This window comes from Arachis hypogaea, chromosome 2, assembly GCF_003086295.3.
Source record: "Arachis hypogaea cultivar Tifrunner chromosome 2, arahy.Tifrunner.gnm2.J5K5, whole genome shotgun sequence".
In the NCBI taxonomy this organism is placed as follows: Eukaryota; Viridiplantae; Streptophyta; class Magnoliopsida; order Fabales; family Fabaceae; genus Arachis; species Arachis hypogaea.
In genome coordinates, this window is record NC_092037.1 from 20642504 (window position 1) to 20714592 (window position 72089).

At 36.8% G+C, this 72089-nt stretch overlaps 1 non-coding gene across 1 annotated transcript; it reads right to left on the reverse strand.

Annotated features, from left to right (window-relative positions):
• Window positions 1-29958: 29958 nt before the first annotated feature.
• LOC112768062 (small nucleolar RNA R71) lies at window positions 29959-30066 on the reverse strand. The gene has a single exon (XR_003185506.1). It is a non-coding gene; the product is annotated as a small nucleolar RNA R71 (small nucleolar RNA).
• Window positions 30067-72089: the final 42023 nt, after the last annotated feature.

Genomic DNA, 72089 nt, shown 5'->3' on the forward strand with positions numbered 1-72089 from the left:
GGCGTTTAAACGCCAGTCTGTCCTTCTTCACTGGGCGTTTTGAACGCCCAGCTTTTTCTGTGCAATTCCTCTGCTGTATGTTCTGAATCTTCAATTCTCTGTATTATTGACTTGAAAAGACACAAATTAAAAATATTTTTGGATTTTTAATAATAAGGAAAAATCAAAATGCAACAAGAATCAAATAACAATGCATGCAAGACACCAAACTTAGCAGTTTGTATACTACTGACACTAACAAAATGAAAATACGAATGAGACACACAAGACACTCAAGTCAATAGAATTCAAAGATCAGAGCACGAAAATCATCAAGAATTACTTGAAGATCCTTAAGACACATGAATGAATGCATGCAATTGACACCAAACTTAAGATGAGACACTAGACTCAAACAAGAAATTTTTTGAATTTTATGATTTTTTTGATTTTTTTGTGTTTTTCGAAAATTAAGTGGAAAAAGATATCAAAATTCTTAATGAGAATTCCAGGAATCAGTGCAATGCTAGTCTAAGACTCCGGTCCAGGAATTAGACATGGCTTCACAGCCAGCCAAGCTTCCAAAGAAAGCTTCGGTCCAAAACACTAGACATGGCCAGAGGCCAGCCAAGCCTTAGCAGATCACTGCTCCAAAAGCAAGATTGATAAAAAATCAATAAGCTCTTGTGGTGATAAGTTGAAACCTCGGTCCAATGAGATTAGACATGGCTTCTCAGCCAGCCAGATTTCAACAAATCATCATGAAACTCTAGAATTCATCTTCAAGAATTTCGAAAAAAATAAATACCTAATCTAAGCAACAAGATGAACCGTCAGTTGTCCAAACTTGAACAATCCCTGGCAATAACGCCAAAAACTTGGTGTTGTTGCCGGATCTTGGCACTGATGTTACCAAAAGCTTGCTCAAAACTTGAACAATCCCCGGCAACGGCGCCAAAAACTTGGTGCGCGAAATTGTGAATAATACTTTTTTCACAACTCTCATAATCCCCGGTCATGAACCCCAAAAACTTGGTGTTCAATACCATGGCATTACACAACTTTGCACAACTAACCAGCAAGTGCACTGGGTCGTCCAAGTAATAAACCTTACGCGAGTAAGGGTCGATCCCACGGAGATTGTTAGTATTGAAGCAAGCTATGGTCATCTTGTAAATCTTAGTCAGGCAAACTCAAATGGTAATGGTGATGAATGAAAATAACACAAAGGTAAAGATAGGGATACTTATGTAATTCATTGGTAGGAACTTCAGATAAGCGCATGAAGATGCCTTCCCTTCCGTCTCTCTGCTTTCCTACTGTCTTCATCCAATCCTTCTTACTCCTTTCCATGGCAAGCTTAAGCAAGGGTTTCACCGTTGTCAGTGGCTACCTCCCATCCTCTCAGTGAAAGCGATTGCATATGCTCTGTCACAGCATAGCGGAATTCATCTGTCGGTTCTCAATCAGGCCGGAATAGAATCCAGTGATTCTTTTGCGTCTGTCACTAACGCCCCGCCCTCAGGAGTTTGAAGCACGTCACAGTCATTCAATCATTGAATCCTACTCAGAATACCACAGACAAGGTTAGACCTTCCGGATTCTCTTGAATGCTGCCATCAGTTCTCGCCTATACCACGAAGATTCCGGTTAAAGAACCCAAGAGATATTCACTAGAGCCTTGATCGCTTGTAGAACAAAAGTGGTTGTCAGTCACCTTGTTCATGGGTGAGAATGATGATGAGTGTCACGGATCATCACATTCATCAAGTTGAAGAACAAGTTATATCTTGGATAAAGAACAAGCGGAATTGAATGGAAGAACAATAGTAATTGCATTAATACTCGAGGTACAGCAGAGCTCCACACCTTAATCTATGGTGTGTAGAAGCTCCACCGTTGAAAATACATAAGAACAAGGTCTAGGCATGGTCGAATGGCCAGCCTCCCAAAGTGATCAAAAGATCTAAAGAAAAAGGTTCCAAAGATCAAAAGATCTTTTTTTTTACAATAGTAAAAGGTCCTATATATAGAAAACTAGTAACCTAAGGTGTACAGAGATGAGTAAATGACATAAAAATCCACTTCCGGGCCCACTTGGTGTGTGCTTGGGCTGAGCAATGAAGCTTTTTCGTGCAGAGACTCTTCTTGGAGTTAAACGCCAGCTTTTATGCCAGTTTGGGCGTTTAACTCCCATTTGGGTGCCAGTTCCGGCGTTTAACGCTGGGATTTCTGAGGGTGACTTTGTACGCCGGTTTGAGCCATCAAATATTGGGCAAAGTATGGACTATCATATATTGCTGGAAAGCCCAGGATGTCTACTTTCCAACGCCGTTGAGAGCGCGCCAATTGGGCTTCTGTAGCTCCAGAAAATCCACTTCGAGTGCAGGGAGGTCAGAATCCAACAGCATCTGCAGTCCTTTTTAGTCTCTGAATAAGATTTTTGCTCAGGTCCCTCAATTTCAGCCAGAAAATACCTGAAATCACAGAAAAACACACAAACTCATAGTAAAGTCCAGAAAAGTGAATTTTAACTAAAAACTAATAAAAATATACTAAAAACTAACTATATCATACCAGAAACATACTAAAAACAATGCCAAAAAGCATACAAATTATCCGCTCATCAGTCACCCTCCCAAAATCGTGACCATAGACCCTTTTAGGTCACCTCCCAAAACCGTGACCATAGACCCTTTTAGGTTACCCTTTCAAAAAACCGTGACCATAGACTCGTTTAGGTCACCCTCCAAAATCGTGACCATAGACCCCTTTTGGTCACCCCCAAAACCGTGACCATAGATCCCTTTAGTTCACCCTCGAAAACCATGACCATAGACCCTTTTAAGTAACCCTTTTTTGAAAAATCGTGACCATAGATCCTTTTTTTGTCATTGTAAAAAACCGTGACCATAGACTCTTTTACGTCACCCTCCAAAACCGTGACCATAGACCTTTTTAGGTCACCTCCCAAAACTGTGACCATAGTTCCTTTTTTGTCACTGTAAAAAACCGTGACCATAGATCCCTTTAGGTCACCCCCAAAAACCATGATCATAGACCCCTTTAGGCCACCCTTTTTTAAAAAACCGTGACCATAGCTTTTTTTGTCACGGTAAAAAAATGTGACCTAGACCCTCTATGGTCACGGTTTTTTACCGTGGTCATAGACCCAAAATGTTGTAGTGACATATCGAAAGAATAAGTATATGTGTCCACTGGTTGTGTTCTTTGGAGTCAATCACCATAACCAAACCATTGTGTTTGCTGCTACGCTAGTGGCAATGAGAATGAGTAGACTTACACCTAGTTGCTTCAACAGTTCCTAGACGCTATGAAGGGTAAAGCACTTGGATGTGTCATAACAGATGGACATGGAGTGATGAGAAAGGCAATCAAAACAGTGTTTCCTGGCACTTATCATTGTTTTTGTGCGTGGCACCTGCTAAGGAATGCTACTTATAACCTAAACAAACCCACCTTTACTTCTGAATTTAAAAAATACATGTTGTTCGATTATGAGATTTTCGAGTTTGAAGATCATTGACATTATATGGTTAATGTGCTCGGTCTATTGAATAATCAATGAATTTCTGACCTTTATTCCAGGAGAAATATGTGGGTAACTGCACATATAAGTGGCCACTTCTTTAGGGGTTTTCGTACAATGTCTAGATGTGAAGGGTTGCACTCAATGCTTGGTAAATTTATCCACGCTTGGCATAATTTGAGGAACTTTTTTGAATAGTTTATGCATTGCATATCTCAAAGGAGGTATGGGAAAGGACACTCTGATCTGTTATCTGTGATTGGGATGTAGTGCTATAGAGTCTGTTGCATGATCTGGTGATGTCAGCTTCCAACAAGCTCACAAAAGAGATATTCTTCTTATTCAGTTCGATGCTTTTCTGGACTTGTACACTGAAGGTATAGACACATACTTCGAGCCAAACTTGTGATATATACACTTTTTCAAGGTCAGTTATTGCTCGTAAGGAGTGGCAAGTGTGTCACTATTGTGACAGTAACATTTTTAAGTGCACGTACTTGCGGATGGAGTCTCTTGGTGTACCGTGTGATCATATTCTACCAGTGCTCATACATGTGGAGTTGAGTGATATACCAGACAATCTTGTTCTTGATCATTGGTCAAAGAATGCTCACTCCAAAGTAAGGACATTTGTGGAGAAAGCTCCGTTTTGCTGGGATTCAATGATCACGTTGGATGCTGAATGATCTTTGCAGAGAAATGTGTGTTCTCCCATGTGGAGACGAAGCTGAATTTGTTGACATGACGGATAAAGTCTGTTATGAGATATCACGGCTGAAAGAGAAAAAAGATTGTGGTGATCTAGGAGATCGGAATGAAGTTCGGAAAGCATCAATATTAGAGGGGTGCGTGAGGGATCCACAAATGGCTCGGCATCCAAAGCGACAAAGAAAGGACACAAACCACACATCGGTGAAGGGTGTCAAGAGGTGTAGTCTTTGTCACCATATAGGCCATAATCGGTTATCTTGCCAGTTAAACCCTAATAGCCGAAGGAATACACAAGAAGGTGCATCATATTTTAGTACTAAGGGTGAGGACGAGACTGGAATGATCGGTAACTCATCCAAGGAGGTAACAATGTTAACAAATTTGTTTACTCATTAGTTTCATTAAATGTTTAGTTCATTTATGATTGTTAGTGTATGGCTAATGGAATGTATTATTTTTTAGATGGCCTGGAATGGTGCAACAGAGTTTGGATTGGCCGAGGACTATGACTCAGAGGGAGAAATATCATATCCATACTTCAACTGAATCCACTCACATTTCATTTGAGTGGAAGGATAATATGGTGGGTCGTATAAAGAGTTGTCATAGTATTTATCAAACCTTATGCAGTAGGTGTTCGAGAAATTTAGTTTCTCACAAGATCATGCATTATGATCTATATTTGAAATAAAAAATGTATGTGTAGGAGACTCTATTATGGAGTATTAACTTTGGAAATTCATCATCATCATGCAACATTATGACTTTCATAATTTATGCCTTATATTGAATTTGGAAATTTACCATGACCATGCATGCTGTTGTATGAGACTCTAGTATGCAATATTGAATTTGGAAACTTAAAATCATCAAGACGCAATATGAGGTAATAAAGAAAGTACTTCAAAAACATCAAAATTATGCATTATACTCTATATATTTGAAATAAAAGATATACGTGTAGGAGACTCTGTTATGGAATGTTAACTATGGAAATTCATCATCATGCAGTATTATGACTTATATTGAATTTGGAAATTCATCATGATCATGCATGCTGTTGTATGAGACTCTAGTATGCAATAAGAGATAATAAAGAAAGTACTTCAAAAACACCAAAAAACGTCATACAGTGTGCCATTTACAAGTAACTAACTACCATGTGCAAGTTATAAAACATTGTTCCAATGTGACAAAAAAAAAAGATTGCGAAACAACACCATGCAATCCAAAAAACATCATCACATCTGTATCATTTTAAAGTTAGTTATTCATAATCAACAAAATGAACCAAGAGCACCACCTCCGGGTTAGTCCTTAATATCTCAAAAACAGCCAATTGATCATCATTGATGTTGCACAGCTTCACAAATTCCCCCCAACCTCCTGTGATGGTGCCACAATTGCGTCTTCGCTTGCCCCTGTATCGGCTATAGGCCGCCCGAACAAAGATATTCCCTGCACGCAGAGTGACCATGACATTATCACTAACGTCTTGGCCAAAGTGTGGTACATTTGGCTGGCAAAATATGACAATGAGAAGTAGTTAGAAAATGTGGACCAATACTGCAATGGTCATGAGTTCAATTATAATGAATCTGCCATTAGTCATAGCATTATCATCAATTGTCATGCAATCCATTGATTATCTACTAAACCATGCAATTAAACAACAAAATAAAGGCATTACAAAGATCAAACATTGCACGCTAATCACCAACATAAAACATAGACATGCACAATGCCTACTCGACATAACCTAACAATCACAACATAACCACCAACATAGAAACAACACAGATAATGTGGACCAACATTGCCAATGTAACAGGTGTATAGAGTCGAAAAGAAAGGAGATACAAATATTACTAGCACTAGACTTACCAAGAAGGGGACACCTAATAACCTTCTTGTGATGTGCATTACAAAGAATGGGTGATCAGAGCGAAATGTCTGTGCCACCTCAGACGCAGCCGCGCTCCTAGGAATATTGATGCAACCTGTTCGAGGCTGATGCAGTGGAGGAATGTTTGGAAGAGTGTTTGGAACCTGGGGGGTTCCTCTGTTGCTGGATTCACCTCCAGACGGAACGTAAGACCTCACCACTCCAGGTGATTCAAAGATACGCACATCAAAGTCAACGAGGCCTTGTGCTTCAACAGCAGAATGCCATTAGGACGAAGCTTGTAGTCACGATAAAACCTTTCCCACCCCCTTCAAGCGTGATCTCACCCAAGACGTTCGGGCTACATCCAATCTTGTATGTTCTCTGCACCCCGTCGGAGAATTTTAAGTACACACGTTTGCTAGATTTCGGGAGGAGATCATTCGGGAAGGGTATGTGCTGCATAAATGGGTATATTAACAAAGAGGATAACAGATAGTATTACAGGTGGCCATGTAAACTATTGGCAAATAAGGCAAATGATAAGGAAAATAGACATCAACTATAGTGAAATAAAGATGAGATAATACCAAATGAGGATGGAGCAACGTACCAGTGGTCGCGACGGATCCCCAGCCGGTTTGATAACTCGGACGACATCGTTGTTCCTCCCAATATGCCCTAGTGCATGAGGAAGTCTTCTCCTACCTGCGTCCATGAGTTCTTTCTTCCAAAGGTACGAAGGTAAACAATGAAAGGATAAATGAAAATTGGGAAAGTGAGAAGAACAGTAACAAAAAAGGTAGCATGTAGGTCAGATTTGATTGGTGAATCCTATCTAATAAATACAGTCAAACTTCTAAATCCTCTCTATAGGTTTATATATTATCACTCTTCTAGTCTTCTTCTGCACAACAAAACATTTCGTTCCTAATACATTAATGATTTATTTATTTTTTACTAATTTCTTTATTAAAATATATTTTTTCTTTATTAAAATGGTTAAACCGTTTTGTAAATGAAACAAGTGGCTTGTCATATACTGTAGGCGTAAAGGGAATTTTAATTAAGTTGTAATTGTTGGGATTAACAACCCATGATCCAGAAATAATTCAATGTAGGAAATTATTAATATTAATTCTACTTTGAGAACTAGTGTTTTACGTTATTATCCTAATTTTGCCCAAAATACTGTTGTTTTATTTAGCTTTATGTTATATACATGAGCCGTATTAGTTGTGCAAAATTACTCTTAAGTCAAATGATTCCAAATGAAGAGAATCTGATCACAAAACATTCACAATGTCATCAATCCTTTTGCACAACTAATACGGCTCATGTATATAACATAAAGCTAAATGAAACAACAGTTAACAGGAGGACATGCTATCCCTATCCATAGTCACATCCATACAAATTTAACACAATATTTTAAATAGTAGTTCAGCGTGAATGAAGGAGGCGGAAGCAAGCCTCAATTCTAGGTGTTAAATTTGCACTTCGCAATCCACCTTCCATTCTCGTTGAAAGGTAACAACAATAGGTCAAGAGTGGTCTTCATCCTTATGGATTTGTCGTCCATATGCGCCACCATGATTTCATTTATTAAGCCGAGACATTAGCAATGAAATGCATATAATTAAAAGCACCAAATCAAAATATTTTATCTGTTGAACGAATTTTTTTTGAAATCTTCTCTATGGCCTTCCAATTCAAAATACATACAGTAAAAATGTGATTGCATAACAAAAATTTGTATAAAACAAAAAAAAATTATTATTTCCAACTGCAGCAGAAAATACTTGGAATTTCACCATGGTTAGCAAGTTAGAAGGCCATCGAAAGCCAAAAAAATTCATTTGTTGGTGGGATTTATAGTTTGAAGCCATCACATTCATTCTCAGCTCAGATTATATAGTTATGAAAATATCCAATGGAGGTTTATTGCTTGATTTTGACATTTAATTTACATTTATTTATTGTTCCCTAGTCCTCACCATTTGTGTTTATTGAGGATAGTTGGAGACCTGTATTTGTTAACAGAAATGGAGATTTATTATCCAAAATGTTATATATATTTTTCAACCGTGTTAAGTGTGTATCAAAATTAATAACTAAAATTAATTATTATATATTTATGTATAAATATATATCATAATTTATTTTTAATGTATATTTTATATTTTAATTTATATTTTATATTAATAACTAATTTTAATAGTTAATTTTAATGTATAAATAATACTTTTAATATTTTTTATATATTTAAATAGTTGATTAGTGACTAATTTGTTTATACATGTAAAACAGCGGCTAATTATCCATTCACATTTTATTTGTTACTCTATTATATAAATAATTTTCTAGCAAATATTTTTAATGCATTAGTTAAAATTATTGCTAGTGAAAATTTTTAAATTTTTTAATAAATACATTATAAATATATTAAAATTTTTAACTATTTAATATCTTAATGTTTTATAAAAGCTTTTTTAATCAAGTATTTTAACCCAACAAAATCCTTGAATAAAAGATTAAGGGTTTAATTTGATTTCTCAAATTTTACATATGATTTTAAATTAACATCCTAGTTTAGTTCAATCAAATTCTTTTCTTAAAGTGACACCCAAAAAAAAATTGTTTTCTTAAATTGAATAAAGTGCATCATGTTAATTTTTTTCAAATTTCTATTTTAACACTCATGTTAATATGCATTAGCTAATTTTTTTTTTACTTTTTATTAATCAAACAAATTTTAACTCTTTATTTTATTTTGTAAAGAGTTTTGTACTTTCTGTTTTTTTCTAAAATACATTAGCATTTATCGTAATCTTTTTGAAGGACCAAATTAATTAATTGACTAAAAGTTTTTGGACAAAGAGTAATTAATTGAAATCCTGGAACCTTTGGGTCTTTAACCTGCAACCATGTGTTGAAAGAAGGAAATGGTTGTGTTGATAATTTAGCCAAGCTTTGGGCATAGTCACAATGACTTTTTTGTTACTTATGATTCTCTTCTAAGTACAATTTTTTTTTGTAATTTTCTTCTAACTTTAGAGGGGTTGTATTCCTTCGATTTGTTGCCTCGTAGTTATTTCTGTTTTTTTTTTTCCCTTCGCGGTAACCCCGTTGATTATAAAAAAAAAAGAATATTACTAGTAATCCTTTTAAAAAATAATTATAATTTCAACTCCAATTTTTTTTTAATCTTAAACTATAAATATTTTCTCAAATTTTGAATTTTTTTTAATCAAACTTTTTTTTCTCTTTCATCACTTCTTAATTAATACATAATAACAAAAATTAAAATCTTAAATCATATGCTTTTGATAAATACTTTTTTAATTAATAACCTTAAAAATATATATTAACTAATTTTTTATTGAAATAAAATTGTTCAAATTAAAAACTTATATCTCATTTAATAATAAACCTTGTTGAATTAATATAATGTCTCATTTTTCTTTGCAGTCTTACGTTTTGGATTTTTTATTTAAATAAATTAAAAAAATATTTTATTTATTAAAATAAATAATTTTAAAAATAATTACGAAAATGTGTAGCATGACTTATCTCGTATGCAATAAAAATAAGATAAGTTTACAACGTATCTTCTTTACACGATAAACGAGATAAAATAGTGCGAGTGACACGTGTATATCTCGTTTACAGTATAAACGAGATACAATAAAACAAATTTCCAACAGCTATAAAAGGATGTGCAACCCTCGGCATTCTTCACATACATTTCATATCTTTTTTTCTTCCGTTTTTCTTCCAAAACATAGGCAAAAATATCTAGTTGTAGCGGATATGTGGTTGTCTGTGTCTATCCCAATTATCGTATGAGAAACAGTGACAATGAGGTAATATTTGAGTGTGATAATCTGTTACTGTTGCGCACTCGTTGAGTAAGTTCCTTGTCCGAGTTGAGGAGTTTGATATTGAGTAACCTTGGTGGTTTAGGGAGAAAAGAGATCGGTAGGGTTGGATATAGGTTGCTAGCACCATTGGAAAATTGAGTTTTTTTATTTTGTCTGTTTCGGCTCCAAGGTGACGAGCATGTGCACCTTATATTTGACATCCATGAGAGAATCATGGCGAAACAAGTGATTTAGCGACAAATACCATCGGAGGACCCTCTGCTCGTGCTAGTCCCTACTCTGCTGCGTCGACCCTAACAACCTATCAACAGTTGCAAGAGTAACACGAATTCAATTTACGGAACATCAGAATGAGTTATAAATGCAGAATATAAGCAAACCATAAAGGATGATTACCTCGCGGTCATAGGATACATGAAAATGTGTCGGTCAGGTGGACACCACTGCGAAAATCTCTAGTATATCCAAGACATCAACAGCAGAGTGCAGCCAACAATGTCTGTTGATGCGTGAGCATCTTTCATATCTTTTCCTAATGAATTCGCATTTGAATTATTAAGTTTAATGAATATTTAATTATCTTTAGCCACTATGAATGCTACTCTGAGTTGCAATTTCTGTTTATTTTAGGTAGCATTCGGATGAATTTGACGGAGTTTTGTAGCAAAAAAGGAAGAAAGCGAATGATGCTGTCAACCCCGACCTCCTTGCACTCAAACAAAAATAGCTTGAGCTATAAAGGTCCAATTGACATGATTCTAGTGGCATTGGAAAGCTAATTTTCAGAGCTTTCCAACGATGTATAATAGTGTGCACTTCTTCTCCAGCAATTCGGCAAGGGTGGCGCCTAACTTGAGATTTTCCAAGTTAGGCACCAAAGGAAAGCTCCACATGCCAAAAGCATGCTGTATAAGTGGCGCCTAACTTGCCTTTTCCCAAGTTAGGCACCAAGACAAAGCAAAACACGTCCAATCAAGGCTGCCATAGTGGCGCCTAACTTGGGAACCAGTCAAACTTCAAGCAATGGTCCCCACGCTCAATCAAGCTATGCAACAAAGATCTTTATTAATTTTGATTAAACATTTATTTTAGTTATAAATAGGAAAAGATATTATTTAGTTTTAGAAAATATGTTTTACATTTAATTAGGATTAGACATAAAAGGAAAAAGATTCAGCCCTTCGGACTAAACTCTTCTCTCTTACCTCATTCCGCAATTTACAATTTTTTAGAATCCTTGTTTTCTCTCTGAACTGTGAGCAACTAAATCTCCACTGTTAAGGTTAGGAGCTCTGTCTATTTTATGGATTGATACTATTATATTTCTATTTTAATTCATGTACTAATTTCTATTTCAAGAATTGTTTTCGTTCTTTATCTTATGAATCTAAGTGGAACGAAAGTATGACCCTGGTTCTAATTGAGTTCTTGTATAACTTAGAAAATCTCTTTACTTGAACAACAACTTGAAAATAATTTCTGCTAAATTTCTAATTATCTGGACTTAACGGGATACATGACATATAATCCTCTTATATTTGGGTAATTAGGGTTTTTGTCGCATATAAACTAGAATTGAACTTAACCCTCCAATTGGAATCAAGTGACCAAGGAATCGGCAGTTGATGAAGGTTATAGGAGACTAAAAAGGTCTAAGAAATTAGGGTTTAGTCACATATAGTTTGCCATGAATTGAATCTTGCATGATTAAAATAGTTGGTAAGAAAAGTCAATCCGGAAGATAGATATCTCTGAAACCTTAACTATTTTCTCCATATATATTTCACCTCAATTTACTACTGTTTTCTGATTTTCTGAATTACTATTTGATGTTTTTGAACTCTCAAAACACCATTTTCTATTTGTCTAACTAAGAAAATTACTTAACCATTGTTGCTTAATCCATCAATCCTTGTGGAATCGACCCTCACTCACCTAAGGTATTACTTGGTACGACACGGTGCACTTGCCGGTTAGTTTGTGGTTATAAATTCCGCATCATCTGTCGTGCCTCGGTGTGCTGCAGAGCACAGTGAATGGTAAGTCCATGCAAGCATTGCCGAACTCCAAGACAGTCCACGACACGTCTGAAAGTTGGCAAGTAGTGGTAGCCCCTGGAGATGGACCAGGTTGTTCAACTTGTTCGTCACCAGGTAACATTCAAACATAATGTAACACCTCACATACTGTTGGAATGTCTCTGGATCAATGGTGTCGAGCATATGTTAGACTCGATCCCGAAGCCATGTCAGCTTCAACGAGAAAGACTCTTTCCTCTGCGCCCTTGCTGTTGAACCATTGGAGGCCTGACACCAAGTAGTCACTCCACCAACTCCCACGTCTCAGTGTCGTACCATCTATAGAAATCACGAAAGCACCCACATTGGCTCTCCGTGCATGCGTAGCTTGAGGTGGTACGCAACGTACTGCAGGTTGATGGTGCACTCACCCCATGATAGGTAGAACATGTATGTCTCTGGACGCTAGCATTCCACAAATGTTATGATCAGAAAGTTGTCGAAGACAAAGTCCTTGAGAGGCACCGTGTAACTGAAACCAGCTTCTCTCAAATACGGGATGATAGCATCCGATGGTGGAAGCGTGTGACTCACTCGCCGAAGAAGAAGTAGGCGAGGCCTCTGACAACAAATAAATTATCACAATTGGAAAAATATTATATACGTGCAATGACATAACAAATTGAGTTAACTATCATATACATTTATTTAATAGAAATTTACAAATATGTACTAACTGAATTTATTTAACTAAAAGTTTTTACGTTAATAATTACTAAGTTAATTAATAAACATTTTTTCAATACGTTAATTAAAATTAAAATATTTAATAAAATAATTAATAATCTAATTAAAAAACTTTTACTTAATAATTTAATTTAAGTAAATACAAAATTATATAATTATTCACTTAAAAATAACTTTTACTTGGATAGTTAATAACTAAATTAACAAATTAAGAAATATGTAATTAGTAAATTAACTTTAAGGGTTGAAAAATATCTATCCCAATATTTAATATCTAAATTAATAATTATGTACTTAAAAACTTAATCACATAAAAATCAGAACTCTATTCCTAATTTCCTAATATCATACCCTATCAGTGACTTATTGCTAACGATATATTTAGCCACTTAAACCATAAATTATATTTTAGTTCTTGGCAAGTATCCTAACCATGGCTATACATATATGCGATAACATAAATGTGAAGATAACAAAATTAACCGCGAAGTCGGCTGCCCCGGTGACGTGCCATGTTGCGTTCAGTCGATTGATGTTTAGATCACATGCATATGCGCACGCCATCTTAGTGTTACTCAATAATATAGAAAAGGATAAAAGAGAGAAAAAAGTGGTGAAAAGGTTGGAAATGGAACCAGAACCTTGATGTGAATGACATGTATATAGGCATCACTCAATCTTATTTCGTTTACAGTGTAAATAAAATAAGTTTGTATGTATTTCGTTTACACCATAAACGAGATAGACACATATTGCTCGCACTATCTTATCTCGTTTAAAGTATAAACGATATACGTGTAAATTTATCTCCTTTACAGTGTAAAAGAGATAAATTATACTATATATTATCGTAATTATTTTTAAAATGATTTATTTCAATAAATAAAATAATTTTTTAATTTATTTAAATAAAAAATTCCTTACCTTTATGGTTGTCTCTCTCTCATAATATATATTCAAACAGGATATTAGTGACTAATTTTTTATATATAAAAATAATATTGGTATTTTTTTAATGAAATTATTTAATATAATTACATATCGGTTGGTTTTGTAGGTAGAAAGTGAATATGCAGAGTGTATATTGGACACATGTCAATATTCTGATAACACGCAAAATGCATATTAGACATGTATCAACATTTTAGCCAATATGTAGAATACGTATTGGACACATTTTTTATACATTTAAAATACTATAATACACTTTAAATATCAATATTCAATTAAAAGTCTAAAACACTATCTTCATCTCTATATTAAAAATAATTTCTGGTTATTAGTCTTTGTCCTCATTCTTTCTTTTTCGCCATTTCTTTTTATTTTACTTTTACTTTATCTTTTGAGAAAATTTCATTCTCCTCCCTTGAGAGATTCTAAAATGACACTTTAATCTATTTTAAATTTTTTGTGTTAACTAACGTTAACTTTATCTATTTTTTAAGAAAAAATAAATTTTTTTACAAAACTACAGTTTAGTAAAAGTTTTATTTTTTTGTGATTAAATTTTGTTTACTAAAATACCCTTTAACAAATTATTTGTTTATTGATTAAATTGTATTTTTATCAAAATATTCTTTTAAAAATTTTTTAATGATTAAAATTTTTTTTCTAAGACATCCTTCAATAATTTTTTAATTATTAAATTATAATTTTATCAAAGTTTTCGTTAACAATTATTTTTGTACTTTATTATCAATTTTTTTATATCAAGGTATATTATGTTAATATTAAATTAAAAATATCTTACTATTAATATGTATAACAATTAATATTAATAAATAATTTATTTTATAAAACTATTGAAAATTATTAACAACTTTATCAAAACCTAAAAATAAATCGAGATGGATAAATCCTAAATTTAAAAAATTAACAACACATTCCTTCGCATCTTCTCAAAACAAGTTTCTTACTAATCAAAATATTATTGAAAAATATTTTAAGAAAAATAATTTAATCATTAAAAGATTTTTTAAAAAATATTTTGAAAAAAATATAATTTAATTAATAGAAAAATAATTTATTAATAAATATTATGGTAAACAAAATTTAATTATAAAAAATAATTTTTTTTAAAAGATATTTTTATTAAATATAATTTTTTTTAAAATAGATAAAATTAATGTTAGTTAACACAAAAAATTTAAAATAAATTAATTTTTTTAATTATAAAAAAGTCTATATTTTATAAATAAAAAAATCTTATTTTAGTGTCTTTTAAAAAGAGAGAGTAAAATTTTCTCCAATCTTTTTTATATAAATCAATACTCATTGTTATCTTTGGCTTAGATTGCAGCTTTTTATTTACGGGTACATTTATTCGCGGCTTTTTGCTATTCGCCTTTGGCAGTTTTTTCTTTTCACACGTTTTCCTTTTTTTTCTTAACACTTAATATTATATGAAAATAAAAACAAAAAAGAGTTTCCTCACCACACAACTTTTGGCTATCCATTAGAATATACTACTATTACTAGTACAACTGTACAAGTTAATAAAAAAACAATCCTTCTTCCTACTTTTATTTGCAGCTTTCCTTTTTGTGTACATTTATTGCAGCTTTTTTATTTTTCTATTTATACTTTTAAGAGAACAAAGATTAAAGAAGAAAGTCACCAAAAAAAATTTAAAAAAGAAAGTGTTGTTTATTCATGGTATTAATTATTAATTATTTTTATATATATCCATAATTATTAATTATTATTATGTTATTAGTTTGCAGTTTTTATTGTACATTTGTTTGTCATTTTTGTTGTTTACACTCAGGATATTTATGGTTAGGCTAAGTTGAAGTAAATTTAGATTCAACCCTAAAAGAATAACGAGTCTACTTTGACCTAATTTAAAATGACTTGAAACAATTGGGTTAAACCGAATCGACCCAATGAAACATTACTATATATAAATTTATAAATTTTTATATATTAAAATAATAAAATTTTACTTTCAAAAAATGAATTTAACAAATATTATATTATATTTATATCAAAATAATAAAACAAAAATAATATCGTATAATATAATATTACTAATTAACTCAAATATATATTTTTTATAGTACAAAGTAACTTTGGCCGGGTTGGGCAGCTCGAAGAAAAATCCGAATGCAACCCGAAAATAACATTGGATTTTAAAAAAATGTAAATTTAAACTCGATAAAATATATCTCGGGTCAAGGCCGGTCCGGATCTTAAATAACCCCTAATTTGCACAGTTTTTTTTAACCCCTTTTTTTACGTGAAAATAACTAATATATAGCCGTATCCTGCAGGAAATAATATATAAAAATATATTTTTTTTAAATAAAAATACATATAATAAATTTTTTATCAAAATTTCATAAAATTAATTAAATTTAAAATTTAACTATTTTAAATATTGAAAATAATAAAATTGATAAGTAATAATTTCACTTATCTTCGAAGTATAATAATTACTCATTAAAAATATATAATTTATAATTTAATTAAAATATTTATATTAGATTTCTGTATTTTTAAATATTTCTCTTTAAATAATATTAGCCATTAAATTTATAGATATTTCTCATGATTTATTAGTAAAATTTTTAAATTCTTTTATTCTTATGTTAAAACTGATTTGAGTAAGTATAATTTAAATAGATAAAAATTGTCTTTGAATTACTTTTTTTTATTATTATAGCAAAAAAAATTATGAATAACTATTTTTTGTAATCTACCTATAATTGGTTTATATTATAGTATTCTATTCATTCTTGGAATCAAAATAATATAATAAATGTTATTACCTATTAAAATTTACCAATTTATTTTGTCTATTTTTGAGTTAAAGTGATTGTATTTGTACTTAAAAATGATTTTATATTTTTTGTTAATGTAAACAATTATCAAATTACTAAAAAAGATGAATGCACAATATCTTATTTTAACACATAAAAGGATTTGTGTTTAAAGTCTTAAATCATACATATGTAAAATAATAATTATTGATATATTTTCACAAAAAAATCTTTTGTTACAATAGAAAGAGAAGTGATATTAATTATTCAAGAATAGAAGTCGATTTACTAATCAAATATAACAATTTTTTTTTCAAAAGATAAATCTTTGTTATGCGTCAAAAAAAATAAGATATCCATCGAACATTTATCAAGTGTTTTGTAATCGGTGAAAACTCAGGTGAAGTCGACTTCACGTAAAGTTGATACCTGAGAACCGTTAAATGATTTGACTGATTTGACTAAATTTTCATCCAACGACTCTCACGTGTCAACTTCACGTAAAGTCAACTTCACCTGAGTTTTCACCTTTGTAATCATATCTACTAACTAAGGAGTTTTTGTTTTTTTTTTTCAAATTATGAGTTTGGTTCTCTAACAACATTGCTTTAGGGGTAATTGGGTTAGATGTGGAATATGTAATTCTCAATTTTGATAGTATTTTGGACCTTAAATATATTCTATTCTTCTATTATAAATGAATAAAGATACAATGCCACTTAAATTAAAATTTAGTGTATTTCACTTTTTAAATGAATTTCAACTGAAATTGAGCTTCAAATAAATATTGTCATACCTCATTACCATAAACAAAACCAAAATTTTTTCTCCACGATACACAACCATAATAATTTAATTAAAGGTATATTTTTTTTTCTTTTTAGATGATGTGTTAAAAAACCAACGTGGTTGAGGTTATTTGTTTAACCTATGATGCATGGACACTGACACGGACATGTAACATGACATAACAAAAGATACGCTGACACGCAAATTTTAAAATCTTACAAGATACGAGGACACGCATACATATAAAATATAAAGTATTTTTTAGATAAATTGTAATGATATTTTGATCTTATTGATATTAAAATATAACTTTTTTATTATTTTCAATATCTTATTTTAATTATATTAAGTATTTAAAATATTTTTTATTTTAATAAATAATAATATATACTATATCTAAATTTATTTAAAGAATATATGATAAGAATAAGACTAGACATGCTAACACGTGATGGTATTTAAGTGTGTCGAAGCGTGTCCGAAATTTTTTTTTTTTACTTTTTATTAAAACACAATTGAGCACAGTAGACATGCGTATCGAACGAGTGTTAGTAAGTGTCGTGTCCAAAATGTGTTCAACATGCAGACACAACAACTTAACAAAGTATCCGTGTTTCATAAGTTTTAACTCATCCCTTTTAAAGTTTAATTCTTCTATAGCTATTTTTTTAGCTAACAAAGAACTATATACTTTAATTTCTAAAGGCATAAACAAATAAATAGATAATTTTTTAGAGTTTTGTCACAAGATTGTAAAATTTTATCTAAATCAAATAAGCACAACTTCTTAAATAGATGCGGTGTTTATACTAAGACTTCAATTTGAGTTATTAAATATATAAAAATAAAATTGAATATAAATTTGTCATCACTTATAAATAAAGGTGTTTAAATTTAAACAAATACAAACAAAATTACTATCCATTCCAAAATTAAAATCGACCAAAATCGCATATATTAAATCAGATTTTATTTTTGATAAATTACATTAGATTTCATATTCACTTCTCAAAATTAAATTATTTCAATTCAAACTGCAAAATATAATTTAATATTACAATTTTATTATTAAATTTAAATTTTTATATTAATATGTTAATTTATTATATATTTTTATATTATTATGTAAGCATTTTTAAATATAAAATGATATTCATTTATTTGTTTGTTTTACTAAAGTAACGTTGCTTCTAATTTTTAGTAACAAAATATTAATTTTTTTTAAATTGAATAAATTAAACTAATCCAAATCGCAATAGTTTGGGTTGGATTATAACGAATTTAAAATATAAAATAAAGTAGATCTAATCTAAATTGTAACAAATTATATATTTTGAATCATATTAATTTTTTTTAAAATCAGTCCAAATCGCACCATAAACACCACTATTTATAAATACATAAGTCAACTTTTTAATTAAAAAATGTATCTTTTACCACACAGATTTGGTTAAAAATAACGTAAGTCAAATTTTAAGTATGAAGATGTGATCACTTGGCTATCATTTGGCTTAAAAAAAATAAACTTGTAATATTTTTCCTTTTCAATAATATCATATACATAAGAAGATTCTTTGCGACGTAAATTGCGAGCTACTTCATTCTCCAAATAAAATAAAAGTCTAACTACAAATGATTCTTTCTCTTATATATCGTAGCCAAATAACCGTCATAAAATATTATATACCAAAATGTATCTATAATTGAAATGATTTCTAGTTTGAGAAATGAGATCTTTAAAGCAAAGGCTGAAAAGTGTTAAAATTTGATTTCAAAGTGAAATGAATTGAGAAAAGTGATTTATGGCTTAAAATGCCGATTTTATGAATTTGATGATGTTGAATGGTGGAAGTGCTATTTTGTTATGAGCTGGAATGGCTGTGTATGCTATTGAATTATGGCTGATTGTCGAATGAGTTATGAGCCGTATGGCTGACTATGAATTTTGAATTTAAGCTGAAGGGTTGTATTTATTGATAAATTGGCTGGTTCTGGATTGAACCGTGAGCCGGATGGCTGAGATGGATGGTGATCCATGGCTGAGAATGAATGCATATATGCTGAGATATTGATAATTGTGATTTTGCACTTCCACTATCTAAGACACGAGTTCCCTGGAAGAAAACAGTGGCTAGCCACCATGTGCTCCAGGTGGAGACTCGAGACTCTATTGACCCTATGTCGTAAGGGTGGCCGGGCACTGTGAAAGCCCTGGATGAGCTCGCCCCTGTGAATATACACCAGTGAGAGTGTTGGATATGGATCATGATTATGATCAAGTTTATGATGAGTATAACTCGAGATGCACGATAGATGGACAATCCAATGGTTAGCTACCAGGACTTGTCGGGTTGGCTCTATAATCGACATATGATATCATCAGCCACTAGGACAGGCATGCATCATATGCATCTATGTGACATTGTTTGGATGTGCATATTGTACTTGGTCTGCCTTTGTGATTAACTACTAATTGTTCTACTTGTTGTAATTGTTTGTTTGTGCTTGAACCTTTTTACTTGTGTTTGCGACTGAAACTCTGTTGGATTGTGGTGGATTGGTTACTGTTGGATTGTTTGGCTTAGGGCCGTGGTTGAAATGAGATTGACTGATGGTTGGTTTCGGTGTTGTGTTTTTGGTTTGGAAAAATATGAAAGGCTATTTTGGTTCAGCATAGATAAATCTTTTTAAAAGGCTTTTGAGTTTTCAGAATTGAACTGTTCCTCTTTCAGAAAAGATTTCAGATTTCTCTTTTATTGAAAACTGTTGTTTTTGAAAAGAGGCATAAGACGGTTATTAATCACTAGTACGGTTTACCTTCACGTATCTTATTACAGTAATTTCCAAAAAACCCTCTACTGAGAACCCTTTCGAGGATGATGCTCTCATCCCCCTATATTTTTCCCCTTTCAGGATATGGGCGCAGAAGTTACAAAGAGTTTATTTAGTTGTTGTTGAAATGCTCTGTATTGCTTTAACTTATTATTTATTGTACCCTCGCCATTATCTTGATATATTCTATAAGAGGGATAGGAATTGTATTGAGTAATATATATATATATATATATATATATATATATATATATATATATATATATATATATATATATATATATATATATATGGATGTATTCTTTGTGGATTTTTGTAAGTTGTATGGTATCTATGGATGTACGTTATCGAATGAAAGTAATTTTCGGAGCGGTATTGCGGTTTAAAGTTTTAAACAGGCTCATATTTTAGTATTAAATAGTATAAGTGTCGTCATAATGTCCGAGCTATCAGAGTCGCGTAGCCAAAAGCGTGAACTTTGGTAGTTAGGCTGTTACATTAAGGTATCAGAGCGGTCCTTCCTGTAGAGCCTGAGGAATGGACCGACTATGCTTCAATTGCATACTCTGAGCATTTGTCATGTATTAGGTCTTGTCGGATGACGAGAATTAGAGCTTTATGCACATGACAATCTATTGATTAACGCTGTTAGTCTTGCATTGCTTAATTCTTGGTATTAAGTTTGGCCGGCTTAATACTAGTGAATTACATATATGAGAGCACTAATGGGTTATCATAGATGATATGTGAGTTTTGAGTAAAGCGAATCGCGGGTTTTGGAAACGTTGGAAACTATTTCTCGAGGCTATTCAGTTGTGTGTCTTAAATTTTGTTCGAGTTGACCTGTTCTTTCATATCTTAATTTGAAGTTCTTGTTTGCTAATCCTTTTGAAAAGTAGTTTGATTTTTCAACTCTATCCCTCTATTCATATGCATTCTTGTTTGATCTTAAGTGCATATGCTGTTTGAAATCTTTGTTGCATCTATCTTCCCCTGTCTGAGTTCTTCTCAATTCATGTATCATTTGATATGGCTTTGAACTTGTCCTAATGCGCTGTGCATTTTAACTCCAGATTCTGAGTCCATTATTAGGGAAATTGTTGATTCAGTTTTTCTCTTATTTGACAGTGATCACAGCCAATTTTGAGATTTTTATAAAAATTGCTATTGACTAGATATACACTTATCTATATGTGGAATTTTGAAGATTTCTTATACAGTTTAACAACTATTTATTTCTAATACCTCGCATGTACTTTTACTGGTTTATGGAACTGCACTTACCTTAAATATAATTTGACTTTCTAGCAATTTTACTATAGTTCCGATGTACATCCTTATTTGATTATGTATTTGAGTATTTTTCAGAATTCTGGAAAGAAAGGATTTTTTTCTTTTATTCCGGTTAATTTTCGTTGATAAACTTTACCTAATTTATTTTTGGCTTGAGTTTGGTTTAGCATACTACATTGTTTATGCCGTTGTTATTCTTTTGAAAATGTTGGACTCATGGCTTTCTTCTTATGAACGGACTAAATTCTCTCTTAAGCCTTCAATTTCCATGAATGTCATGCTTGACTTTGTTTTTAACTAATCTTTTACATTTTGTAAACATTACCATTGATTTTGGTTTTTTCTCTCTTGTGAGTCTCATTCCCATGTGAGTCAGTTTGATTCGTTTCAAATTAGTGCATCGTTTATCCTCTCATTGTCTCTACAAGAGTTCTTAGTCAAAGATTTATCCTTTACAAATTACTAATGATTGAAAGCTTGTTTGATGTCGCATGCCTAATGGATCTTGTTTAAACTACTTTGATTTAAGGTCCTTTCTTGTATGGCTTGACTCCTTTTAATGTACATCCTAATTTTCTTGAATATCCTTCTAAGATGGTGATTTCAAGTATACTTTTGGAGTCTTGTTTTGAACTTTTTAAAGAAGTTTTGAATTCTCCTTAAAGAAATATTAAACGGAATTTATTTTCTATTACTTGATTGAGATTGAAACCATTGTTCAATTTTGACGAAGTTAATTTAAAGTTGGCATGTGCTATTTTAAATGAAGTTTTGAATAGTTTCGTTGTTTAATGGAAACCTGTTCGCTTGTAACGCACCACTTATTTCCTTTACCGAGTTGTAAGTAAATTTTTACCTCGGAATTTCCTTTCTAAAAAGAGTTTACCTTCCTCTTTCGTCTTTGCTATAAATGTTATACACGCTTGTTTGAATATAGACTTTGAGAATTTTTGAACAAGCATTTTATTTTCTTCCGAGTTTTATGAATCACTTTTGGTTAAGTTGTGCACCTAACTATGCTTCTAAAATATCTGAGGAAACATTTTAGCTCTTTGCCAAATCTATGTACATGTTATTTTTAAAACTCTGCATGATCTACTTCAACATGAAGTTGAATTAGAGCGGAGCCACGTTATTGCTTTTGTTACTCTCTTGAAGGATATTTGTTGCTTAACTTTTCTTTTAGACTGTGAAGTGATTTTTTTTGCAAGTTTTTGATTCTTTTATGAACAAGGTATTCAGAAGTATTTTAATCATGCTTTTGAGTTTTGTGAGCTTTTTCTTGGGTTGGAGATATTTTTTTCTGTAAACCTCATACTTCTTCGACTCAACTTGAATTTGTTCAAACTAATGCACTGATTTTCTCCTTGATGATCCTATTGAATTTCTTTGATCCAAGGGTTATCTTTAAAGTTGTCAATTGAATTGTTTCTAGAAAACTTCATTGATTGAGCATCCTTGTTTACCAAGAATTAGATACATTCTCTTAAATCTTTGAGCATTACTGATGAGCGGATAATTTATACGCTTTTTGGCATTATTTTTAGGTAGTTTTAGTATATTTTAGCTAGTTTTTAGTATATTTCTATTAGTTTTTAGGAAAAATTCATATTTCTGGACATTACTATGAGTTTGTGTATTTTTCTGTGATTTCAGGTATTTTCTGGCTGAAATTGAGGGAGTTGAGCAAAAATCTTATTCAGTCTGAAAAAGGACTGCTGATGCTGTTGGATTCTAACCTCCCTGCACTCGGAATGGATTTTTTGGAGCTACAGGAGTCCAATTGGCACGATCTCAATTGGGTTGAAAAGTAGACATCAGGGCTTTCCAACAATATATAATAGTCTATGCTTTGCTCGAAGATAAATGACGTAAACTGGAATTTAACGCCAGTTCCATGTTGCATTCTGGCGTTGAACGCCAGAAACAGGTTGCAAGTTGGAGTTAAACGCCAGAAACAGGTTACAACCTGACGTTTAACTCCAGAAACAGCCCAGGCACGTGAGAAGCTTAAGTCTCAGTCCCAGCACACACAAAGTGGGTTCCAGAAGTGAATTTCTGCACTATCTATCTTAGTTTACTCATTTTCTGTAAACCTAGGTTACTAGTTTAGTATTTAAACAACTTTTAGAGATTTATTCTGTACCTCAAGACATTTTAGATTTGAACTATATACCTTTTGATGGCATGAGTCTCTAAACTCCATTGTTGGGGGTGAGGAGCTCTGCAGCGTCTCCATGAATTAATGCAATTATTTCTGTATTCCATTCAAACACGCTTGTTTCTATCTAAGATATTCATTCGCACTTCAATATGAAGAAGGTGATGATCCGTGACACTCATCACCATTCTCAACCTATGAACGCGTGCTTGACAACCACCTCTGTTCTACCTTTGATTGAATGAGTATCTCTTGGATTCTTTAATCAGAGTCTTCGTGGTATAAGCTAGAATCCATTGGCAGTATCCTTGAGAATCTGGAAAGTCTAAACCTTGTCTGTGGTATTCTGAGTAGGATTCAGGGATTGGATGACTGTGACGAGCTTCAAACTCGCGAGTGTTGGGCGTAGTGACAGACGCAAAAGGATCAATGGATCCTATTCCGACATGATCGAGAACCGACAGATGATTAGTCGTGCGGTGACAGCGCATTTGGACCATTTTCACTGAGAGGACGGATGGTAGCCATTGACAACGGTGATCCACCAACACACAGCTTGCCATAGAAGGGACCTTGCGTGCGTGAAGAAGATGACAGTAGGAAAGCAGAGATTTAGAAGACAAAGCATCTCCAAAACTTCAACACACTCTCCATTACTGCGTAACAATTACTCATTTCATGCTCTTTCACTTTTACAATTGAAGCTAAAGAACCCTATTGGACGACCCAGTGCACTTGCTGGTTAGTTGTGCGGAATTACATAGTGTGAGTGTAATTTTCGTGCACCAAGTTTTTGGCGCCGTTGCCGGGGATTGTTTGAGTTTGAATAACCGACGGTGAATCTTGTTGCTTAGATAAGGAAAATTTTGTCTTTTGGGTCAGAGTCTTTTATTTTCTTTTTAAAAATTTTTCAAAAATATTATTCTTCTTTATTAATTTTTAGTTTTTCTGTGAATTTAGTGTCATGTTTTAAGTTTGGTGTTAATTGCATGCTTTTCTTTGTCTTTCAATTTTCGAATTACATGTTCTTTGTTCTTCCTTGATCTTCAAATTGTTCTTGTCTATTTTTCTTGTTTGATCTTTAGTTTGTCTTGTTTTGTGTCCTTTCTTGTTTTTCTTGTGATTTTTCAAACTATCAGTTTTAAAAAATATTTATTTATTAAAAATACCTCTTTAAAACATGTTACATTTATAGCTCAATTGGCTAGAGCATTGTGTTTGTGTTCTTGGTAATTGGGTATCTTTCTTTTAAAACTTTTTCAAAAATAATTTTTCTTTAATTAAATCTTGTGCCAAACTTTAACTTTGGTGTCCTCTTATTAATTTTCTTTAATTTTCGAAAATTTTAATTAGGTTTTCTAAAAATTTTAAGTTTGGTGTTCTTTCTTTTGTTCTTGGTGTTCTTGTGAGTCTTCAAGGTGTTCTTGAGTCTTCTTTGTGTTTTCATCTTAAAATTTTTATGTTTGGTGTGCCTTGGTGTTTTTCCTCCAAAATTTTTGAAAACAAGGAGCATTGGATTTAAAAATTTTAAGTCTTGTGTCTTTTGTGTGTTTTTCTCTTTCATAATAAAATTCAAAAATAAAAAAATCTTTTCTAACTATTTTTAAGCAATTATTTCGAATTTTTTTCATAAAAATTCAGATTTCAATTTCAAAAATTTTCAAATCTTATCCTTTTAAGATTTTTTAAATTATATCTTTTTCAAAAATATCCTAACCACTTTATCTCTCCTCACTTTTTCGAAAATCTTCATAAAATATTTTCAAATTTTTTATTTTTTATTTTTATTTTTTATTTTAGTTTTTATTTTATTTTATTTTATTACTTCGAAAATTATTTTTTTATATAATAAAATAAATAAAATAAATCCACATCATCTCCCTTTCTCCATCATGGATCTAAGTGGAAATGAACAGTCTAGAAGGACTCTGGAGTCATATGCTAACCCACCCCACTATTGCTTCATATGGGAGTAGTATCTGTATACCCTCCATCGGAGTTAGTAGTTTTGAGTTGAATCCTCAACTCATTATCATGGTGCAGCAAAGTTGCCAGTATTCCAGTCTTCCACAGGAAGAACCTACAGAGTTTCTAGCATAATTTTTACAAATTGCTGACACAGTACATGATAAGGAAGTAGATCAGGATGTCTACAGAATATTACTGTTTCCATTTGCTGTAAAAGACCAAGCTAAGAGGTGGTTAAATAACCAACCTAAGGCTAGCATAAGGACATGGAAACAGTTGTCAGAAAAATTCCTGAATCAACATTTCCCTCCAAAACGGATGACACAGCTAAGGCTGAACATCCAAGGCTTTAAACAAAGAGATAATGAATCTCTTTATGATGCCTAGGAGAGATACAGAGAGATGCTAAGAAAATGCCCCTCTGAAATATTTTTAGAGTGGGTGCAGTTAGACATCTTCTATTATGGGCTTACAGAGAAAGCTCAGATGTCTTTGGACCACTGATGAGCGGATAATTTGTACGCTTTTTGGCATTGTTTTTAGTATGTTTTTAGTATGATCTAGTTAGTTTTTAGTATATTTTTATTAGTTTTTAGTTAAAATTCACTTTTCTGGACTTTACTATGAGTTTGTGTGTTTTTCTGTGATTTCAGGTATTTTCTGGCTGAAATTGAGGGACCTGAGCAAAAATCTGATTCAAAGACTGAAAAGGACTGCAGATGCTGTTGGATTCTGACCTCCCTGCACTCGAAGTGGATTTTCTGAAGCTACAGAAGCCCAATTGGCGCGCTCTCAACGGCGTTGGAAAGTAGACATCCTGGGCTTTCCAGCAATATATGATAGTCCATACTTTGCCCAAGATTGGATGGCCCAAACCGGCATTCAAAGTCACCCTAAAAAATCCCAGCGTTAAACGCCGGAACTGGCACCAAAATGGGAGTTAAACGCCCAAACTGGCATAAAAGCTGGCGTTTAACTCCAAGAAGAGTCTCTACACGAAAAAGCTTCATTGCTCAGCCCAAGCACACACCAAGTGGGCCCGGAAGTGGATTTTTATGTCATTTACTCATTTCTGTAAACCTTAGGCTACTAGTTTTCTATAAGTAGGACCTTTTACTATTGTATTATCATCTTGGTATCTTTGGATCTGAGATCATCTTGGTTCTTCTGGCTCCCTCTCTGGGGCCGAAACCAATGATCACTTTTGTTCTTATGTATTTTCAACGGTGGAGCTTCTACACACCATAGATTAAGGTGTGGAGCTCTGCTGTATCTCGAGTATTAATGCAATTACTATTGTTCTTCCATTCAATTCCGCTTGTTCTTGTTCTAAGATATCACTTGTTCTTCAACTTGATGAATGTGATGATCCGTGACACTCATCATCATTCTCACTTATGAACGTGTGACTGACAACCACCTCCGTTCTACCTTCGATTGAGTGAATATCTCTTGGATTCCTGATTGCACGATGCATGGTTGATCGCCTGACAACTGAGTGCTCGTCTGACAAACGAGCCAACCATTCCGTGAGATCAGAGTCTTCGTGGTATAGGCTAGAACTGATGGCGGCATTCAAGAGAATCCGGAAGGTCTAACCTTGTCTGTGGTATTCTGAGTAGGATTCAATGATTGAATGACTGTGACATGCTTCAAACTCCTAGCAGGCGGGGCGTTAGTGACAGACGCAAAAGAATCGATGGATTCTATTCCGGCCTGACCGAGAACCGACAGATGATTACCCATGCTGTGACAGAGCATAGGCAGCGTTTTCACTGAGAGGATGGGAGGTAGCCATTGACAACGGTGAAACCCTACATAAGCTTGCCATGGAAAGGAGTAAGAAGGATTGGATGAAGACAGTAGGAAAGCAGAGAGACGGAAGGGAAGGCATCTTCATGCGCTTATCTGAAGTTCCTACCAATGAATTACATAAGTACCTCTATCTTTATCTTATTGTTTATTTTCGTTCATCACCATATCCATTTGAGTTTGCCTGACTAAGATTTACAAGATGACCATAGCTTGCTTCATACTAACAATCTCCGTGGGATCGACCCTTACTCGCGTAAGGTTTATTACTTGGACGACCCAGTGCACTTGCTGGTTAGTTGTGCGAAGTTGTGTAATGCCATGGTACTGAGCTACCAAGTTTTTGGGGTTCATGACCGGGGATTATGAGAGTTGTGAAAAGTATTGTTCACAATTTCGCGCACCAAGTTTTTGGCGCCGTTGCCGGGGATTGTTCAGTTTGGACAACTGACGGTTCATCTTGTTGCTTAGATTAGGTATTTTTTTTCGAAATTCTTGAAGATGAATTCTAGAGTTTCATGATGATTTGTTGAAGTCTGGCTGGCTGAGAAGCCATGTCTAATCCCATTGGACCGAGGTTTCAACTTATCATCACAAGAGCTTGTTGATTTTTATCAATCTTGCTTTTGGAGCAGTGATCTGCTAAGGCTTGGCTGGCCTTTGGCCATGTCTAGTGTTTTGGACCGAAGCTTTCTTTGAAAGCTTGGCTGGCTGTGAAGCCATGTCTAATTCCTGGACCGGAGTCTTAGACTAGCATTGCACTGATTCCTGGAATTCTCATTAAGAATTTTGATATCTTTTTCCACTTAATTTTCGAAAAACACAAAAAAAAATCAGAAAAATCATAAAATCCAAAAATTTCTTGTTTGAGTCTAGTGTCTCATCTTAAGTTTGGTGTCAATTGCATGCATTCATTCATGTGTCTTAAGGATCTTCAAGATGTTATTGATGATTTCTTACTCTGATCTTTGAATTCTCTTGACTTGAGTGTTTATGTGTCTCATATGTGTCTCATTAGTGTCAGTAGTATACAAACTGCTAAGTTTGGTGTCTTGCATGCATTGTTATTTGATTCTTATTGCATTTTGATTATTCCTTATTATTAAAAATCCAAAAATATTTTTTATTTGTGTCTTCTCAAGTCAATAATACAGAGAATTGAGGATTCAGAACATACAGCAGAGGAATTGCACAGAAAAAGCTGGGCGTTCAAAACGCCCAGTGAAGAAGGACAGACTGGCGTTTAAACGCCAGCCAGGGTACCTGGTTGGGCGTTTAACGCCCAAAAAGGTATAGTTTTGGGCGTTAAACGCCAGAATGTGCACCATTCTGGGCGTTTAACGCCAGGATGGCACAAGGGGGAAGATTTTGTTTTCAAATCAGATTTTTTTCAAGTTTTCAAACTTTTTCAAAATCAAATCTTTTTCAAATCAATTTTTCAATCAAATCTTTTTCAAAATCAATTTCTTTCTATTTTCAAAGATACTTACTATCAATTAATGATTTGATTCAACATTTCAAGTATGTTGCCTTTTCTGTTGAGAAAGGTTTAATGTCTGAATCATATCTTTTCTTGTTAGTCAAGTTTTTAATTTTTCAAAATCAAATCTTTTTAAAATGTTTTTCAAATCATATCTTCTCAATCACATTTTTTTTAAATCAATCATATTTTCTTAACCACATCTTTTTCAAAATAATTTTCAATCAAATCTCTTTGATTTCTAAATTCAAAATCTTTTTCAAAAATCACTTTATGTCTTTCCCATTTTCATTTTCGAAAATTAAGTAATGTTTTTCAAAAATGTTTTCAAAATTTTTACTTAATTTTCGAAAATTACTTCCCTCCTTCTCACATCCTTCTATTTATGGACTAACACTATTCCTTAATGAAAAATTCGAACTCGATCTCCTCTGACAAAGTTTGAATTTTCTACTTCTGTCTTCTACTCTTCTTTTCCTTTGACACTTCAAGGAATCTCTATACTGTGACATAGAGGATTCCACATTTCTTGTTCTCTTCTCTCTCATATGAGCAGGAGCAAAGACAAAGGCATTCTTGTTGAGGCTGATCCTGAACCTGAAAGGACCTTGAAGAGAAAGCTAAGAGAAGCCAAAGCACAACTCTCTTTAGTGGACCTGACCGAATTCTTCAAGGAAGAAGAACACATGGCAGCCGAAAACAACAATGCCAACAATGCAAGGAAGGTGCTGGGTGACTTTACTGCACCTACTCCCGATTTCTATGGGAGAAGCATCTCTATCCCTGCCATTGGAGCAAACTACTTTGAGCTTAAGCCTGAATTAGTTTCTCTAATGCAACAGAATTGCAAGTTTCATGGACTTCCACTGGAAGATCCTCATCAGTTTTTGGCTGAGTTCTTGCAAATCTGTGACACTGTCAAGACTAATGGGGTTGACCCTGAGGTCTACAGACTTATGCTATTCCTTTTTGCTATAAGAGACAGAGCTAGGACATGGTTGGACTCTCAACCTAAAGAAAGCCTGGACTCTTGGGAAAAGCTAGTCAATGCCTTCTTGGCAAAGTTCTTTCCACCTCAAAAATTGAGTAAGCTTAGAGTGGAAGTCCAAACCTTCAGACAGAAGGAAGGAGAATCCCTCTATGAAGCTTGGGAAAGATACAAACAATTAATCAGAAAGTGTCCATCTAATATGCTTTCTGAATGGAGCATCATAGGTATTTTCTATGATGGTCTGTCTGAACTATCCAAAATGTCTTTGGATAGCTCTGCTGGAGGATCTCTTCATCTGAAGAAGACGCCTACAGAAGCTCAAGAGCTGATTGAAATGGTTGCAAATAACCAATTCATGTACACTTCTGAAAGGAATCCTGTGAACAATGGGACTAGTCAGAAGAAAGGAGTTCTTGAGATTGACACTCTGAATGCCATATTGGCTCAGAACAAAATATTGGCTCAACAAGTCAATATGATTTCTCAAAGTCTGTCTGGAATGCAAAATGCACCAAGCAGTACTAAGGAAGCTTCATCTGAGGAAGAAGCTTATGATCCTGAGAACCCTTCAATGGAAGAGGTGAATTACATGGGAGAACCCTATGGAAACACCTATAATCCTTCATGGAGAAATCATCCAAATTTTTCATGGAAGGATCAACAGAGACCTCAACAAGGTTTCAACAACAATAATGGTGGAAGAAACAGGTTTAGCAATAGCAAGCCTTTTCCATCATCCTCTCAGCAACAGACAGAGAATTCTAAGCAGAATACCTCTGACTTAGCGACCATGGTCTCTGATCTGATCAAGACCACACAAAGTTTCATGACTGAAATAAGGTCCTCCATTAGAAATTTGGAAGGACAAGTGGGTCAGCTGAGCAAGAAAATTACTGAGCTCCCTCCTAGTACTCTTCCAAGCAATACAGAAGAAAATCCAAAAGGAGAGTGCAAGGCCATCAACATGGCCGAATTTTGGGAGGAAGAAGAGGCAGTGAACGCCACTGAGGAAGGCCTCACTGGGCGTCCACTGGCCTCCAATGAGTTCCCTAATGAGGAACCATGGGAATCTGAGGCTCAAACTGAGACCATAGAGATTCCATTGGACTTACTTCTGCCATTCATGAGCTCTGATGAGTATTCTTCCTCTGAAGAGGATGAGTATGTCACTGAAGAGCAAATTGCTAAATACCTTGAAGCAATCATGAAGCTAAATGACAAGTTATTTGGAAATGAGACTTGGGAGGATGAACCCCCTTTGCTCACCAAAGAACTGGATGACTTGTCTAGGCAGAAACTGCCTCAAAAGAGACAGAATCCTGGGAAGTTTTCAATACCTTGTACCATAGGCACCATGACCTTCAAGAAAGCCTTGTGTGACTTAGGGTCAAGTGTAAACCTCTTACCCCTCTCTGTAATGGAGAAGTTAGGGATCTCTGAGGTGCAAGCTGCAAAAATCTCACTAGAGATGGCAGACAATTCAAGAAAACAAGCCCATGGACTTGTAGAGGATGTTCTGGTTAAAGTTGAAGATCATTACATCCCTACTGATTTCATAGTCCTAGAGACTGGGAAGTGCATGGATGAATCCATCATCTTTGGCAGACCCTTCCTAGCCACAACAAAGGCTGTGATTGATGTTGATAGAGGAGAGTTGATCATTCAAGTGAATGAAGAATCCTTGGTGTTTAAGGCCCAAGGATATCCCTCTGTCATCATGGAGAGGAAGCATGAAGAGCTTCCCTCAAAACAGAGCCAAACAGAGCCCCCACAGTCAAACTCTAAGTTTGGTGTTGGGAGGCCACAACCAAACTCTAAGTTTGGTGTTGAACCCCCACATTCAAACTCTAAGTTTGGTGTTGGGAGGTTCCAACATGGCTCTGAATATCTGTGAGGCTCCATGAGAGTCCTCTGTCAAGCTACTGACATTAAAGAAGCGCTTGTTGGGAGGCAACCCAATGTTATATTTTATCTATTCTCTTTTGTTATTTTATCTTTTTTGTAGGTTGATGATCATGAGAAGTCACAAAATCAATGAAAAAAGCAAAAACAGAATGAAAAACAGGAAGAAAAACAGAACACCTTGGAGGACACACCTACTGGCGTTTAAACGCCAGTAAGGTTAGCTGCTGGGCGTTTAACGGCCAGTCTGGCACCATTCTGGGCGTTTAACGCCAGAAAGGGGCACCAGACTGGCGTTAAACGCCAGAAAGGGGGCAAGAAGCTGGCGTTAAACGCCAGAAATGGGCACCAGCCCGGCGTTTAACGCCAGAAATGGCTAAAAACGTGATTTTGTTTGCCATTTGGTGCAGGGATGACTTTTCCTTGACACCTCAGGATCTGTGGACCCCACAGGATCCCCACCTACCCTACCACTCTCTCTCTTCTTCACCCATCCACCAATCACCTCAACACCTCTTCCCCAAAAAAAAAACCCCTCACCTATTAAATCCCATCTTTCTCTTCACCACTCACATCCATCCTTCATAAAACCCCACCTACCTCACCATTCAAATTCAAACCACTTTCCCACCCAAACCCACCCTCAAATGGCCGAACCCTCTCATCCCCCTCTCTTATATAAACCCTCCTTCACTCCTTCATTTTCACACAACCTAAACACTACTTCTTCCCTTTTGGCCGAACACAAAGCCATTCCTTTCTTCCTCATTTCTTCTTCTTCTACTCTCTTCTTTCTTCTTTTGCTCGAGGACGAGCAAACCTTTTAAGTTTGGTGTGGTAAAAGCATTGCTTTTTGTTTTTCCATAACCATTTATGGCATCCAAGGCCGGAGAAACCTCTAGAAAGAGGAAAGGGAAGGCAAAAGCTTCCACCTCCGAGTCATGGGAGATGGAAAGATTCATCTCAAGGGTGCATCAAGACCACTTCTATGAAGTTGTGGCCTTGAAGAAGGTGATCCCTGAGGTCCCTTTTTCACTCAAAAAGGGTGAATATCTGGAGATCCGACATGAGATCCGAAGAAGAGGTTAGGAAGTTCTTACCAACCCCATTCAACAAGTCGGAATCTTGATGGTTCAAGAGTTCTATGCCAATGCATGGATCACCAAGAACCATGACCAAAGTGTGAACTCGAATCCAAAGAATTATCTTACTATGGTTCGGGGGAAATACTTGGATTTTAGTCCGGAAAGTGTAAGGTTGGCATTCAATTTGCCCATGATGCAAGGAGATGAACATCCTTACACTAGAAGGGTCAACTTTGATCAAAGGTTGGACCAAGTCCTCACAATCATATGTGAAGAGGGCGCCCAATGGAAGAGAGATTCAAGAGGGAAGCCGGTTCAATTAAGAAGGCATGACCTCAAGCCCGTGGCTAGAGGATGGTTAGAGTTTATACAACGCTCAATCATTCCCACTAGCAACCGGTCCGAAGTTACCATAGACCGGGCTATCATGATCCATAGCATCATGATTGGAGAAGAAATAGAGGTTCATGAGGTTATAGCCCAAGAACTCTATAAGGTGGCGGACAAGTCCTCTACCTTGGCAAGGTTAGCCTTTCCTCATCTCATCTGTCACCTCTGTTATTCAATTGGAGTTGACATAGAGGGAGACACCCCCATTGATGAGGACAAGCCCATCACTAAGAAGAAGATGGAGCACACAAGAGACCCCACTCACCATGAGATCCCTGAAATTCCTCAAGGGATGCACTTTCCTCCACAAAACTATTGGGAGCAACTAAACACCTCCCTAGGAGAATTGAGTTCCAACATGGGACAACTAAGGGTGGAGCACCAAGAACACTCCATCATCCTCCATAAAATTAGAGAAGATCAAAGAATCATGAGGGAGGAGCAACAAAGACAAGGAAGAGACATTGAGGAGCTCAAGCACTCCATAGGATCTTCAAGAGGAAGAAAGAGCCGCCATCACTAAGGTGGACCCGTTTCTTGATTTCCTTGTTCTTTATTTTCTATTTTTCGAATTCCAGTGCTTATGTTTATCTATGTTTGTGTCTTGTGATCATTAGTGTCTTAGTGTCTATGCCTTAAAGTTATGAATGTCCTATGAATCCATCACCTTTCTTAAATAAAAAATGTGCTTAATTGAAAAAGAAAGAATTGCATGAATTTTGAATTTTATAACAGTTTAATTATTTTGATGTGGTGGCAATATTTTTGTTTTCTAAATGTATGCTTAAACAGTGCATATGTATCTTGAATTTGTGGTTCATGAATGTTGGCTCTTGAAAGAATGATGAAAAAGGAGACATGTTACTGAGGATCTGAAAAATCATTAAAATGATTCTTGAAGCAAGAAAAAGCAATGAAAAAAAAAATTCGAAAAAAAGAGAGAAAAAGAAAAAGAAAAAAAAAGAGAGAAAAGAAAGAAAAATAAAGTTGTGATCCAAGGCAATAAGAGTGTGCTTAAGAACCCTGGACACCTCTAGTTGGGGACTCTAGCAAAGCTGAGTCACAATCTGAAAAGGTTCACCCAATTATGTGTCTGTGGCATGTATGTATCCGGTGGTAATACTGGAAGGCAGAGTGCTTTGGGCCACGGCCAAGACTCAAAAAGTAGCTATGTTCAAGAATTATCATACTTTACTAGGAGAATCATTAACACTATCTGGATTCTAAGTTCCTAAAGAAGCCAATCATTCTGAATTTCAAAGGATAGAGTGAGATGCCAAAACTGTTCAGAGGCAAAAAGCTAAAAGCCCCGCTCATCTAATTAATACTGATCTTCATAGATGTTTTTGGAATTCATTGCATATTCTCTTCTTTTTATCTTATTTGATTTTCAGTTGCTTGAGGACAAGCAACAATTTAAGTTTGGTGTTGTGATGAGCGGATAATTTGTACGCTTTTTGGCATTGTTTTTAGTATGTTTTTAGTATGATCTAGTTAGTTTTTAGTATATTTTTATTAGTTTTTAGTTAAAATTCACTTTTCTGGACTTTACTATGAGTTTGTGTGTTTTTCTGTGATTTCAGGTATTTTCTGGCTGAAATTGAGGGACCTGAGCAAAAATCTGATTCAGAGACTGAAAAGGACTGCAGATGCTGTTGGATTCTGACCTCCCTGCACTCGAAGTGGATTTTATGGAGCTACAGAAGCCCAATTGGCGCGCACTCAACGGCGTTGAAAAGTAGACATCCTGGGCTTTCCAGCAATATATGATAGTCCATACTTTGCCTAAGATTTGATGGCCCAAACCGGCGTTCAAAGTCAGCCTCAGAAATCCCAGCGTTAAACGCCGGAACTGGCACCAAAATGGGAGTTAAACGCCCAAACTGGCATAAAAGCTAGCGTTTAACTCCAAGAAGAGTCTCTACACAAAAAAGCTTCATTGCTCAGCCCAAGCACACACCAAGTGGGCCCGGAAGTGGATTTTTATGTCATTTACTCATTTCTGTAAACCTTAGGCTACTAGTTTTCTATAAGTAGGACCTTTTACTATTGTATTATCATCTTGGTATCTTTGGATCTGAGATCATCTTGGTTCTTCTGGCTCCCTCTCTGGGGCCGAAACCAATGATCACTTTTGTTCTTATGTATTTTCAACGGTGGAGCTTCTACACACCATAGATTAAGGTGTGGAGCTCTGCTGTACCTCGAGTATTAATGCAATTACTATTGTTCTTCCATTCAATTCCGCTTGTTCTTGTTCTAAGATATCACTTGTTCTTCAACTTGATGAATGTGATGATCCGTTACACTCATCATCATTCTCACTTATGAACGTGTGACTGACAACCACCTCCGTTCTACCTTCGATTGAGTGAATATATCTTGGATTCCTGATTGCACGATGCATGGTTTATCGCCTGACAACCGAGTGCTCGTCTGACAAACGAGCCAACCATTCCGTGAGATCAGAGTCTTCGTGGTATAGGCTAGAACTGATGGCGGCATTCAAGAGAATCTGGAAGGTCTAACCTTGTCTGTGGTATTCTGAGTAGGATTCAATGATTGAATGACTGTGACGTGCTTCAAACTCCTAGCAGGCGGGGCGTTAGTGACAGACACAAAAGAATCGATGGATTTTATTCCGGCCTGACCGAGAACCGACAGATGATTACCCATGCTGTGACAGAGCATAGGCAGCGTTTTCACTGAGAGGATGGGAGGTAGCCATTGACAACGGTGAAACCCTACATAAGCTTGCCATGGAAAGGAGTAAGAAGGATTGGATGAAGACAGTAGGAAAGCAGAGAGACGGAAGGGAAGGCATCTTCATGCGCTTATCTGAAGTTCCTACCAATGAATTACATAAGTACCTCTATCTTTATCTTATTGTTTATTTTCGTTCATCACCATATCCATTTGAGTTTGCCTGACTAAGATTTACAAGATGACCATAGCTTGCTTCATACTAACAATCTCCGTGGGATCGACCATACTCGCGTAAGGTTTATTACTTGGACGACCCAGTGCACTTGCTGGTTAGTTGTGCGAAGTTGTGTAATGCCATGGTACTGAGCTACCAAGTTTTTGGGGTTCATGACCGGGGATTATGAGAGTTGTGAAAAGTATTGTTCACAATTTCGCGCACCAACCACTCAGCTGGTGGATCTATACACATGAGAAAGACAATTAAATAAGCTCAAGAGCTCATTAATACAGTTGCCAGGAATCAGCATCTGTACCTAAGTAGTGAACCTTCCATAAAAGAAGAGGCTAAAACAGTAATTGCTAAACTCAGTCCTGCAGAACAAGTTACTGAATTCAATCAGCAATTAGATTTTCTAACAAAATAACTAGCCGAATTCAAGGAGATATTACAAGACACAAGAATGGCTAATATGAACATGGAAATACAGTTGAAGCAAATAGAACAGCAGTTATCAAAATAAATAATAGAAGAGTGCTAAGAAGTTCAATTAAGAAGTGGGAAGACATTAAATACCTCACTTCAAGAAAACAGGAAGCCAAGAAATGAATAAACTGCTACCCAAAATCCCTCTGAGGACAGTAAGAGCCCAGAGAGGAATAATTCTGGTGTTCAAATGCCAGAAAAGGGTGAAGGGTTGGCGTTAAACGCCCAACCCATGCTCAGTTCTGGCGTTCAAATGCCATAAATAGGCAAGGAAGTGGCGTTAAACGCCCAAAGGAAGCTCAGTTCTGGCGTTTAAATGCCAGAAACAGGTAAGGAATTGGTGTCCAACGCCAATCCAGCTTCCAACCCTGGCATTCAAACGCCAGTGGGGGATCAGACACATACAAATGCTGATAGCAATCCCTCTAAGAAGGCTTTCCCAACCACCTCTATAGGAAATAAACCTGCAGCAACTAAGGTTGAGGAATACAAAGCCAAGATGCCTTATCCTCAGAAGCTCCACCAAGTGAAATAGGATAAGCAATTTGCCCGCTTTGCAAACTATCTCGGGACTCTTGAAATAAAGATTCCGTTTGCAGAGGCACTTGAGCAAATACCCTCTTATGCTAAGTTCATGAAAGAGATCTTAAGTCATAAGAAGGATTGAAGAGAAACTGAAAAAGTTTACATCACTAAAAAATGCAGTGCAGTCTTTCTGAAAAGCTTACCAGAAAAGCTTAAAGATCCCGGAAGCTTTATGATACCATGCACATTAGAGGGTACTTGTACCAAGAAAGCTCTATGTGATCTTGGAGCAAGTATCAACCTAATACCTGCATCCACTATCAAAAAGCTTGGTTTGACTGAAGAAGTCAAACCAACCCGGATATGTCTCCAACTTGCTGATGGCTCCATTAAATACCCATCAGGCGTGATAGAAGACATGATTGTCAAGGTTGGGCCATTTGCCTTTTCCACTGACTTTGTGGTGCTGAAAATGGAGGAGCACAAGAGTGTAACTCTCATTCTAGGAAGACCTTTCCTAGCAACTGGATGAACCCTCATTGACGTCCAAAAAGGGGAATTACCTTGAGAGTCAATGAGGACGGGTTTAAGTTGAATGTTGTCAAAGCTATGCAGCATCTAGACACCCCAAACGACTGCATTCACATTAATATTATTGACTCTCTTGTGGAAGAGGTCAATATGACTGAGAGTCTCGAATCAGAGTTAGAAGATATCTTTAAAGATGTTCAGCCTAATCTAGAGGAACCAGAGAGAATAATAAAACCTCTAAAAATCCCTTAGGAAGAGGAAAAAACTCCTAAACCTGAGCTCAAATCATTACTACCATCTCTGAAATATACATTTCTGGGAGAAGGTGACACTTTTCCTGTAATCATAAGCTCTACCTTAGAGCCACAGGAAGAGGAAGCACTAATTCAAGTGCTGAGGACACACAAGACAACTCTTGGATGGTCCATCAATGATCTTAAGGGTATTAGCCCAGCCAGATGCATGCACAAGATCCTATTAGAGGATGACGCTAAGCCAGTGGTTCAACCACAGAGGCAGCTGAATCCAGCCATGAAGGAGGTGGTGTAGAAGGAGGTCACTAAATTACTAGAGGCTGGGATTATTTATCCTATTTCTGATAGCCCCTGGGTGAGCCCTGTCCAAGTCGTCCCTAAGAAGGGTGGCATGACAGTGGTTCATAATGAAAAAAATGAACTAGTTCCTACAAGAACAGTTACAGGGTGGTGTATGTGTATTGATTACAGAAGGCTCAATACAGCCACAAGAAAGGATCATTTTCCTTTACCATTCATAGACCAGATGCTAGAAAGACTAGCAGGTCATGATTACTACTACTTTCTGGATGGATATTCAGGATATAATCAAATTACAGTAGATCCCCAAGATCAAGAGAAAACAGCATTCACATGTCCATCTGGAGTATTTGCTTACAGAAGAATGCCATTTGGTCTGTGCAATGCACCTACAACCTTTCAAAGGTGCATGCTCTCTATTTTCTATGATATGGTGGAAAAATTTTTGGAAGTTTTCATGGATGACTTTTCAGTATTTGGAGACTCATTCAGCTCCTGTCTTGACCATCTAGCACTTGTTCTAAAAAGGTGCCAAGAGACTAACCTGGTTTTAAACTGGGAGAAATGTCACTTTATGGTGACTGAAGGAATTGTCCTTGGGCACAAAATTTCGAACAAGGAAATAGAGGTGGATCAAGCTAAGGTAGAGGTAATTGAAAAATTACCACCACCTGCCAATGTTAAGGCAATCAAAAGCTTTCTGGGGCATGCAGGATTCTATAGGAGGTTTATACAAGATTTTTCAAAAATTACAAAACCTCTGAATAATCTGCTAGCTACTGACACGCCATTTATCTTTGATAAGGAGTGTCTGCAGGCGTTTAAGACTCTGAAAGCTAAGCTGGTCACAACACCAGTCATCTCTGCACCAGACTGGACATTACCATTTGAACTAATGTGTGATGTCAGTGACCATGCCATTGGTGCAGTGTTGGGACAAAGGAATGACAAGCTTCTGCATGTTATTTATTATGCCAGTCATATTTTAAATGATGCACAGAAGAACTACACAACCACAGAAAAAGAGTTACTTGCAGTGGTCTACGCCATTGACAAGTTCAGATCTTATTTAGTAGGATCAAAAGTGATTGTGTACACCGACCATGCTACTCTTAAATATCTACTCACAAAGCAGGATTCAAAACCCAGACTCATAAGATGGGTGTTGCTTCTGCAAGAGTTTGATATAGAAATAAGAGACAGAAAAGGGACAGAGAACTAAGTAGCAGATCACCTGTCCCGAATAGAACCAGTAGAAGGGGCGTCCCTCCCTCTTACTGAGATCTCTGAAAACTTTTCGGATGAGCAACTCTTTGCCATCCAGGAAGTACCATGGTTTGCAGACATTGCAAACTACAAGGCTGTGAGATTCATACCCAAAGAGTATAGTAGGCAGCAATCAAAGAAATTGATATCGGATGCAAAGTACTATCTATGGGATAAACCATATCTCTTCAAGAGATGTGCAGACGGAGTAATCCGTAGATGTGTGCCTTAAGAAGAAGTACAGAAGATCCTCTGTCATTGCCATGGATCACAGTATGGAGGACATTTTGGAAGTGAGCGAACAGCCACAAGAGTCCTCCAATGTGGCTTCTACTGGCCTACTCTCTATAAAGACTCCCGAGAGTTTGTACATAATTGTGACAGTTGCCAAAGATCTGGCAATCTGCCTCACGGTTATGCCATGCCTCAACAAGGGATCTTAGAGATTGAGTTGTTTGATGTATGGGGTATTGACTTCATGGGGTCTTTCCCATTATCATACTCAAACACTTATATTCTGGTGGTAGTGGATTATGTATCCAAATGGGTGGAAGCTGTTGTAACACCCACTAATGATACTAAGACAGTGCTGAAATTCCTCCAGAAACATATCTTTAGCAGATTTGGTGTCCCTAGAGTACTAATCAGTGATGGGGCACTCATTTCTGTAATAAACAGCTTTATTCTGCTATGGTTCGATATGGAGTCAGCCACAGGGTGGCAACTCCATATCATCCACAGACAAATAGGCAAGCTGAAAGTCTCTAATAAAGAACTTAAAAGAATCCTGAAACGGACTGTGATTAACTGTAGAAGGGATTGGGCAAGAAGCTTGGATGATGCTCTGTGGGCATACAGAACAGCATTCAAGACTCCTATAGGAACCTCTCCATACCAGCTTGTGTATGGAAAAGCCTGTCACTTGCTAGTGGAACTGAAACACAAGGCCTACTGGGCAACCAAATTCCTAAACCTTGATGCCAAGTTAGCTGGAGAAAAATGATTGCTCCAGTTAAACGAGCTTGAGGAATTCTGACTCAATGCTTTCGAAAATACAAAAATTTACAAAGAGAAAGCAAAAAGATGGCATGATAAGAAGCTGTCATCCAAAGTCTTTGAGCCAGGACAGAAAGTTCTGCTGTTTAACTCTAAGCTCAGATTATTCCCTAGAAAGTTGAAATCCCGGTGGAGAGGACCATATGTGATTACAGGCGTGTCACCATATGGATATGTAGAGCTTCATGATAGTGACTCTGACAAAAAGTTCATTGTTAATGGAAAAAGAGTCAAGCATTATCTTGAAGGCAATGTTGAGCAAGAATGCTCAAGACTGAGACTGGATTAAAGCTCAGTAATGGTCCAGCTAAAGACGATAAAGAAGCGCTTATTGGGAGGCAACCTAATTTTATCCATCTATGTTAAAATTCCATTGTTATTTTGTGTTTTCTTTAGGTTGATGATCATGTGAAGTCACAAAAATAACTACAAAAATTAAAGCAAATAAAAAACAGCATTAAAACAACACACCCTGGAGGAAGAGCTGTCTGGCATTTAAACGCCAGAAACAAGCATTTGTCTGGCGTTTAATGCCAGAAACAAGCACCAAGCTGGCATTTAACGCCAGAAAAAGCATCAGGCTGGCGTTAAATGCTAGAAATAGGCTACATTTGGGCGTTTAACGTTAGAAACAAGCTGCAGTCTGGCGTTAAATGCTAGGATTGCATACAGAGGGCGTTTTACACGCCTAAAAGGTGCAGGGATGAGAAATCATTGACACCTCAAGATCTGTGGACCCCATAGGATCACCTCAGGATCTGTGGACCCCACAGGATCCCCACATACACCACTTCTCTCTTCTTCATTCTCACACAACACTACCCTCTCTTCTCCCCCTTGCCGAAACCCACACCTCTCTCCCTCTTCTCCATATCTTCTTCTTCTATTCTTTCTTCTTTTACTCGAGGGCAAGCAACATTCTAAGTTTGGTGTGGTAAAAGCATAGCTTTTTATTTTTCCATAACCATTTATGGAACCTAAGGCCGGAGAAACCTCTAGAAAGAGAAAAGGGAAGACAAAAGCTTCCACCTCCGAGTCATGGGAGATGGAGAGATTCATCTCAAGGGCCCATAGCTCAGTAGTAGAGCATTTGACTACACATCAAGAGAGCCCACTCATGGACCTCAACAAGAGCATGAGGAATTCCCTAATCAAGAAATCCCTAAGATACCTCAGGGGATACATTTTCCTCTACACAATTATTGGAAGCAACTAAGGATAGGAGCACCAAAATCACTAAGGATCAAGCAACAGAGGCAAGGAAGAGACATAGAGGAGCTCAAGAGCACCTTTGGTTCTTCAAGAGGAAGACGCTATCCTCACTAAGGCGGACTCATTCCTTAATCTCTTTGCTCTTATTTTTCTGTTTTTCGGTTTTTTGAGCTTCATATTTGTCTATGTTTGTGTCTTTATTACATGATCATTAGTGTCTAGTGTCTATGTCTTAAGGCTATGAATAATTTCATGAATCCTTCACCTTTCTTAAATGAAAAATGTTTTTAATACAAAAGAACAAGAAGCACATGAGTTTCGAATTCATCCTTGAAATTAGTTTAATTATATTGATGTGGTGACAATACTTTTTGTTTTCTGAATGAATGCTTAAACAGTTCATATTTTTGATCTTGTTGTTTATGAATGTTAAAATTGTTGGCTCTTGAAAGAATGATGAACAAGAAAAATGTTATTGATAATCTGAAAAATCATAAAATTGATTCTTGAAGTAAGAAAAAGCAGTGAATAACAAAAGCTTGCAAAAAAAAGGCGAAAAAAATAATATAAAAGAAAAAGAAAAAGCAAGCAGAAAAAGCCAATAGCCCTTAAAACCAAAAGGCAAGGGTAAAAAGGATCCAAGGCTTTGAGCATCAATGGATAGGAGGGCCCAAGGAAATAAATCCAGGCCTAAGCGGCTAAATCAAGCTGTCCCTAACCATGTGCTTGTGGCATGCAGGTCCAAGTGAAAAGCTTGAGACTGAGTGGTTAAAGTCGTGATCCAAAGCAAAAGAGTGTGCTTAAGAACTCTGGACACCTCTAATTGGGGACTTTAGCAAAGCTAAGTCACAATCTGAAAAGGTTCACCCAGTTATGTGTCTGTGGCATTTATGTATCCAGTGGTAATACTGGAAAACAAAGTGCTTAGGGCCACGGCCAAGACTCATAAAGTAGCTGTGTTCAAGAATTAACATACTAAACTAGGAGAATCAATGACTATCTGAATTCTGAGTTCCTATAGATGCCAATCATTCTAAACTTCAAAGGATAAAGTGAGATGCCAAAACTATTCAGAAGCAAAAAGCTACTAGTCCCGCTCATCTGATTAGAACTAAGCTTCATTAATATTTTGGAATTTATAGTATATTCTCGTCTTTTTATCCTATTTGATTTTCAGTTGCTTGGGGACAAGCAACAATTTAAGTTTGGTGTTGTGATGAGCAGATAATTTATACGCTTTTTGGCATTGTTTTTAGGTAGTTTTTAGTATGTTTTAGTTAGTTTTTAGTATATTTCTATTAGTTTTTAGGCAAAATTCATATTTCTGGACTTTACTATGAGTTTGTGTGTTTTTTTGTGATTTCAGGTATTTTCTGGCTGAAATTGAGGGAGCTGAGCAAAAATCTGATTCAGGCTGAAAAAGGACTGCTGATGTTGTTGGATTCTGACCTCCTTGCACTCAGAATGATTTTTTTTGAAGCTACAGGAGTCCAATTGGTGCGCTCTCAATTGGGTTGGAAAGTAGACATCCAGGGCTTTCTAGCAATATATAATAGTCCATACTTTGCTCGAAGATAAACGATGTAAACTGGCATTTAACGTCAGTTCCATGTTGCATTCTGGTGTTGAACGCCAGAAACAGGTTGCAAGTTGGAGGTAAACGCCAGAAACAGGTTACAACTTGATGTTTAACTCCAGAAACAGCCCAGGCATGTGAGAAGCTTAAGTCTCAGCCCCAGCACACACCAAGTGGGCCCCAGAAGTGGATTTCTGCACTATCTATCTTAGTTTACTCATTTTCTGTAAACCTAAGTTACTAGTTTAATATTTAAACAACTTTTAGAGATTTATTCTGTACCTCATGATATTTTAGATCTGAACTATATGCCTTTTGACGGCATGAGTCTCTAAACTCCATTGTTGGGGGTGAGGAGCTCTGTAGCGTCTCGATGAATTAATGCAATTATTTCTGTATTCCATTCAAACACGCTTGTTTCTATCTAAGATATTCATTTGCACTTTAATATGAAGAAGGTGATAATCCGTGACACTCATCACCATTCTCAACCTATGAATACGTGCCTGACAACCACCTCCGTTCTACCTTTGATTGAATGAGTATCTCTTGGATTCCTTAATCAGAGTCTTCGTGGTATAAGTTAGAATCCATTGGCAGTATCCTTGAGAATCTAGAAAGTCTAAACCTTGTCTGTGGTATTTCGAGTAGGATTCAGGGATTGGATGACTGTGACGAGCTTCAAACTCACGAGTGTTGGACGTAGTGACAGACGCAAAAGGATCAATGGATCCTATTCCGACATGATCGAGAACCGACAGATGATTAGCCGTGCGGTGACAACGCATTTGGACCATTTTCACTGAAAGGACGGATGGTAGCCATTGACAACGGTGATCCACCAACACACAGCTTGCCATAGAAGGAACCTTGCGTGCGTGAAGAAGATGCCAGTAGGAAAGCAGAGATTCAGAAGACAAAGCATCTCCAAAACTCCAACACACTCTCCATTACTGCGTAACAATTACCCATTTCATGCTCTTTCACTTTTTACAATTGAAGCTAAAGAATCCTATTGGTATCCTGACTAAGAATAATAAGATAACCATAGCTTGCTTCAAACCAACAATCTCCGTGGGATCGATGAAGAATTGAAGATTGACGGTTTAGAAGTTATAGTAAACTCTCGTTGTAAGTATAGTTACTAAACCAAGCAATCAACCTTTCTTACAAACGTTTTGGTTGTCACAAGTAACAAACCCCTGAATAAATTGATAACCGAAGTATTTAAACCTCGGGTCGTCTTCTCAAGGAATTGCAGGGAGGTATGTTTTTATTATTGGTTATGAGTTTTGTAAATTGGGGGTTTTGAGAATGATGAACGAGTATGATAAATGACAAGTAAAATAAATAAATGACTGTAAAATAAACTCTTGGCAAGGTATGAGAAATTGGAAGTCCTATCCTAGTTATCCTTATCAATGATAACGAAAATTGAATCTTAACTCCACTTAGTTACCCTCTGCTGTTGCACAGGAAGGTCAAGTGGCTAATTAGTTTGATCTCCAAATCCTAGTTAATTCCTAGAAAAAGATTGGAATTATAGAAGTTCAAGCTAATTGGCAAAGACAACGATTATCGATCACGTTGAGTTTGATAACTCAAGAGTTACTGATTTCCTAACCAAAGCCAAGAATGTGGAAAGCTAAATTGAAATCATAAATATTTGGAATACCTCAAGTAACATTCATTCAAAGCAGTAAAATCTAACATGGAAAAGTTCATAAGCCAATTGGACAACATAAATCAACTATAAATAAAAGTATTAAAGTATCTCAAAGTAGAAGAGAAGTCAAAATAAAGGAATATTGACCCTGATATGAAGATGAGATAAATCCTAATTTCTAAAAATCCTAATCATAAATCCTAAGAGAGAGGAGAGAGCCTCTCTCTCTAAAAACTACATCTAAAACCTAAAATTGTGAGTTATGAATGCATGATGAAGTGTTTCCTTCATTCCTCCACTTTTCAGCCTTTAATATGTGTTTTCTGAGCTTGAAACTGGGTCAGAAACAGTCCAGAAATCGCTGTTTACGAATTTAGCTACGCTGGTTTTTCGTCACTACGATGCGTCCGCGTGGATCACGCGTTCACATCGCCTAGCGGTATGGTCACTATAGCAAATTATATATCAAATCGAAGCCCCGGACGTTAGCTTTCCAACACAACTAGAACTGCGTCATTTGGACCTCTATAGCTCAAGTTATGATCGTTTGAGTATGAAGAGGTCAGGCTGACAGCTTTGCAATTCCTTCAACTTCTTGTATTCCTTCCACTTTTGCATGCTTCATTTCCATCCTCTAAGCCATTCCTGCCCTGTAATCCCTGAAATCACTTAACACACATATCAGGGCATCTAATGGTAATAAGAGAGGATTAAATGAAAGAAAATAAAAGTCAAAGAAGCATGTTTTCAATCATAGCACAAAATCGGGAAGGAGAATGTAAAACCATGCAAATCATATGAATAAGTGGGCAAAGGCTTGATAAAAACCACTCAATTGAGCACAAGATAAACCATAAAATAGTGGTTTATCAATCGACCCTTACTCATGTAAGGTATTACTTGGACGACCCAGTGCACTTGCTGGTTAGTTGTGCGAAATTAGATAGTGTGAGTGTAATTTTCGTGCACCAATTACCCTTGACAATTATCTTTCCGTTCTAAATCTGGTATCCTTCTGAGTAGACTCGAGAATTGTTTGATATCACGTGCGACTTGTAGACGTAGTAACGTGATGCGTTAGTTCCTTAAGACGTGATATATGTATACGAAAGTTGAAGCGGTAGGTGTGCAACGTTATGAGTTGTGGGAGTTTTGTTCCTTGCGAATGGGTTTGCGGTTGTTAGGCTTATGATTGGCTATGAGGTTGTAAAATGATTGGTGGAGTTGGGAAATTGAAGTTCTGAAGTGGGAGCAAAGTTTGTCAGCGAACGTTATGCTGCTGTTTAAATACCAACATGCTTTGCAGCCTTTTACCACATTAATTACCACTTTGCTTTGTGAACGCCTATCTTGATTTGCACCCTATTTTGTCACCTCAAGTTTTTGTAAATCCTTGAGATCATATAATGTTGTGTATTGAGCCTATCTTGTAACGTTTGCTTTGCAATCACACTCCTACCTTTGTATCTTTATGCATATGACTGACGTGGCGGAAATTGACAGATTAAGAATTATTAAGAGAAATGGCGTTGTGGTGCACAAAATTGTGTATGCCAATATTAATGGACTATTTAACACAGCTTCGCACAACTAAGTAGCAAGTGCACTGGGTCGTCCAAGTAATACCTTACGTGAGTAAGGGTCGAATCCCACGGAGATTGTTGGCTTGAAGCAAGCTATGGTTATTTTATTATTCTTAGTCAGGATACCAATAGGGTTCTTTAGTTTCGTATTAAGTAAAAAGGGCATAAAATAAATACTTATTGTGCAATAATGGAGAATATGTTGGAGTTTTGGAGATGCTTTGTCTGCTGAATTCCTGTAACATAATGCTTCCTCACTTTCAAAAGTGCAAAGTCCCTTCCATGGCAAGCTGTATGTAGGGTGTCACCGTTGTCAATGGCTACTTCCCATCCTCTCAGTGAAAACGATCCAAATGCTCTGTCACAGCACGACTAATCATCTGTTGGTTTTCGATCATGTCAGAATAAGATCCATTGATCCTTTTGCGTCTGTCACTGCGCCCAACACTCGCAAGTTTGAAGCTCATCACAGCCATTCAATCCTTGAATCCTACTCGGAATACCACAGACAAGGTTTAGACTTTTCGGATTCTCATGAATGCCGCCATCAATTCTAGCTTATACCACGAAGATTTTGATTAGGAAATCTAAGAGATACTCATTCAATCTGATGTAGAACAGAGGTGGTTGTCAGGCACACGTTCATGGATTGAGGAAGGTGATGAGTGTCACGGATCATCACCTTCTTCATATTGAAGCGCGAATGAATATCTTAGATAGGAACAAGCATGTTTGAATGGGAAACAGAAATAATTGCATTAAGTCATCGAGATGCTACAGAGCTCCTCACCCCCAACAATGGAGTTTAGAGACTCATGTCGTCAAAGAGTATAAAATTCAGATCTGAAAAATGTCATGAGATACAAAATAAATCTCTAAAAGTTGTTTAAATACTAAATTAGTTACCTAGGTTTACAGAAAATGAGTAAACTAAGATAATTGGTGCAGAAATCTGCTTCTGGGGCCCACTTGGTGTGTGCTGGGGTTGAGATTAAAGCTTCTCACGTGCCTGGGCTATTTCTGGAGTTGAACGCCAGGTTGTAACGTGTTTTTGGCGTTGAACTCCAACTTGTAACCTGTTTCTGGCGTTGGACGCCAGACTACAACATGGAACTGGCGTTGAACGCCAGTTTACGTCATCTATCTTTGCGCAAAGTATGGACTATTATATATTTCTGGAAAGCCCTGGATGTCTACGTTCAAACCCAATTGATAGCGTGCCAATTGGACACCTGTAGCTACAAAAACTCCATTCTAAGTGCAGGGAGGTCAGAATCCAACAGCATCAGCAGTCCTTTTTTCAGCCTAAATCAGATTTTTGCTCAGCTCCCTCAACTTCAGCCAGAAAATACCTGAAATCACAAAAAAATACACAAACTCATAGTAAAGTCCAGAAATGTGATTTTTGCTTAAAAACTAATTAAAACATACTAAAATCTACATGAAATTACCCCCAAAAAGTGTATAAAATATCCGCTCATCACAACACCAAACTTAAACTCTTGCTTGTCCTTAAGTAACTAGATAAATAAAAGAGGATAAAAAGAAATCAAGAAGCAATAATATCTCAGAGTTTAAAGTGAAGCTCAGATTCTAATTAGATGAGCGGGGCTAGTAGCTTTTTGCTTCCAAACAGTTTTGGCATCTCACTTTATCCTTTGAAATTCAGAATGATTGGCATTCATAGGAACTCAGAATTCAGATAGTATTATTGATTCTCTTAGTTTAGTATGTTGATTCTTGAACACAACTACTTTATGAGTCTTGGCCATGGCCCTAAGCACTTTGTTTTCCAGTATTACCACCGGATACATAAATGCCACAAACACAAAACTGGGTGAACCATTTCAGATTGTGACTCAGCTTTGCTAAAGTCCCCAGTTAGAGGTGTCCAGAGCTCTTAAGCACACTCTTTTTGCTTTGGATCATGACTTTAACCACTCAGTCTCAAGCTTTTCACTTGGACCTGCATGCCACAAGCACATGGTAGGGACAGCTTGATTTAGTCGCTTAGGCCTGGATTTATTTCCTTGGGCCCTCCTATCCATTGATGCTCAAAGCCTTGGATCCTTTTTACCCCTGCTTTTTGGTTTTAAGGGCTGTTGGCTTTTTCTGCTTGCTTTTTCTTTCTTCTTTCTTTTATTTTTCGCAAAATTTTTTTTCGCAAGCTTTGCTTCTACTTCACTGCTTTTTCTTACTTCAAGAATCAATTTTATGATTTTTCAGATCATCAATAACATTTCTCTTGTTCATCATTCTTTCAAGAGCCAACTATTTTAACATTCACAAAATTCAATATAAAAAATATGCACTGTTCAAGCATTCATTCAGAAGACAAAAAGTATTGCCACCACATATAAATAATTAGAATTTTCCTTATTAAGAACTCGAAAAAAATATTGCCTCTTTATTCTAAAAATCTACTATTTTATTCATGTTTGATGATGATGAGAAAAATAAATTATAACTTAATTGGAATTAAAATCAAAGTAGAGATACTAATTACTACTACTAATATATAACTTCTAAGGTAAATTCCTAATAAGAACAGTTATGACAGAGTTAAGGCAAAGATTAGAACTCAACGACCTTTATTTTAGGAAGTGGATGTTCCTCTAGTCTGTGGGGTGCTTGGTCCTTCAAGAGATAATTTCTGACGCTTCAGTTCCTTTAAGTCACATCTTTGCTCTTCCTGTTCCCTTAGGTGCCATGATCTTGATGAGTTTTTGCTCAGTGATCATGGTGAATCACACCAAACTTAGAGGTTTGCTTGTCCTCAAGCAAAAGAAAAGAAACGAGAGGAATAGTAGGAGAGGCAAATTCGAAATTCAAAAGATATGATGAGTTGATAAAGATATGAGAAGAAATTAAAAAGAATTGAAAAGAATTCAAAAAGATAGATGAGTTTTGAAAAAGATTTGAAAAGAAAAGAAAAATCAAGAAATATGTTTAGGATAAAAAAAAATTTTGAAATTGAAGTTGAAAGATGAGAGTTTGTAACATGTTTATGCAAGAAATCATGAATTGAAACGTGAAAATTGGAAAAAATTTGAATTGAAAACGAAATTATCTCTTCCCCACAATCTTGGCGTTAAACGCCCAAACGCTGCGTGTTTTGGGCGTTTAACGCCCATCTGTAGCTTCTCCTGGGCGTTCAACGCCCAGCTGTTGCTTCTTTTTGGCGTTGAACACCAGGAACTCCTTTGTCACTGGTCATTTTTCTGAATGCACAGGACGCTGTAAATCTGGCGTTAAACGCCCAGAAGGTGCTTCTTTCTGGCGTTCAACGCCCAAAAGATGCTCCTTTCTGGCGTTTAACTCCCATATGTCTATCCTTACTGTCGTTGAATGCCCAGTGGATGCTTCTTTTGGGCGTTCAACGCCCAAAACAGCTCTTACTGGCTTTTTTGCACCAGTGAGCTTCTTTTTGCTGTTTTATCCTCTGAATCCTTCTGTAACTCTGTGAATTCATGCAATTGCCATTTTACCTTGAAGAAAATTGACATAAATCTGTAAAAATTAATTAATTAAACTTTGTAAATGGCTGGGTTGCCTCCCAGCAAGTGCTTCTTTATTGTCTTTAGCTGGACTATTACTGTGCTTTAATCAAGCCTCAGTTTTGAGCATTCTTGCTCAAAATTGCCTTCAAGATAATGTTTGACCCTCTGTCCATTAACAATGAACTTTTTATTAGAATCATTATCCTGAAGCTCTACATATCCATATGGTGACACACTTGTAATCACATATGGACCTCTCCACCGGGATTTCAATTTCCCGGGGAATAATCTGAGCCTAGAATTAAACAGCAGAACTTTCTGCCCTGACTCAAAGACTCTGGATGACAGCTTCTTATCATGCCATCTTTTTGCTTTCTCTTTGTATATTTTTTGCATTTTCGAAAGCATTGAGTCTAAATTCCTCTAGCTCATTTAACTGGAGCAATCGATTTTCTCCAGCAAACTTGGCATCAAGGTTTAGGAATCTGGTTGCCCAGTAGGCCTTATGTTCCAGTTCTACTGGCAAGTGACAGGCTTTTCCGTACACAAGCGGGTATGGAGAAGTTCCTATAGGAGTCTTGAATGTTGTTCTGTATGCCCATAGAGCATCATCCAAGCTTCTTGCCCAATCCCTTCTACGGTTAATGACAGTCCGTTCCAGGATTCTTTTAAGTTCTCTATTAGAGACTTCAGCTTGCCCATTTGTCTGTGGATGATATGGAGTGGCCACCCTGTGGCTAACTCCATATTGAACCAAAGCAGAGTAAAGCTGTTTATTGGAAAAATGAGTGCCCCCATCACTGATTAATACTCTAGGGGTACCAAATCTGCTGAAGATGTGCTTCTGGAGGAATTTTAGCACTGTTTTAGTGTCATTAGTGGGTGTTGCAATAGCTTCCACCCATTTGGATACGTAATCCACTGCCACCAGAATATAAGTGTTTGAGTATAATGGTGGAAAAGGCCCCATGAAGTCAATACCCCATACATCAAACAACTCAATCTCTAAGATCCCTTGTTGAGGCATGGCATAACTGTGAGGTAGATTGCCAGATCTTTGGCAACTGTCACAATTAAGTACAAACACTCGGGAATCCTTATAGAGAGTAGGCCAGTAGAAGCCACATTGGAGAACTCTTGTGGCTGTTCACTCACTTCCAAAATGTCCACTGAAACCACTTAGCGCACAAGTCACGGCATCGAATGGCATCGAGAGAAGATTAGAGATGTATCTATTTTAGTGCAAAATAAGCATGTTTTCATTCATGAGGCAAAACTAGGAAGAGAATGCAATTCCTTGTATTTTCATGCAGAAAGTGTGTGAAATCATTGATAAACCCCTTTGAAATTAGCACAAGATAAACCCTCAAAATGGGGTTTGTCATCCACCATACTGTGATCCATGGCAGTACCAGAGGATCTTCTGTGCTTCTTCTTTAGGCACACATCTACAGATTACTCTGTCTGCGCATCTCTTAAAGAGATATGGTTCATCCCAAAGGTAGTACTTTACATCTGTGATCAATTTCTTTATTTGCTGCCTACTGTACTCTTTAGGTATGAATCTCATTGCCTTTTAGTTTGCAATATCTGCAAACCATGGCACTTCCTGGATGGCAAAGAGTTGCTCATCCAGAAAGGTTTCAGAGATCTCAGTAAGAGGGAGGGACGCCCCTTCTACTAGTTCTATTCGGGATAGGTGATCTGCTACTTGGTTCTCTGTCCCTTTTCTGTCTCTTATTTCTATATCAAACTCTTGCAGAAGCAATACCCATCTGATGATTCTGGGTTTTGAATCCTGCTTTGTGAGTAGATATTTAAGAGCAGCATGGTCAGTGTACACAATCACTTTTGATCCTACTAAATAGGATCTGAACTTGTCAATGGCATAAACCACTGCAAGTAATTATTTTTCTGTGGTTGTGCAGTTCTTTTGTGCGTCATTTAAAATACGGCTAGCATAATAAATGACGTGCAAAAGCTTGTCATGCCTTTGTCCCAACACTGCACCAATGGCATGATCACTGGCATCACACATCAATTCAAATGGTAATGTCCAATCTGGTGCAGAGATGACTGGTGCTGTGACCAGCTTAGCTTTCAGGGTCTCAAACGCCTGCAAACACTCCTTATCAAAGATAAATGGCGTGTCAGCAGCTAGTAGATTACTCAGAGGTTTGGCAATTTTTGAAAAATCTTTTATAAACCTCCTATAGAATCCTGCATGCCCCAGAAAGCTTCTGATTGACTTAACATTGGCAGGTGGTGGTAATTTTTCAATTACCTCTACCTTAGCTTGATCCACCTCTATACCCTTGCTCAAATTTTGTGCCCAAGGACAATTCCTTCAGTCACCATAAAGTGACATTTTTCCCAGTTTAAAACCAAGTTGGTCTCTTGGCACCTCTTTAGAACAAGTGTTAGATGGTCAAGACAGGAGCTGAATGAGTCTCCAAATACTGAAAAGTCATCCATGAAGACTTCCAGAAATTTTTCCACCATATCAGAGAAAATAGAGAGCATGCACCTTTGAAAGGTTGCAGGTGCATTGCATAGACCAAATGGCATCCTTCTGTATGCAAATACTCCGGATGGACATGTGAATGCTATTTTCTCTTGATCTTGGGGATCTACTGCAATTTGATTATAACCTGAGTATCCATCCAGGAAGCAGTAGTATTCATGACCTGCCAGTCTTTCTAGCATCTGGTCTATGAATGGTAAAGGAAAATGATCCTTTCTGGTGGCTGTGTTGAGCCTTCTGTAATCAATACACATATGCCACCTTGTAACTGTTCTTGTAGGAACCAGTTCATTTTTTTCATTATGGACCACTGTCATGCCACCTTTCTTAGGGACGACTTGGACAGGGCTTACCCAGGGGCTATCAGAAATAGGATAAATAATCCCAGCCTCTAGTAATTTAGTGACCTCTTTCTGCACCACCTCCTTCATGGCCGGATTCAGCCGCCTTTGTGGTTGAACCACTGGCTTAGCGTCACCCTCCAATAGGATCTTGTGTATGCATCTGGTTGGGCTAATGCCCTTAAGATCACTGATGGACCACCCAAGAGCTGTCTTGTGTGTCCTTAGCACCTGAATTAGTGCTTCCTCTTCCTGTGGCTCTAAGGTAGAGCTTATGATTACAGGAAAGGTATCACCTTCTCCCAGAAATGCATATTTTAGGGATGGTGGTAATGATTTGAGCTCAGGTTTGGGAGGTTTCTCCTCTTCCTGAGGGATTTTCAGAGGTTCTATTTTTCTCTCTGGTTTTTCCAGATCAGGCTAAACATTTTTAAAGATATCCTCTAGCTCTGATTTGAGACTCTCAGCCATATTAACCTCTTTTACCAGAGAGTCAATAACATCAACGCTCATGCAGTCATTTTGGGTGTCTGGATGCTGCATGGCTTTGACAACATTCAACTTGAACCCGTCCTCATTGACTCTCAGGGTTACTTCCCCTTTTTGAACATCAATGAGGGTTCGGCCAGTTGCTAGGAAAGGTCTTCCCAGAATGAGAGTTGCACTCTTGTACTCCTCTATTTCTAGCACCACAAAGTCAGTGGGAAAGGCAAATGGCCCAACCTTGACAATCATGTCTTCAATCACGCCTGATGGGTATTTAATGGAGCCATCAGCAAGTTGAAGACATATTCGGGTTGGTTTAACTTCATCAGTCAACCCAAGCTTTTTGATAGTAGCTGCAGGTATTAGATTAATACTTGCCCTAAGATCACATAGAGCTTGCTTGGTACAAGTACCTTCTAATGTGCATGGTATCATAAAGCTTTCCGGATCTTTAAGCTTCTCAGGTAAGCTTTTCAAAATGACTGCACTGCATTCTTCAGTGAGGTAAACTTTCTCAGTTTCCCTCTAATCCTTCTTATGACTTAAGATCTCTTTCATGAACTTAGCATAAGAGGGTATTTGCTCAAGTGCCTCTGCAAACGGAATCTTTATTTCAAGAGTCCTGAGATAGTCTGCAAAGCGGGCAAATTGCTTATCCTGTTCCGCTTGGCGAAGTTTCTGAGGATAAGGCATTTTGGCTTTATATTCCTCAACCTTAGTTGCTGTAGGTTTATTGCCTACAGATGTGGGTTGAGAAGCCTTTTTAGATGGGTTGCTATCAGCACTTGTATGTGTCTGATCTCCCACTGGTGTTTGAATGCCAGGGGTGGAAGCTGGAGTGGCGTTAGACGCCAGCTCCTTGCCTGTTTTTGGCATCTGAACGCCAGAACTGTGCTTCCTTTGGCCGTTCAATGCCGATTCATTGCTTGTTTCTGGCGTTGAACGCCATGACTGAGCATAGTCTGGGCGTTCAGTGCCAGCTTTCCACCCATTTTCTGGCGTTTGAGTGCCAGAGTTATTCCTCTCTGGGCTCTGACTGTCCTCAGATGGATTTTTGGTGGTTTGCTCATTTCTTGGCTTCCTGCTACCTTGAAGTGAGGTATTTAATATTTTTCCACTTCTTAATTGAACTTCTTGGCATTCTTCTGTTATTTGTTTTGATAACTGCTGTTCTGTTTGCTTCAACCGTGCTTCCATATTCACATTATCCATTCTTGTTTCTTGTAGTATCTCCTTGAATTCGGCTAACTGTTTTGTTAGAAAATCTAATTGCTGATTGAATTCAGCAGCTTGATCTGCAGGACTGAGTTCAACAGTTACTGTTTTAGCCTCTTCGTTGATGGAAGATTCACTGCTTAGGTACAGATGCTGATTTCTGGCAACTGTATTAATAAGCTCTTGAGCTTCTTCTATTGTCTTTCTCATGTGTATAGATCCACCAGCTGAGTGGTCTAGAGAAATCTGAGCTCTTTCTGTAAGGCCATAGTAGAAGATGTCTAACTGCACCCACTCTGAAAACATTTCAGAGGGGCATTTTCTTAGCATCTCTCTGTATCTCTCCCAGGCATCATAAAAGGGTTCATTATCTCCTTGTTTGAAGCCTTGGATGCTTAGCCTTAGCTGTGTCATCCATTTTGGAGGAAAATAGTGATTTAGAAATTTTTCTGACAGCTGTTTCCATGTCTTTATGCTGTCCTTAGGTTGGTTATTTAATCACCTCTTAGCTTGGTCCTTTACAACAAATGGAAATAGTAATAATATGTAGACATCCTAATCTACTTTCTTATCATGTACTGTGTCAGCAATTTGTAAAAATTCTGCCAGAAACTCTGCAGGTTCTTCCTGTGGAAGACCGAGATACTGGCAACTTTGCTGCACCATGATGATGAGCTGAGAATTCAACTCAAAACTACTGACTCCAATGGAGGGTATACAGATACTACTCCCATATGAAGCAGTAGTGGGGTTAGCATATGACCCCAGAGTCCTTCTGGACTGTTCATTTCCACTTAGTTCCATGATGGAGCAAGGGAGATGATATGGATGTTGATATTATTTATTTTATTAAATATAAAAATTTATTTTCGGAATAATAAAATAAAATAAGATAAAATAAAAAATGAAATAAAAATAAAAATAAAAATAAAAATAAAATTTGAAAATATTTTATGAAGATTTTCGAAAAAGATGAGGAGAGAGAAATTGGTTAGGATATTTTCGAAAATTTTGAGAAAAGATAAGATAGAAGATATGATTTGTAAAAGATAAATATGATAGAAAAAAGATATAATTGAAAATTGAAAAGATATAAAAGATATTTGGAAAAGATAAATTTGTTTTGAAAAAGATATTGTGAAGATTTGAAAAAGATATTTATGAGTTGAAAAGATTTTAAGAAGGAAAAGATATAAATTTGTTTTGAAAAAGATAAATTTTTTTTAAATATTAAAAGGATAAGATTTGAAAAATTTTGAAATTGAAATCTGAATTTTTTAAAAAAAATTTCGAAAAAGTAGCTTAAAAATAGTTAGAAAAGATATATATTTTTTTGAATTTTGAATTTTATGATGAAAGAGAAAAACACATAAAAGATACAAGATTTAAAATTTTTAAATCTAATGCTCCTTGTTTTCGAAAATTTCAGCTATATTTCGATTCATCCTATTTTTCCAAGGGTCTCATAATTGGACATTAAACCCATTTCATATGATGGGAGTTGCTGTTGTATTGGGCGCTGCACTACTATGCGCTATTCATGGTGCTACCGTGGAAAATACTTTATTTGAAGATGGTGATGGTGGAGGGAAAACACCAAGGAACACCAAACTTAAAAATTTTAAGATCAAAACACAAGAAAGACTCAAGAACACTGAAGATCCACAAGAACACCAAGAACAAAAGAAAGAACACCAAACTTAAAATTTTTAGAAAGCTTCAATAAAATTTTCGAAAATTATAAAAAGATTAACAACAAAACACCAAACTTAAAGTTTGGCACAAGATTCAATCAAAGAAAAATTATTTTTGAAAAAGATTTTCAAAAGAAGATACCCAATTGCCAAGAACAAAAGCCAACGCTCTAGCCAACTGAGCTATAAATGTAACGTGTAAAGATGTATTATTTTTATAGATAAGAATAAATTTTTTAGAAAACTAATGTTTTGAAAAAACACAAGAAAAACAAGAAAAGACACGGAACAAGACAAACCAAAGATCAAACAAGAAAAATTGACAAGAACAATTTGAAGATCAAGGAAAAACAAAGAACACTAATTCGAAAATTTAAAGGAAAATACAAGATATTTAATTGACACCAAACTTAGAACAAGACACTAAACTCATGAAAAAAATTAAAATTTGATAAAGAAAAATAATATTTTTGAAAAATTTTTGAAAAGGGAATAAAGGACTCAGAATTTAATGACTCTATAGCAACAAAAATAAATTATTCCTAATCTAAGCAACAAAATAAACCTTTAGTTGTTCAAACTCGAACAATCCCCAGCAACGGCACCAAAAACTTGGTGCACGAAATTGTGTATGCCAATATTAATGGACTATTTAACACAGCTTCGCACAACTAACCAGCAAGTACTTTGGGTCGTCCAAGTAATACCTTACGTGAGTAAGGGTCGAATCCCACGGAGATTGTTGGCTTGAAGCAAGCTATGGTTATTTTATTATTCTTAGTCAGGATACCAATAGGGCTCTTTAGTTTCGTATTAAGTAAAAAGGGCATAAAATAAAGACTTATTGTGCAATAATGGAGAATATATTGGAGTTTTGGAGATGCTTTGTCTGCTGAATTCCTGTAACATAATGCTTCCTCACTTTCAAAAGTGCAAAGTCCCTTCCATGGCAAGCTGTATGTAGGGTATCACCGTTGTCAATGGCTACTTCCCATCCTCTCAGTGAAAACGGTCCAAATGCTCTGTCACAGCACGGCTAATCATCTGTTGGTTCTCGATCATGTCGGAATAAGATCCATTGATCCTTTTGCGTCTGTCACTACGCCCACCACTCACGAGTTTGAAGCTCATCACAGCTATTCAATCCTTGAATCCTACTCGGAATACCACAGACAAGGTTTAGACTTTCCGGATTCTCATGAATGCCGCCATCAATTCTAGCTTATACCACAAAGATTCTGATTAGGAAATCTAAGAGATACTCATTCAATCTGATGTAGAATAGAGGTGGTTGTCAGGCACACGTTCATGGATTGAGGAAGGTGATGAGTGTCACAGATCATCACCTTCTTCATATTGAAGCGCGAATGAACATCTTAGATAGGAACAAGCATGTTTGAATGGGAAACAGAAATAATTGCATTAATTCATCGAGACGCTGCAGAGCTCCTCACCCCCAACAATGGAGTTTAGAGACTCATGCCGTCAAAGAGTATAAAATTCAGATCTGAAAAATGTCATGAGATACAAAATAAATCTCTAAAAGTTGTTTAAATACTAAACTAGTTACCTAGGTTTACAAAGAATGAGTAAACTAAGATAATTGGTGCAGAAATCCACTTCTGGGGCCCACCTGGTGTGTGCTGGGGCTGAGACTAAAGCTTCTCACATGAATGGGCTATTTCTGGAGTTGAACGCCAGGTTGTAATGTGTTTTTGGCGTTGAACTCCAACTTGTAACCTGTTTCTGGCACTGGACGCCAGACTGCAACATGGAACTGGCGTTAAATGCCAGTTTACGTCATCTATCTTCACGTAAAGTATGGACTATTATATATTGCTGGAAAGCCCTGGATGTCTACTTTCCAACCCAATTAAGAGCGCGCCAATTGGACTCATGTAGCTCCAAAAAATCTATTTCGAGTGCAGGGAGGTCAGAATCCAACAACATCAGCAGTCCTTTTTTCAACCTAAATCAGATTTTTGCTCAGCTCCCTCAATTTCAGCCAGAAAATACATGAAATTACAGAAAAATACACAAACTCATAGTAAAGTCCAGAAATTTTATTTTTTCTTAAAAACTAATAAAATTATATTAAAAATTAATTAAAACATACTAAAATCTACATGAAATTACCCCCAAAAAGCGTATAAAATATCCGCTCATCACGTTGCAAGTACAGCTCTTAACAAGCAAAAATCCACTTGTCAATTTAGAAAAAGAGTTGTCACAAATTTTATAAATAAATTACTGGGAGTATGAGTCCCAGGTCGTCTCCCAACGAGTTGCAGGAAGATGTGATGTTTTACTAATCAGAGGTTTTTTTTCAAAATGGTTTTTAGTTTGATGAACAGAAAATTAAATTAGAGAATTTATATAATTTAAATAAAAATCTTGACCGAGAGAAGCTTAATCGGAAGTTCTATCCTTGTTGGAATTTTCTCAAAATCAATTAATAATTAGTAGTTGTTTCTACTTAGTTAACTCTCAACGAATGATGGAAAGTCAAGTTAAAAGTCAACTTCTATTCACAAGTCCTAATCCTCTCCCTTGGGAAGGATTAGAGTTAGTGACTAACAAGTCAACCAACAACGAATCAATTACAATTGAACTCTTGAGTATTCCAACTCAAGGTTCTCATTTTAATCAACTCCCAATCAAGTTGGGCAACTACTCCATTATCATAAATATAGACTTCACAAAATTTAGAGGGAAAATAAAAAGAGACATGATGAACAATAATCAAAGAGATCAATTAAAAATAAAAAATAGTCTTGTATTACTGAACTCTAAAAATAATCCAATGTCAACCCTGGACAAATTAAGAATATGGAAGAGTAAATAAAAAGTAGGTAAACAAAATAGAATGACCAGTTTCAGAGGTAGACTCTTCTCAATCACCAAAGCCAAAATCTTCAAATCCTAAATTATGAATATATATGAAAAACCTAGAGGAGGAGTAAAAATCAGATCTCAAAACTGAAAATTATGCGGAATGAATGTTCTCTTTTGTCTCTGCATGTTCCCTGGCTCTAATCTGCGTTTCTGGGCCGAAAACTGGGTTAAAAGGTGGCCCAGAATCTACGCCAGTGACTTCTGTAATTCTACAGATCACGCACGTCACGCGTCCGCGTCATCCACGCTTTCGCGTCACTCAGCGTTTTCCGTGCCACGCGTACGCGTCGTCCATGCATTCGTGTCACTCGTGCAGCTTCCAATCCACGCGTTCGCGTCAGGCACACGTTTGCATCGCTGTAAATTTTTCATTTCGTGCGGTCGCGTGAGCCATGCGCCCGCGTCACTTTTCGCTGGTAATCTCCTCAATTTCTTGTGTTCCTTCCATTTTTGCAAGCTTCCTCTCCATTCTCTAATCCATTCCTGCCCTATGAAGCCTGAAACACTTAACACATAGATCACGACATCGAATGGTATAAAGGAGAATAAGAATATACAATTAAAAGATATTTAGGGAGCAAGTTTTTAATCATAGAACGATTTTGGGAAGGAATTGTAAATACATGTAAATCATATGAATAAGTGGGTGAAGACTTGATAAAACCACTCAATTAAACACAATATAAATTATAAAATAATGGTTTATCAACCTCCCCACACTTAAACATTAGCATGTCCTCATGCTTAGTTGAAGGAGATAAATCTAAATGAATAGGGACATGTAAGACTCATGCAATGCAATGAAACCTATATATATGAATGCAACTATATGATTTTGTCTATCTGATTAGAAATAAATAAGTTCTCTAAGATAAAACATGGAGCAGATTCCACTAGTTCAAATCATATAGTAAAAGCAGGTAAATTTGTAAGAAGACAGCTCGTGAAAGCAGGGGACATAGAATCAAGCAGTGAACCTTCACTGATGGTGTGTGCACTCTAATCTCTCTAGTGTATAGGGTAATCACTATATCCTTCTCTAATCATGCTCTCTAATTTTTGTTCTTCACCTAACCAATCAACAACATTTAATGTACCAACGCAAACATTATGAGGTCTTTTCAAGGTTGTAATGGGGCTAAGGTAAGGGTAAGGGTACATATGGCTAAGTGAGCTTATAAAATGAATCTTTAATTAACTCAAGCCTTCACCTAATCATATATGTATATTCTATATAAATTTAAATTTTATACCTAGCTACCCAGAATTTCCTTTTCACATTCCATACTCATGCATCAACCTTTATTTTAATTTTATCACATGTGCATTGATTGTTGAACTTCAACTTATCATTGGGGTAATTTTGTCCCCTTATTTACTAAAATAAATATTTTTTTAATATGAAAATAAACATAGCTTATCAATACACATAGATTTTTAATTTTCTTTTATAGCTTCACATGAGTAGGTACCCAAATTTCTATTATTTTATCATGACACATTCCTTTATTAACCTTTGTTCCCACAATCTTCCCATACTCAATTAACACACAATTTCTATCTTAAGCTAACCAAAGATTCAATTGGGATATTTAATTATTTTTCTGCTTAAGGCTTGTAATGTGGTAAAATGTAGAACAAATGGGATTAAAACGGCTCAAAGTGGCTAACAAAGGTAATTAAAAGGGTAGGCTTATTTGGGATAAGTGAGCTAACAAACAATGTCCTCAATCATATGCATGCATATAACACGTTAACATTGGACATATAGGATAAAACAAAATTCAGATTACAATAATAGAGAAGTAAACACACAAGAAAAAAATATTTATGGTTAAATAATGTAACCATGTATTTAGGTTCAAAGTCTCACAGGTTGTGTGTTCTTTAGCTCAAAAACCATGTTCCAATTACAGCTTCAAACAAATTTAACATAAAGGTTTTGATTTAAATTAGTGAAATTTTTTCAAAAATAGGGTCTTAAAAGAAACTTATTATCTTTTCAATCAAGTAGAACATGCATGCAATTAACCTATTACTATGCAATCTATCCTATTCTAAAAAAAGAAAATTGGTGTTAGGGAAGAGAAATTACCTCCGGAAGTCAGGTACTGACCGACCTCCCCACACTTAAGACTTTGCACCGTCATCAGTGCCATCTGTCTGAAGCAAAGGTGGGCTGGTAGTAGTATCTTCACAGGCGGGACCGTCATGGCTCCCCGTGTTGGTAAAAGAAGTGGAGTCTGGAGTGTCTGGGTCTTTGTCAGGTATGTGGTTGCCTGTGAGTAGCTCCTTGAGGTATTTGAAACGGCGCTGGTTGCGGCGCTCTCGTAGCTTCGCTTTCTGTTCTTGCCGGTCCAACCTCTCCAGTATTTGATGGAGTAGCTGACTTGTTGAAGGTGCTTGTGGGGTTGAAGGATGAATGTCTGCAGCTTGTTCTGCGGACTGGCTGGTAGTGGCTGCTGGTGGCCTGAGATATTTCCCGTTAGGGACGTACTGATTATCCCGTGGAAGCATGGCTTTGGTGTCCCCAGCTCTGTTGGAGACTCCGGCTACCGAGACAAGATCTGAGACCAAGGCGGGAAAAGGTAGGTTGCCCGCAATTTAGACGTGTCCCATGGCATTCCGAATGTGTCTTGGTAGGTTTAGAGGCTAGTCTGTAAGGATGCACCATAGTAGAATGGCCATGTCTGCAGTGAAGGAGGACTCATGAGTGCTCAGAAAGACGTAATGTGACATAATCTGTGCCCATATGCGAGCTTCCAAGGTAAGAGCGGAAGCCGATATTCCCTTAGGCCAGGAATGATGGTATCCAAAATTCTATCTGCTGCCAGGTTGTGCGATAACTCTGAGAACAGCGTCCCAGTCCAATTGGTACGTCTAGCGCTTGAGTGCGGCTTCTTGAAATGCGTCCAGTCCTTCTGGAGCAGGAGGATATCTAAGGCTCGTTGAATGGCCTCTTCTGTAATGGGGACTTGCTTCTGACGGACATAGATAGATTACAGGGTTGGCAGGTAGAAATTGGAGTAGAACTCAACTACCCATGAAAGATTAACCTGCCGTAGCTATCTCTGTAGGAATCCCCAGTGTCGTAGCTCAATTCGCGGCTCAACAAATTCAGCAATACGGGGTAGGAGGATAAGAAGGTATTCATTATTGTAACTCCTTTCTGCCAGGATGGGGAACATCTGCTCATAGTAGCGGTTGGGAAATCGTGCAGTGTCCTTTGTTGGGAAGGCTTTCTCTGTTTCATCGACCTTTAGAATCCTCTTAATTCTTTGTGTTGAGGGCTTAACTGTAGTTAAAGATGGTTCTGCCACTAATGCTCGTTTTGTTCCTCTCCTTGCTATTAATTTGAGAGTAGCTTTCTCCTTGCCTTTCTTGGTGGCCATCCTGAAAGGGAAAGAGTAAGGACATGAAAACTTCAAGGGTGATAGCAAGGAAAAAATGGGAAAGGTGGTAATCAATGCACAGTAAAGAAGAATGACGTTAACACATGGTCATGACTACATGTGAAAAGCCATAAAAGGAAATATAGCAAGTGCATATGATGACAGTTAAATGCAAGGTGTTTATTGGCATGCCAACAAAGGCATGAGTAGCATAGATCAAGCATTCAATGTCCAAGTTAGATTACCAAGCTTATCAAACTAAGAATCTGTTTGTAATAACAATTATATTTAATCAATAAGATATAAAAAAGGGTTTTTGTGAAAAGCAAGCATTTAGAATAGTAGATTAAAAGAAATCTAAAAATAGTGCATAATGCCATACGTGCGTTTTCACAAACACATAGCATGCATGGTTAATAAGGTATAGAAAGTATTAAATTGAACATGCAAGCAACCCTATAAAAATAATATATAATTGTTAAACAATTCCTTAACAATCCACAAGCAAAATATAGGAAATAATGACCCAAATAAATTTCCAACACCATTAAAAAGAAAAAGAAAACATGGATAATGAAAGTAGGAATAAAAAGAAGAAGAAAACATAAAAATAAGAAGAAGAATAGAAAAGTAAGCACTGAAGAAGAAAAGAAAAACCTTGATAATGGTGGTGAGGAAGAGGAAGTAGAAAGTGAGAAAGAAGGAGGGAGGAAGAAGGAGGAAGGGGGAAGAAAGAAATAAGAAAGGGAAACAAAAAGTAGGGTTTGGGGAAGAAAAAGATAAGATATTTTGTCAGATTTAGATAAGTTGTGCGGCGCATTTGACGGAGACGCGTGGGGCACGCGTTCGCGCGGATAGCACTTAAATGATGTGACGCGGACGCGTCGATCATGCAGACACATGACATGATTTATGCTAGTGGCACGAGGGCAGCCTCGCACTCGCACAACTCTCTGTGTGAAAACTCAATTTGCCAAATGGTAGGGTGACGCGGTCACGTGAATGGCCAAATTTTGAACACGGCGCGGGCGCGTGGGGCACGCGTACGCGTGGTAGGGCTTATGCGTCTAGCACAAGTCCAGCCCAACGCCAGCTCAACTTACTGCCATACACCCTTTTTACGTCGAAATGCAGCGCCACGCATTCGCGTGGGTGACGCTAACATGTGGGGAGGCGATTGCGCACATGACGCAGACGCATCAGTGACGCGGTCACGTGGATCTATTTGTGCCAAAGGCACGCCTCCAACCACACTTTCACGTGAATCTCTGTTCAATTTTCTTTTCTTCCCAATGCTCATGCGACGCTGGCGCGTCGCGTGCGATTTCCCCCTTATATATATATATATATATATATATATATATATATATATATATATATATATATATATATATATATATATATATATATATATATATATATATATATATATATGCAATATGCAAATGAGATGCAAGCAATAGGCACTAGTACTGAGAAGAGTTATTTGAAAAGGGAAATTAAGGAAAGGGAGAAGAACGATCATACCATGGTGGGTTGTCTCCCACCCAGCACTTTGCTTTAACGTCCTTAAGTTGGACGCTCCACTAGCTCAGTCTTCTGCTGTGGGTGGATCTTCCAAGAGGAAGATCTATAGCTCCTGGTTCTTCGCTATCTTTTTGCCATGAAATAACTTCAAGTGATGTCCGTTGACTTTTATAAGTTCAGGGCTTGAAGGATGGCTCAAGTGAAAGACTCCGTATGGTTCCGCCTTCTCTACTCGATAGGGACCGTCCCATCTGGATCTCAGCTTGCCTGGCATGAGCCGCATTCTGGAGTTGTAAAGGAGGACTGAGTCCCCAGGTTGGAACTCCCTTCTCTTAATGTTCTTATCATGCACAACTTTCACCTTCTCTTTATAGATCCTGGAGTTTTCATAAGCTTCTAGGCGAAGGTTCTCTAATTCTTGCAGTTGCAACTTCCGTTCAGCTCCGGCTTTCTCATAGGCCATGTTGCATTCCTTTACCGCCCAGAAGGCCTTGTGTTCTAACTCAACTGGGAGATAACAGGCCTTTCCATAAACTAAGCAGAAAGACTCATTCCGATTGGTGTCTTGTATGCTGTCTGATATGCCCAAAGCGCATCTTGGAGCCTGGTGCTCCAGTCCTTTCTATGAGGCTTGATTATCTTTTGCAGTATGCGCTTTATCTCTCTGTTAGATACCTCTGCTTGCCCATTAGTCTAGGGGTGATAGGCTGTTGATACTTTATGAATTATCCCATGCCTCTTCAGTAATCCTGTTAGTCTCCTGTTACAAAAGTGAGTGCCTTGATCGCTCACGATTGCTCGTGGTGATCCAAAGCGACAAATAATATGGTTTCTAACAAAGGAAACAACAGTGTTAGCATCATCAGTACGGGTCAGAATTGCTTCCACCCATTTAGAAACATAATCTACAGCTAACAATATATAGAGGTGACCATTAGAATTTGGAAATAGACCCATGAAGTCAATGCCCCAAACATCAAAAATTTCACAGAAAAGCATAATTTGTTGAGATAGTTCATCCCTTTGGGATGTATTACCAAATCTTTGGCAAGGAGAACAAGATTTACAAAGGTCAGTAGCATCTTTAAAAAGAGTAGGCCACCAGGCTCCACAGTCTAAAACATTTCTAGCTTTTCGTTGAGGGCCAAGGTGTCCTCCACTCTCAAATGAGTGGCAGGCCTCTAGAATGGACTGGAATTCTAATTGAGGCACACACCGTCTAATTACCTGGTCAGCACCACACCTCCATAGATATGGATCATCCCATACATAATATTTGGACTCGCTTTTCAGCTTGTCTCTCTGATGTTTAGTAAAATCGGGAGGAAAAGTGTGGCTAACCAGATAATTAGCTACATGTGCATACTAAGGAACTACATCAGATACTGCCTGTAAGCTATCAAACGGGAAATTATCATTGATAGGAATGGAGTCATCTTTAATCTGTTCAAGGTGACTCAAGTGGTCTGCCACTAAATTTTGGTTACCACTCCTATCTTTAATTTTCAAATCAAATTTTTGCAGCAGTAGCATCCAACGTATTAGCCTTGGTTTAGACTCTTTTTTAGCTAATAAATACTTTAAAGCTGCATGGTCTGAGTACACTACTACCTTAGTACCAAGTAAATAGGCTCGGAATTTATTCAGAGCAAAAACAATAGCTAAAAGCTCTTTTTCAGTAGTAGTGTAATTAGATTGAGCAGCATCTAAGGTCTTAGATGCATAAGCGATTACAAAAGGGTCGTTACCTTCATGTTGAGCTAGTGCTGCCCCTACTGCATGGTTGGAAGCATCACACATGATTTCAAATGGTTGACTCCAGTCTGGTCCCCTCACAATCGGAGCTTGAGTCAGGGTGGTCTTCAACTTATCAAACGCTTGTTTGTAATCTTCACTGAACTCGAATTCAATATCTTTCTGTAGCAGTCTGGATAAGGGTAGCGCTACCTTACTGAAGTCCTTAATGAATCTCCTATAATAACCTGCATGGCCAAGGAACGAACGGACTTCCCTCACAGAGGAGGGGTAAGGTAAACTAGAAATGACATCCACCTTTGCTGGGTCTACAGAGATACCAGTATCAGAAACAACATGTCCTAGAACAATTCCTTGTTTCACCATAAAATGACACTTTTCAAAATTTAAAACAAGGTTTGAACTAACACACCTGTCTAATACTCTAGATAAACTATCCAGGCAAAGGCTAAATGAATCACCATATACGCTAAAGTCATCCATAAAAACTTCCATACAGGTCTCAATGAGATCAGAGAAAAAACTCATCATACACCTTTGGAAAGTAGCTGGTGCATTGCATAAGCCAAAGGGCATCCTTTTATAAGCATAAGTCCCAAAAGGACATGTAAAAGTATTCTTTTCCTGATCTTCAGGAGCTATATGGATTTGAAAATAACCTGTATAACCATCTAAAAAGCAGTAATGAGATTTACCTGACAGGCGATCAAGCATCTGATCAATGAATGGCAAGGGGTAATGATCCTTGCGAGTAGCTTGGTTGAGACGCCTGTAGTCAATGCAAACTCTCCATGCGTTCTGCACTCTGGTTGTCAGAAGTTCTCCCTGCTCATTTCTTATTGTTGTGACTCCAGACTTCTTGGGCACCACTTGCACTGGGCTGACCCATTCGCTATATGAGATGGGATAAATGATATCTGCTTCAAGTACTCTGGTTACTTCCATCTTGACAACTTCTAAGATGGTTGGATTCAATTTTCTCTAAGGTTGATGGACAGGCTTTGCTCCTTCTTCTAAGAATATTCTATGTTCACAAACTTGAGGGCTGATGCCTACTATATCCGCCAAGCTCCATCCAATTGCTTTCTTATACGTCCTCAATACTCTAAGCAGTTGTTCTTCTTGTTGGGAAGTGAGCTCCCTCACAATGATAACTGGAAACTTCTGCTTGTCCTCAAGATAAGCATACTTGAGGTGTGGAGAAAGGGGCCTTAATTCCATTTTCTGCTCATGGTTTGGCTCTGGATCATCTGGGGCTGGTGAAAATGGTAATGAATCTTCAGTATGTTCAGAGGGTGTCCCCACACTTGGATTTTGCTCCATGCGACTCTCTTTCATTTCTTCCTGGTGAGTTGCAGCTATAATTTCATCAATGATGTCACATTGGAATATAGAGTGATCTTCTGGGGGATGCTTTATAGCTTCATCCAAATTGAAGCTCACTGTTCTGCCATCTACCTCAAAAGAATAGGTTCCCGAAAAGACATCCAGCTTGAACTTCGAGGTCTTCAAAAATGATCTTCCAAGCAGGATTGACGAAGGCTTTCCTGAGTCTTTTTAGGGCATCTCTAAGATATAGAAGTCAATGGGAAACGTGAGCCCCTTAATGCTCACTAACACATCTTCAGCAATTCCAACCACTGTAATAATGCTTTTATCTGCTAACACAAAATGAGCTGCCGACCTTTTTAAGGGAGGGAGCCATAAAGCGTTATATATTGACAAGGGCATAATACTTACGCATGCTCCTAAATCACACATACAGTCAGAAAATATCACACCTCCAATGGTACAGTAACCATACATGGGCCTGGATCACTACATTTTTCAGGTATATTTCCCATTAAAGCAGATATAGAACTACCTAAAGGAATAATTTCTAATTCATTAATTTTATTTTTATGTATGCACAATTCTTTTAGAAACTTTGCATAATTAGGTACTTGTTGAATAACATCAAAAAGGGGAACAATTACCTCAACCTTTCTGAAGATTTCTACCATTTTGGGATCAAGTTCCATCTACTTTCTGGCTTTTCTAACAAGGTATGGAAATGGGATAGGAGTGGCGTCTCTTACCGCTTCAGCTTGCTGGGGTTCTGCATTCCTTGGTTGGGCTACTTCTGCTTCAGCCATGCCTTGTGCTTTATTTTCTTCTTCAACATCCTCTACCTCAACCGTGTCCTCAGTTAGGGCGTGCTCTAGCGGGCTTGGCTCCTCCGGATTCCTCCCTTGTAGTGTGGTGCCAGACCTCAAGGTAATGGCATTGATGCGACCCTTGGGGTTGGGTAATGGTTGAGAGGGAATTCCATTGGAGCTCGAAGGCTGGTTGTTGGAATTATTTAGTGATCCAATCTATGAGATAAGAGCTTGCAAGGTAGAGTTCAGACCATTTAGAGTAGAAGTAAGGTTGTTTTCCATGGCCTGCTGCCTCTGATCAATAGATTGTAGTAACTTATCATTAGAAGATGAAGAGGGATACGTGATCTGAGGGGTCTGCTGAGATGCTTGAGGCTGCCTTAGATGAGGTGCTCTATAGGCTTGATTCTGATTCTGCTGGCTGAAGTTGTTATTGTTATTCCACCTCTGGTTTCCATTGTTATCTCTGCCTCCTCTGTTATGATTGTCTCTCCAACCTTGGTTAGAATTATCTCTCCAACCTTGGTTGGAATTGTCTTGCCATCCATGGTTGTAGCTGCCACCTTGATTGTATCCTTGATTGGGGCGGTCATAGAAGTTATGAGTGGCTGCCACAGTGTTGTCTTGCTGTTGGAGCTACGGATATTCATCAGTATAATGATTATAATCAGCACAGATCCTGCATACTCTTTGTGGAACCAACTGTTGGCTTTGCTGTGGTGGAGAAGGCTGAGCTTGCTGAGCTTGTTGTTGACTCAACTGCATCTACTTCAGTAAGTTGGTCATTTCACATATACTCTGAGTTAGAGCAGTAGTCTCTTTGCTAGAGGATACCTCCATAACAGCTTTTGAGTGGCCTTGCTTCTGCTTGTGATTCCTAGTGGATTCAGCTAAGTCGCTGATCAATTGCCATGCTTCATCAGTGGTCTTGAACTTTTTCATAGACCCATTGCTAGCACCTTCCAATGTGGTCTTATCCTGAGGCTTCATGCCCTGTGTGAAGTAGCCGAGCAACACTAACTTCTCAATCATGTGGTGGGGACATGCTTCCAGAAGATTGTTGAAGTGCTCCCAATATTCGTGGAGAGTCTCGGATTCGCCTTGAACAATCATGGAAATTTCCTTCCTCAATCTATCAGTAACTTCAGCTGGAAATAATTTTTCCAAAAATTCTCTTCTAAGCGTATCCCAGTTAGCAACAGTCGCTCTAGGTTGGGCGTAGTACCACTCTCTCGAGAAAACGGGAAGGCTTTTAACAGAATAGAAGTTTCATCTACACCATCGCACCTGACAGTAGAACAGGCTGCCTGGAAATCCCTAAGGTGCTTGATAGGCTCTTGAGCAGGTAAGCCATGAAACTTAGGCATCAAGTTGAGTAGTGCAGTCTTTAGTTCAAAATCTGCAGCCACTGCGGGGTGATGCGCCTGATACGGTTGCAGTGTAAAATCAGAGGCTCCAGCCTCCTGGATAGTGACTCTCTTAGGTGCTGCCATATCACCTGCATGTAGATCAACTGAATCAGTAGAAAGGGAGCTTGTTTCTACCTTAAGTAACGTTTCAGATTCGTCCTCGGAGAGGACTAACCGACGCCGAGGTTGCCTTATACGTGAAATAGTTCTTTCAATCTCAGGATCAAATACTGGTAAGCTTGGATCAAGTAGTGAATGCGTCATTCAATGAAAGAAACATGCAGCTCATAGTAGCAAAATAAAAAGAAAAATGCAAATAAATAAATTTCAATCAATAAATTAGCACACTATTGCAACTCCCCGGCAACAGCGCCAAAAATTGACGTGGCGGAAATTGGCAGATTAAGAATTATTAAGAGAAATGGCGTTGCAAGTACAGCTCTTAACCAGCAAAAATCCACTTGTCAATTTAGAAAAAGAGTTGTCACAAATTTTATAAATAAATTACTGGGAGTATGAGTCCCAGGTCGTCTCCCAACGAGTTGCAAGAATATGTGCTGTTTTACTAATCAAAGGTTTTTTTTTTCAAAATGGTTTTTAGTTTGATGAACAGAAAATTAAATTAGAGAATTTATGTAATTTAAATAAAAATCTTGATCGGGAGAAGATTAATCGGAAGTTCTATCCTTGTTGGAATTTTCTCAAAATCAATTAATAATTAGTAGTTGTTTCTACTTAGTTAACCCTCAACGAATGAAGGAAAGTCAAGTTAAAAGTCAACTTCTATTCACAAATCCTAATCCTCTCCCTTGGGAAGGATTAGAGTTAGTGACTAACAAGTCAACCAACAACGAACCAATTACAATTGAACTCTTGAGTATTCCAACTCAAGGTTCTCCTTTTAATCAACTCCCAATCAAGTTGGGCAACTACTCCATTATCATAAATATGGACTTCACAAAATTAAGAGGGAAAATAAAAAGAGACATGATGAACAATAATCAAAGAGATCAATTAAAAATAAAAATAGTCTTGTATTAATGAACTCTAAAAATAATCCAATGTCAACCCTGGACAAATTAAGAATATGGAAGAGTAAATGAAAAGTAGGTAAACAAACTAGAATGACCAGTTTCGGAGGTAGTAAAACTCAAATATCAAAACTGAAAATTATGCGGAATGAATGTTCTCTTTTGTCTCTGCATGTTCCCTGGCTCTAATCTGCGTTTCTGGGCTAAAAATTGGGTTAAAACGTGGCCCAGAATCTACGCCAGCGACTTCTGTAATTCTGCAGATCGCGCACGTCACGCGTCTGCGTCGTCCACGCGTTCGCGTCACTCAGCGTTTTTCGTGCCACGCGTACGCGTCCTCCACGCATTCGCGTCACTCGTGCAGCTTCCAATCCACGCGTTCGTGTCAGGCACGCGTTCGCATCGCTGTGAATTTTTCCATTTCGTACGGTCGCGTGAGCCATGCGCCCGCGTCACTTCTCGCTGGTCATCTTCTCAATTTCTTGTGTTCCTTCCATTTTTGCAAGCTTCCTCTCTATTCTCTAAGCCATTCCTGCCCTATGAAGCCTAAAACACTTAACACACAGATCACGGCATCGAATGGTATAAAGGAGAACAAGAATATACAATTAAAAGATCTTTAGGGAGCAAGTTTTCAATCATAGAATAATTTTGGAAAGGAATTGTAAATACATGCAAATCATAAGTGGGTGAAGACTTGATAAAACCACTCAATTAAATACAATATAAATCATAAAATAATGGTTTATCAATTTTTGACAAGTAAGGAGTGAAGAAGAAAAAGAAAAACCTTGATAATGGTGGTGAGGAAGAGGAAGTAGAAAGTGAGAAAGAAGGAGGGAGGAAGAAGGAGGAAGGGGAAGAAAGATATAAGAAAGGGAAACAAAAAGTAGGATTTGGGGAAGAAAAACATAAGATATTTTGGCAGATTTAGATAAGTTGTGCGGCGCATTCGACGCGGACGCGTGGGGTACGCGTTCACGCGGATAGCGCTTAAATGAGGTGACGTGGACGCGTGACATGATTTATGCTAGTGGCGCGAGGGCAGCCTCGCACTCGTACAACTCTCTGTGTGAAAACTCAATTTGCCAAATGGTAGGGTGATGCGGTCGCGTGGTTGACGCGATTGCGTGAATGGCCAAATTTTGAACACAGCGCTGACGTGTAGGGCAGGTAGGCTGAGTTTAAGTAAATTTAGATTCGACTCTAAAAGAATAACGAGTCTACTTTGATCTAATTTGAAATGACCTGAAAAGATCGGATTAAATCGGATCAACCCAATAAAACATTAGTATATATAAATTTGTAAATTTTTATATATTAAAATAATAAAATTTTACTTTCAAAAAATAAATTTATCAAATATTATATTATATTTATATTAAAATAAATTATTTTAAAATAAAAATAATACCGTATAATATAAAAAAATATTAATTAAATTATAAAAGTATAATATAATATTAATTAACTCAAATATATATTTTTATAGTAAAAAGCAATTTGGACCGGGTTGGATAACTCGAAGCAAAATTCGAATCTGACCCGAAAATAACATCGAGTTTT